This window comes from Ursus maritimus, unplaced genomic scaffold (genome assembly GCF_017311325.1).
Source record: "Ursus maritimus isolate PB19 unplaced genomic scaffold, ASM1731132v1 scaffold_12, whole genome shotgun sequence".
Classification (NCBI taxonomy): Eukaryota; Metazoa; Chordata; class Mammalia; order Carnivora; family Ursidae; genus Ursus; species Ursus maritimus.
Window position 1 is genome coordinate 2,051,507 of NW_024423564.1, and position 69,861 is coordinate 2,121,367.

The 69,861-nt window shown below is 44.4% G+C and overlaps 3 protein-coding genes and 1 non-coding gene across 8 annotated transcripts in view; 2 read left to right on the forward strand and 2 right to left on the reverse strand.

Annotated features, from left to right (window-relative positions):
* Nucleotides 1–5,701: 5,701 nt before the first annotated feature.
* PSMD4 (proteasome 26S subunit ubiquitin receptor, non-ATPase 4) lies at nt 5,702–15,017 on the reverse strand. 4 transcript variants are annotated; one of them, XM_040626765.1, is made up of 10 exons: nt 14,890–15,017; nt 9,977–10,150; nt 8,632–8,746; nt 8,163–8,249; nt 7,940–7,975; nt 7,522–7,737; nt 7,019–7,127; nt 6,722–6,853; nt 6,572–6,639; nt 5,702–5,984 (listed from the first exon to the last, which is right to left on the reverse strand). In XM_040626765.1, the coding sequence occupies exons 1-10, from the start codon at nt 14,913–14,915 to the stop codon at nt 5,814–5,816; spliced, it is 1,134 nt and encodes a 377-aa protein (XP_040482699.1). In that variant the 5' UTR covers nt 14,916–15,017; the 3' UTR covers nt 5,702–5,813. The 4 variants fall into 4 exon arrangements, with proteins under 4 accessions (XP_040482699.1, XP_040482697.1, XP_040482698.1 ...); XM_040626763.1 differs by having other exon boundaries at nt 7,907–7,975; XM_040626764.1 differs by having other exon boundaries at nt 7,907–7,975; nt 10,010–10,150; nt 14,890–15,016.
* Nucleotides 15,018–19,029: 4,012 nt separating this feature from the next.
* Nucleotides 19,030–56,362, reverse strand: PIP5K1A (phosphatidylinositol-4-phosphate 5-kinase type 1 alpha). 2 transcript variants are annotated; one of them, XM_040626761.1, is made up of 15 exons: nt 55,738–56,349; nt 36,569–36,600; nt 34,945–35,025; nt 33,205–33,335; nt 32,651–32,768; nt 32,316–32,468; nt 31,095–31,394; nt 27,634–27,839; nt 26,767–26,850; nt 25,892–25,940; nt 25,600–25,684; nt 24,400–24,546; nt 24,071–24,200; nt 20,969–21,017; nt 19,030–20,689 (listed from the first exon to the last, which is right to left on the reverse strand). In XM_040626761.1, the coding sequence occupies exons 1-15, from the start codon at nt 55,817–55,819 to the stop codon at nt 20,687–20,689; spliced, it is 1,650 nt and encodes a 549-aa protein (XP_040482695.1). In that variant the 5' UTR covers nt 55,820–56,349; the 3' UTR covers nt 19,030–20,686. The 2 variants fall into 2 exon arrangements, with proteins under 2 accessions (XP_040482695.1, XP_040482696.1); XM_040626762.1 differs by lacking the exons at nt 24,071–24,200; nt 24,400–24,546 and having other exon boundaries at nt 55,738–56,362.
* Nucleotides 42,238–42,343, forward strand: LOC121102159. Its single transcript, XR_005834247.1, has one exon. It is a non-coding gene; the product is annotated as a U6 spliceosomal RNA (small nuclear RNA).
* A 3,465-nt stretch (nt 56,363–59,827) lies between the features above and the next one.
* VPS72 (vacuolar protein sorting 72 homolog) overlaps nt 59,828–69,861 on the forward strand; it is a 10,147-nt gene continuing 113 nt past the window's right edge. Inside the window, exons 1-6 of the mRNA XM_008695675.2 lie at nt 59,828–60,037; nt 63,543–63,695; nt 63,880–63,994; nt 64,382–64,558; nt 68,948–69,092; nt 69,406–69,861. The exon at nt 69,406–69,861 is cut by the window's right edge and continues 113 nt beyond it. Coding sequence (XP_008693897.1) covers nt 59,921–60,037; nt 63,543–63,695; nt 63,880–63,994; nt 64,382–64,558; nt 68,948–69,092; nt 69,406–69,793 — 1,095 coding nt within the window. The 5' untranslated portion in view covers nt 59,828–59,920 and the 3' untranslated portion in view covers nt 69,794–69,861. The remainder of the gene's footprint in view (nt 60,038–63,542; nt 63,696–63,879; nt 63,995–64,381; nt 64,559–68,947; nt 69,093–69,405) is intronic.

Sequence of the window (69,861 nt, forward strand, 5' to 3'; positions counted from 1 at the left end):
TTCTTGTCTGTTTTTTTAAACCATGAGGATGTGGGGGTGAAGAATACCGTGACTACCAGTATAATTTGGTGCTATTGCCTTGGATTTGTGCTAAGGCACCAGCAGTTTCCCCTCATTGCCTTTGTATCTGTGCACATCCCAACACAGTGGAAGAGGCAAATGACGTTCTAGTATTATTATGGAAATAGTTTTGACCTCACAACCCCCTTGAAAGTGTCTTGAGGATGCCCAGGGGTTTGCAGATCACACTGTGAGAATCATCATTGTAGTGGAAGTTACCTAGTTTTGCAGGGTTTCAGTTTCCTTATTTATCAAGTAGGATTAATAATGCCACAGCTACCTCAGAGCAATGGGGGAGTAGACCAGGATTGTTGTGAAAACTAAATAATTTAAAACACATAAAAGATCTAAAATAGTCTCTGGCACATCATGTTAGAAAAGCATTTGTTGGGGTGCCTGGGTGGCGCAGTCGTTAAGCATCTGCCTTTGGCTCAGGGCCTGATCCCAGCGTTCTGGGATCGAGCCCCACATCAGGCTTCTCCACTAGGAGCCTGCTTCTTCCTCTCCCACTCCCCCTGCTTGTGTTCCCTCTCTCGCTGGCTGTCTCTCTCTGTCAAATAAATAAATAAAATCTTTTTTAAAAAAAGAAAAGAAAGAAAAGAAAAGCATTTGTTAATATTATAGCCAAATATCCAATGGTCCTGCAAAATAAATTTATTTATAATGCATTAGTTCATACTAACATAACATAATTGTTGGGTTTTAGGTTGTTTCCAGTTCTTGAACCCTCTTATGCATAAATCTTTGGTACTTAATTCTTGAGGTGGAATTGCCCAAGGAGTATACCATTTCTTCACAGGAGTGTTGAAAAGTGCGCAGAGTATATCAATGTAGGAGAGCTGAAAAGACAGGGGCCTGTGGACGAAGTGAATATTTTACTTCAGCAGGGAGCATTACTTCAGGTGGACACAATCCAGGGTGTAGCCACAAGCGTGAAAGAATGAACTGCGATGATGATCACAGAATGAATGTGTGGTGATGAATTTGGAAGAGGCCATGGTGTTGGCTGAGTCATTCTCAGGAACACTGATGTCACCCAGTTGACCTACAGAGGGTCAGAAGACTGACACACAGGTCCTGTCGTTACTTGACGGATGGGCTCTGCTAGAACAGGATTTTGCTTGGGCAACCACAGCCAGGCCCAGGAAAGTGACCAATATCTTGACAACCAACACCAATGAGATTCCCAGGACTTGATAACGGGCCATTTCTTTCAAGTAATATTTGATTCAAAAAATAGGAGTCTAGGGGCGCCTGGGTGGCACAGCGGTTAAGCGTCTGCCTTCGGCTCAGGGCGTGATCCCGGCGTTATGGGATCGAGCCCCACATCAGGCTCCTCCGCTATGAGCCTGCTTCTTCCTCTCCCACTCCCCCTGCTTGTGTTCCCTCTCTCGCTGGCTGTCTCTATCTCTGTCAAATAAATAAATAAAATCTTTAAAAAAAAAAAAAAAAAAAAAAAAAAAAAAACAAAAAATAGGAGTCTCCCCCCAAAATTTAGAGACAATTACCTACAAATTCATTATTCAGAAATGAAACTTATCCAACCTGAATATAATGTAAGCACATAGTAGGTTTTCTAGCTTCTTTTTGTGGAATCTTGTTTATATTCAGACTTCAAGGTCTGACTTCAGGATACTAGAAACAAAACTCATGGAATCTTGGCCCAGGCAGAAGTAATAATGAAGATCAGTGGTGAAAGGTGGAATTTTTCAATAAAAAATGTAACAAATGGTTGTCCATACTTAAAAATTGAAATTGGGGGGTGCCTGGGTGTCTCAGTCAGCTAAGCATCTAATCCTTGAACTCAGGTCAGGCCTTGATCTCAGGGTCATGAGTTCAAGCCCTATGTTGGGCTCTATGCTGGGCATGGAGTCTACTTTTTAAAAAAAGATAAATAATAAATAAATAAGTAAATAAAATTGAAATTGTATCCCTATTTCAATGTATGCAAAAATCAATTCTAGATAGAACACGGAATTTCTATGTGAAAGACAAAGCCATAACCTTTAAAAAGAAAACAGAATATCTTTCTGATCCCTGGAAGAGTTTGCTGGACACAAATAACACTAACCTTGAAAGAAAACATTGAGAAATTTGACATTAAGAATTTTGTTCACTAAAAAACACTTTTAAAGTGAAAAGAGAGGGGCGCCTGGGTGGCACAGCGGTTGAGCGTCTGCCTTCGGCTCAGGGCGTGATCCTGGCGTTCTGGGATCGAGCCCCACATCAGGCTCCTCCGCTAGGAGCCTGCTTCTTCCTCTCCCACTCCCCCTGCTTGTGTTCCCTCTCTCGCTGGCTGTCTCTGTCAAATAAATAAATAAAATCTTTAATAAAAAAAATAAAAAATAAAGTGAAAAGAGAAATCATAAATAAAATAAAATAATATGCATATAATTGGTAATTTAGTATCAAAAAGAGCTAAAGAACTCTTACAAAACATCAATAAAAAGACAACCCAGGGACGCCTGGGTGACTCAGTCGGTTAAGCGTCTGCCTTCGGCTCAGGTCATGATCCCGGGGTCCTGGGATCGAGCCCCACATCAGGCTCCCTGCTCCGTGGGGAGTCTGCTTCTCCCTCTGCCTCTGCTCCTTCCATCCAGCTCATGCTCCATGCTCTCTGTCAAATAAATAAATATTAAAACAAAAAGCCAACCCAATAGAAAAATGGACAAAAGACATGAAGAGACATTTCATAAAGACGGAAATACAAAAACCTAGTTTTAAAAATTATAAAAAGATCAATCTCATTAGTAATCAGGGAAATGCAAATCAAGAGCATGATGAATTATCATTTATCCCAATTAGATTGGCAGAAATTAAAAAGTCTTAATGATACCGAGGGCTGGAAAGGATGTTGGTCAATAGTTCTTACACCACAGGAAGAAGTACAATCCATACAACCACTTTGACAAACAATTGAGGATTATTCTGTAAAGCAGCCCAGAAACTCTCACACATGTGCATCAGGAGGGGTGTGCAAAACACTCCACTGTAAGCCTGTTGCTAATAGAAAAATAACTGGGTGCGATGCAAATGGCCATCAACAGGAAAATGGAAAGATTGTGGTATATCCACAGCATGTAATACAACTAGAAAAAATGAATGAACAGCTACATGCAACAACTTTGAAGAGCCCTCGAAATGAAACATTTGTTTAAAAAGTTTCAGGGTGGGACGCCTGGGTGGCTCAGTTGGCTAAGCATCTGCACTCAGCTCAGGTCATGAGCCCGAGCCCCACCTTGGGCTCCCTGCTCAGCAGGGAGCCTGCTTCTCGCTCTCCCTCTGCTTGCTGCTTCCCCTGCTTGTGCTGTCAAATAAATAAAATCCTTAAAAAATAGTTATCTCTGAGGAGGACATAGAAGTGGGTTCAAGAAGACACACATAGGTATGTGGCATTAGGAATATTCTATAGCTTTTTTTTTTTTTTTTTTTTTTTTTTTTTTAGGATTTTACTTATTTGAGAGAGAGAGAGCATGAGCAAGAGGGAGAAGCAGACTGCCCGCTGAGCAGGGAGCCCAATGCGGGACTCGATCCCAGGGCCCTGGGATCATGACCTGAGCCGAAGGCAGACACTTAACTGACTGAACCACCCAGGTGCCCCTGGAATATTCTAGGTCTTAAACTGAGTGCAGATGATATGTTCATTTTGTTGTTATGCTTCATGATTTATATATGTTATTTTATGTCAAATATTAATTACCTCTTTAAATATAGTAAACAAGAGGACAATATGATTTTTTTTTAAATTGAAGTATAGCTGATAGTTATTTGTTACCATAGTTTCAGGTATACAACATAGTGATTCCATAAGTCCGTATTCTGTGCTCCCCACTACTGAAGTCTCCTGTCACCACACAACACTATTACAATACCAGTGACTGTATTCCTTATGCTGTGCCTTTCACCCTTATAACTGACTCATTCCATGATGGAAGCCTGTGTCTCCTACACTCATTTTACCCCCCATCCGCCTCTCCTCTGGAAATCACCAGTTTGTTCTCTGTATTTATGGGACTATTTCTGCTTTTTTGGTGTTTGTTCCTTTTTTTTTTTTTTTAAGATCCACATATAAGTGAAACTATATTTGTCTGTCTTATTTCACTTATACCTTCTAGGTCCATCTATGTTGCCTTAAATGACAAGATCCCACCCTTTTTATGGCTACTATCCCCGTGTCTGTGTGTCTGTGTGTAGATATGCAGACATACCTATAGAGATATAGCGATCTATATATGTACATGTGTCTTTCTCTTTATCCATTCATCTGCTGATGGACACGGGTTGCTTCAATCATCTTGACTATTATAGATGTTAGAGTGGTACACCTGTCTTTCTAAGCAAGTACTTTTGTGTTCTTTGGGTAAATACCCAGTAGTGGAATTACTGGTTTGTATGGTATTTGTTTTTAATTTGAGGAAACTCCAATCTGTTTTCCACAATGGTACCAATTTACATCCTCACCCAGAGTGCATGAGGGTTCCCTTTCCTTCGTTACCCTTGTCCTTGTCGATACTCGTTATTTCGTGTATTTCTGGTACTGGCCCTTCTGACCGGTATGGGTGATTTGCACTTTGATTTGCATTTCCCTGATGATTGGTGTTGAGCATCTTTTCGTGTGTTGGCCATTTCCATGTTTTCTTTGGAAAAATGTCTATCAGGTCGTCTGCCCATTGTTTAGGCAATTGTTGTTGTTATTGTTGGGTTGCAGAAGTTCTTTATATATTTTGGAGATTAACCCCTCACCGGATATATCATTTGCAAGTATCTTCTCCCATTTAGGAAATTGCTGTGGGATTATGTGAATTTTGCTCTCTCTTCTAGACCCTGTAAGACAACCCTCCTCTAAATGTGGGTTCGCACGTCTGCATTCAGAGATACACCATGCTTACCTCGCGGCTTCATAGACCCCACCTCGTGACAGTCAGGCTTCAAGGATCCCTGATCTTCAGTGTTTTGATTGCTGCCTATTTTCACATCTTGTGCCACTTGCCCAACCAGTCTCTGAGCTACCCAACCCTCCCAAGTGCCTCGGTCCATCAGCACATACTTGTTCCTGTTGGCTGGACACACCTGCATCTCTCCCATTGGCTGATGTCTCACCCTGTCACAGGCCTCCCAGAGGCTATGAGGGTTTAGTCCTTTCTCCTGTTTCCACAGGGTCTTGTTCATGCCCCCTTGGGCACCTACCAGACATGTGTCAGCACTCATTTCCAGGCCGGCCCTGTGTTGCGCTCGAGTCCCCGAAGGCCAGTACTGTTACTATGTATATATGTATTTACAGTAACCCCTACACCCTACGGAGGGCTCGAACTCGTGAGCCCGAGATCAAGAGTCGCATGCTCTTCTGACTGAGCCAGCCAGGCACCTTAAGGCGAGTACTGTTTTCTACTCACCCCTGTGGCCCCAGAGCCTACCCCAAACTGACTCTCAGCAAAGCTCCTCTTCCTGAGACAGGGAAACAGCCCCAGGGCAAGTGTCAGGAGAGACTGGCATGGAGCAGGGAGGGAGGGAGCAGGCGTCAGAATTGAGAGGCCAGGTGCTGGAGACACAGAGGACTCAATAGGGAACACTCCCCTTGTGCCAGGCACTCCTCCCCTCTGTCACACTTAGAGCTACCACTATTGGAAGCAAAAGAGAAACAAAAGTTGCCAAGCTTTATTTAGGTTGTACTGGTTACAGATAACGTATCTAACCCTTTTTCCCGCCCACGCTATGCAGCCCCCTGAGCGGGCTCAGCCACCCTGCCCCCAGTCTCATTTCTTGTCCTCCTCCTTCTTGTCCTTCTTGCCATCCTTGTTGGCCTGCGAGGCCAGGGATCCCATGGCATTTCGAATAGCTTCATTGTTGGGATCCACGCCTGGCAGGTTCTCCAGGACGCTCTGAAGGAACTCAGGGTCCTGCATCACGTCATAATCATCCTCCTCCTGAAAAAGGGCAGTGTCGGCTCGGGCAGGGGCTGGGCCACCTGGGGAAAGCGCTGCTGCCTGAGCCCCTCTCTGCACCTGACTGTCTGGGGCTGGGGCCACCTCCGGCCAAGGGTAGAAAGGACAATTCGGGAACAGACCCAGTGCCTACGTATGGTAGGAACTCACACACGAGTGACCAAACAGAGAAACCGGAACTTTGCTTCCTGAGCACACAGGATAAAACCAGACGTCATCATGTTCAGATTTCATGCTATCAGACACCCACCCACTCCTTTTTCTTTGCCTTAGACCCTCTCTCACCCTCCCGGGAAAACAAGAGCCTATACACCTGTTCAGACAGCTCCCACCAAGAAGGAAGGAAAACGGCCAAACGTCAGACACTTATCCAACTCGGAATGTGTTCATTCTGTTGCCTCAGCAGGGTTTACAAATACGAAATGTAGATCGAGGTGTTTCTTTCCCTCTGCTCGTCAAGAAGCTCATCTATGAAACCCTGAAGAATGGTTCCAGGCCTAGAGGGCTACGGACATGACTGCCAGGGGACTTAAACGTGGTGGGGGTGGGGAGTCATCGCTGGCCCTCACCTTGGCGGGCTCAGATGTGTCCATGGCGGAACTGGCATCAATGTCAGCTGATTCTGCCTGGCCAAACTCTGAGGAAAAGAGGTCAGTTTGTTTAGCTCCACTTCCCTATCCAACCTCTGCCTGGGCACCGCTTCCCGGGCCCTGGCTCACCTGCACCCTGCAGGGACATCTGCATGGCGTAGGCGATCTGCTCCTCCTCGGTCATACTGCTTAGGTCAGGGAGCCCAGTGCGGCCAAACTCCTGCTGGCTGATGGTCATCTTCAGCAGGGCGTCGTCTGAGTCTGGAAAAAGGAGGAGAGCGGCACAGGAGAACAGGTGCCTGCTCCACACAGGCCCACCCGCAAACTGCCCCCCCAGCCCCTCTACTCCCATGCTGCCAGGCCTCCCCACCGCTACTCCAGCGTCTCCGCCCCGCTCCACGGGGTACGCTCGGCCCCGTCCCTCACCTTCAGCCCCAGCTGTAGCAATCCCCGCCTCGGCCGCAGAGGCTGCAGCTGCCCGCCGGGCCTCCTCCTCCTGCCGCTGCCGCTGCTCTTCCATAGAAACACGGAGGGCCTGGCAAAGGGCAGGGCAAGGTCAGATATTCCGCCCTCCTTCCTCACAGGCACTTGGGGAAGTCAGCTGAGCGGTGGGAAGGGAACGCAAAGGGCAGCTTCTGGTTTATGCACATGGGGAAGAACGTGGGGAGGGGCGAGGTGATACAGGGAAAAAGGACGGACTTGGGAGAAACCTGGGGTGTACTGAGGAGACGTGAACAAGGGAATCGGACATTGGCGCCCCTAGAGATCACACAGGATTAAGGGGAGAAGGGACCAAAAGGGAGTCTGGGAAAATGAGTGAGGGTGTTCAGGACAGTTCAGGCCTAGAGACACTCTGTGGTATGTGGGTCCTCAGTATAAGAGGACAAAGGAGGACCCTTGGGCTCCACCTGAGGCCGACGTTTGCTCACCAGGGCCAGCTCGGGATCGGCACTCGGGTCCACTCCAAATTCAAAGTCACTGGCACCAAGCCCCAGCATGGCACCACCTTCACCAGCCAGAATCGGAGAACTGATGAGGGCGTCGGCCAAGCTGGGCCCGGGGGGCACGGTCACCAGATGAGAACCGGTTCCATCTTTGCCATTCAATGTGTTTACGAAGGCTGTCAGCTTTTCCGTGTTCACCTCCTGGGGGAGGGAAGAACACAGGACGCTCTCCTCACCGCCTTGCTCCCCCTCCTCTGCCATTTCAGCTCCATCCGTCACCACCCTCTCACAGTGCAGGCGTTCCTCTGGGTGAGGACTGTTCTGTTTATAACCAAGTTGAGTCCATGCCCCCCAACCCGTCCTTACTCACCTCTTCCCCAAAATTGATAATGTCAACATTTACTTTTTCCTTCTTGAGACGTTTAGCCAGTTTCACCAGCTAGGGAGAGGGAAGAGAAATGAGGAAATCTGTTCCAGACCATGAGGGGAAATGACACACCTCACAAGCGCATACGGAAATCGGTTAACCTCCTCAAGGCCCCCCCAGCAGAAACACTGAATTCTCCATATCCGCCTTTCCCCAAGAGGCCCCATTCCCGCATTCCCCGGCCGTCACCTGGACTCACATCCTTCTCGTTGTCCTCCACGGGGCTTCCCACAAAGGCAATGATGCGCATCTTGTGATTCTTGCCCTGTCGGTGCTTCAGAGCCAGCTTGTAAAGCGAGAGCAAATTCTCACAGGCAGCCAGAGCAATCACTTAGCTCGCTCCTGGCACCCTGCTTCTTTTCTTATGGTTTCTATGTTCAAGTCCACCGTCATGTTCGCGTAAGGTCTAACCCCTCCTCCACCCTTCCCTCCCTGCTGTGCCTCTGTGTGGACAAGGAAGAGGGGCTAAGACTTAATTCCAGGGGTCTTTTCCTTCACCACCATCACCAGTCGTGGAATCCATCCCACCATATCCTCTACTCCTTTCCCTGGGTCACCTCTCTTCCCCCGCTCTGGTTCTAGCTCCACATTCCAGGAAGAAACGAATGACGCTGGGGGCAGCAGCGCAGAGCAAGGGGGAGCAATCACAGGGACCCAGAGGGACTCACGTGGGCCACGCGGATGCCGGTGCAGAAGGTGATCTTGCCCTTGGGCTGGACGGTGTGGAGCTTGGAAAGGATGCGGCCGGTGTCAGGGGTGAGTGTGGTCAGCACCTCACAGTCACTGGGATGGAGGGAAAGGGTTTCTGTGATCTCAGGTCAGGACAAGTGCCTCCAAACCTGTGTTTGACTCATCTTTTTTTCCCTTTTTTTTAAAGGAAGCTCTACGCCCAACATGGGGCTTGAACACACAAACCTGAGATCAAGAGTCACATGCTCTACCGACTAAGTCAGCCAGGTGCCCTGACTCACCTTTTCTTTAAAGACCTCGATAGTAACTGTAATCTCTACTTTTCTTAATCAGACATCCAGTGTTTAGAGGGTAGGTCTTAAAAGTTCTCATTACAAGGAAAGAAAAATTTGTGACTATGTGAGAAACGGGCATTAACTAAACTCAGCGCGGTGATCACTTCACAATATATACATATATCAAATCGTTATGTTCTGTACCTTAAACTTATGCCATGTTATGTATCAATTGTATCTCAATAAAATGGGGAAAAACATCTAGTATTTGGTAGATATGAGCACAGGAAATAAGCGGTTGATTTTGCAAGAAACCTGCCCTCTTCCTCCCCATGTTTCCCTTGAGTCCTTCTCATGTTATCCTGCTCCCAGGCCCCAAGAATCTCCCGCCGCAGTTCGATGCTGGTGACTATGTCTCCTCGCTGCTCCACTTCCAGACCCACTTGCCAGCTAGCAACATAAATACTGGGATGGGAGGTTACTCATTTGCGGGTTATCAGTTCTTAAAACAAATCACTTTTGGGGTAAGAGGATGTGTGATACAGGCCCTGGGCACTCTTGCCTAAAATGACTTTTCACTGACTAAAACATATTGTGAAATTGCACCCCAGATTTAGTTTCATAGCTGTATTAAATTCAGATTAATGTTAAACTCAAGTTGCAGGGCGCTCGGGTGGCTCAGTTAGTTAAGCATCAGACTCCTGATTTTGGCTCACATCACGATCTCCAGGTCCTGAGATCGAGCCCCACATCAGGCTCCTTGCTCAGCAGGGAGTCCACTGGAGCTTCTCTCCCCCTCCCGCTGCCCCTCCCCACCCACCCTGTGCTCATGCTCTCTCTTTCTCAAATATGTGAATAAGTCTTTAAGATACATACATACATAAATACATAAATAAATAAATAAACTCAAGTTGCTATTTATACTTCTTCTGAATAGTGAAGAAGTTAGTCTAGGAAGGTTGATGGGCAAATGCAACTTCATGGGACCTACAGAAGGAGAGCAACCTGGATACCACAGTGGGTTAGATATGGGAAAACACCCACCCACCTAGCAAGCCCCTTCCTCCTCTGCCCCATGTACTTGGCCAGTGTGATGAGGCCCACGTTGTTCTCAGGGTTGCTGCGGGTCTTAGAGTGACAAACTATGTTGACAGCATCTTGTTGAGCCTGCAGCCGGGTAGGTAAGAAGTCCCCATTCCGCATATACTCACTGTTGTCCACACTGTCAGATTAAAAGAAAGAGAGAGGACGTATTGTAAGATCTGAGACATCCTCTCTAGTTCCAGGGACCCCTACCCTCCTTCAACACTTCTTTGAGGGACTTTGTCATGCACAGCAGCGGCTGTCAGTTTCTGTGAAACACAGAACCACCTACAACTTAAAACACACACACACACAGACTTCCAAGCCTTACACCAGACTTACTGACTCAAAATGATCAAAGGAGGGGCGCCCGGGGGGCTCAGTCGGTAGGACAGCCAACTCTTTATTTTGGCTCAGGTCATGATCTCAGGGTTGTAAGATCAAGCCTCATATCGGGCTCCACGCTAGGTGTGGAGACTACGTAAGATTCTCCTTCTCCCTCTGCCCCACGCCTCCCTTTCTTTAAAAAAAAAAAAAAAAAAAGACCAAAGGAGGAAACACATTTTAAATCTCCATTCCACAAATGATTCTGATAAGCACCAAACACTGCAATCTGTTCCAGTACCACAATCACCTTCTTATAAGCTGCAGTTAAACACATTAGGCACTGTCACGGGAGAATATTCTAAGTTTGCCTTCAAGATAGAAGTATTCCTGGGGCGCCTGGGTGGCTCAGCCAGTTAAGTGTCTGCCTTCGGCTCAGGTCATGACCCCTGGGTTCTGGGATCGAACCCCGCACTGGGCTCCCTGCTCAGCGGGGAGCCTGCTGCTCCCCCTGCTTATGCTCTCTCTGTCAAATAAATAAACATCTTTAAGAATCCATTAAAAAAAAAAGTATTCCAAAGGTAGAAAATACTTATAAAATAATACGTGCTCAGCAGCACTGAGCGCAGGAAAGTGCAATGCAATCGTCTGGTTAAATGTTTAACAGCTTTGGCAGCTGGACCAAACTGCAAAAATGAGGTTCCATGGATGGGGTCTCACTTCTTTTATGCTTGCATTTTCCCAATCTAAGAAATCCAGATAATATGAAATACAAGCTCTGGCTTCCCAGAGACCATAAGAAGGCAAGAAAGTGACGCAGTTATACAAGCTGCGAACAGGATTCCTGACTTGACCCACTTCATTTCCACTGGCTAACAAAATATGGGCTGGGGGCGCCTGGGCGGCTCCGTCAGTTAAGCGCACATCTTCGGCTCAGGTCATGATCCTGGAGGCCCCGGGATCCAGCCCTGAATCCGGGCTCCCTGCTCAGTGGGGAGTCTGCTTCTCCCTCTGCTCCTTCCTCCGCTCAAGCTCATCTCTGACAAATAAATACATAAAATCTTTAAAAAAATATGGGTGGGGGCAATCTTTTTCTTTAATATCCTTTGACTGGCAATAAATCTAAGCCAAAAACGATGAAGAAAGGCAATTAAGAAACTACTGAAAGAAACAGAAAAGGGAGTAAACGGCAGTGTTCAGGTTCAGATTTAAATCCCCAATCTGTTATTTATTAATACTATGATCCTAAGAAAGTTACTTAATTTCTCTAGGGTCTAGTTACTTCATCTGTGAAGTGGGTTTTACTGTATGGAGGAGAAGGTAGGCTTACAGGATTGCTATGATGATGGAATGCATAGAAGTACTTAGCACAGCGCCTAACAATAAGCAGGAAACACAGACTAGTTCTCATAGGGGAAACTCCATCTACGTAGTGAGGTCAAGGGCTGACTCTACTCACCACGCATTATATTCTTTTTTCCCTGATACACTGTTCCTGATGATTCTCCCAGCAGAGAAGCAACAGCCTCTCTAGCTTCAAATACAGCAGTGAGTCCAAATATAAAAAACAATGGAGGCTTTGAGGACTGTCCGGCTGGAACAGCTACTACGTATAAGGGCTGTGGGCAAGAGCAGCAGGTGGAGGAGGGCTGGAAGAAAGGCTGCGAGCACCAGCAACGTGAGAGGCAGGGAGAACAGACACTGGAGAATGTGGAAGCGGGGCTCACATTTTGTCATCCATCAGAACGCTGGGAGGGTGATGGTAGTACGGGGGTACTAAAAACACAGATGCCTTAACAAACTAGGCACACATCCCTAAAAAACACACTGTTTAGTTTCTCCAGTCTTGAACTTTATATGAATTGAATAATATACCTATTTCTTGACTACTTTTGCTCAACAGTATATAATTTTTCCCAACAAAAATCCATCTCAAAACAAGGGCTTATGATATCATCCAGCTATTCCATAAAGTCTTCATTTAAAAAAGGATACAGGGGCGCCTGGGTGGCTCAGTCGTTAGGCGTCTGCCTTCGGCTCAGGGAATGATCCCAGGGTCCTGGGATCGAGCCCCGCATCAGGCTCCTTGCTCAGCGGGAAGCCTGCTTCTCCCTCTCCCACTCCCCCTGCTTGTGTTCCCTCTTCTTGCTGTGTCTCTGTCAAATAAATAAAAATCTTAAAAAAAGAAAAAAAGAATAAAGACGCCTGGACTTCCCTGGCTGGGAGTCTGCCTCTGCAAAGGGAAGGCGGAGTCAAATAAACTCCACAGAATTTTCATGCACAGCAGAGCATGAGGCTCTACAGAAAAAAGGAGCGGCTCTCATCATTGTCCTGTGACTGGGCTGCGACGACTGGACACCAACAGGTCTCTCTGGGGCTAATCTTTCCTCCCATCAAGCCAGGCCAGTATTCTCTTTCTTTCTTTCTTTCTTTCTTTCTTTCTTTCTTTCTTTCTTTCTCTCTCTTTCTTTTCCTTCCTTCCTTCCTTCCTTCCTCCTTCCTTCCTTTCTTTCTCTTTCTCTCTTTCTTTTCCTTCCTTCCTTCCTTCCTTCCTTCCTTCCTTTCTTTCTTTTTCTTTTTTTTAGGTAGGCTCCATGCCCAGCATGAAGCCCAACCTGGGGCTTGAACTCAGAACTTTTTATTTTATTTTATTTTATTTTATTTACTATTTTATTTTATTTTATTTTATTTTATTTGACAGAGAGAGAGACAGCCAGCGAGAGAGGGAACACAAGCAGGTGGAGTGGGAGAGAAAGAAGCAGGGTCCCAGCGGAGCAGGGAGCCCAATGTGGGGCTCGAGCCCAGGACCCTGGGATCACGCCCTGAGCCGAAGGCAGACGCTTAACACTGAGCCACCCAGGCACCCCTGAACTCAGTACTCTTGAGATCAAGACCTAAGCTGAGATGAAGAGCCAGACACCTAACGCACTGAGCCACCAAGGTGCCCCCAGGCCAATATTTTTAAACCGTATTTTGTATACAGCTCTGCCTCCACCATGCTCAGAACTCTTTCAGGAGTCCTCTATTGAAAGGTACCAGAGTTCAACCTCCTGAGCTTGACATTTGTGGTTTTCTACCTTTCAAAAAGAAAGAAAGAAACTACCGTAAATCAACCTTAAAATCAAGTCATGATAACCTATACCCTAATCCTTAACCACACCTTAGGCATTTACATTTCAACAGCTTTGTTTCTGCCCCTACCCCTACCTGTCAGGGTCTCTCAGCATTTGTCAAAGTTCCTTCAAGGCCCCTCTTAAACTCCCTCTTGAGGACTCCTCAGGTACACTGCAACTAACAGGTGTACAATGCTATGCAGGACAGAGCGCCGTCACAAGCATTTCACCTAACTGGAGTGTAGGGCAAGGGGACATTATGACTATTCCCAGAGAGAGATTTACTACATTCTCAAGAACATGCAGCTGGTAAGTAAGTAGCAGAACACACAGGAGTTTGGATTCCAAATCCTGTCCTTTTTCTACTCTAACACGCTCTGTCCCAGAAGTTGCGAGATTTAGCACATAAACATATAGGACTCCCAGTTAAATCTGAAGTACAGATAATTAACAAATAACTTTTTAGGATAAATATGTCCTACGCAATATTTAGGACAGACTTATAGGCATTTTTATGTTAAAAACTGCTGTTTATATGAATTCAAATTTAGCTGGGCATCCTATATTTTATCTGGCAAAGTTATCCTTCCCCCCCACCTCCCCAAAAGAAACTCTTAGGTGGCTGTTCCATCCAACGGCGATTTGTTTGTGCACTATTCCATAGTATATTCTACTCTCATAGTTCGAAGAAACTGAAAACCTTGCAAAAGCTTGTGTCCTCTGCTTCTAATCCAACTCATAATAAGATACTCAGCCCAAGTCTGAGACTGAAGAGGAGGGCCAGCTCACCAGAGAAGAGCTTTAATGTCAGAGAGCCTAGGGTTTAAATCTTGGCTCCCCCACTTAACTACCCGTGTGACTTTGGGTAAGTCATCTAAAACTGCTGAGACTCGGTATCCTCATCTGTAAAACCGACGAATATTTACCTAGAAGTGGTGTGAGGTTTAAGTGAGGAAACGTACATTAATGCCTGACACATAGGAAGCAATTTATAAATAGTACCTTTGAAGATGATACAGGGAAAGGTAATGGATACAGAGATGAAAGACTGGGGCGGGAAAAGGATTTACAATCTCTCTTGCTAAGATCCACTATTTTGAGAAGAGGAGAGGAGGGCTGATGAGTCTGAGAAGCAGACTCTGGCTACAGACAGCAGATCTGGGACTGGTCTAAGGGAGACGACGCTAAAATAGAGCAAAGAAGCGAGGATCGGCCAGTCAATGACAATCCGAGGGCTGAGGGATACTGGGGTACTCCCGGCCCGTCCTCCTCTCCCGGGCCCTGGGATGACTCAGGGAGTCGATGGGGCTCCTTCCTTCCCGGCCCAGGGCCGCATCTCACCGATCGGTGCCCCACCCCCACCCCAGGCCCACCCGGCCTCCGCGCAACACGCGCCCCCCACGCAGTCCGGCCCCCCACGGGTCCCGAGGTAGCTCCTCACCAAACCATAGTGCTTTCCAACACCATCTTGCCACCTTCCTCCCTCCCCGACCGGTTCTTCTAGACGGCTTAACAACAACTCCTCCCATTGGCCCAGCGCTCACCACCAATCACAGGCCTCGCTCAGCCAGTTGCTTCCGCTTCCGCTTCCGTCCGCGTTGCGCTCTGGGAATTGTAGGCGCCGCCAAAATAAAAGGGTATGTGGGGGACAGACGGAGGACTGAGGTGACACACAAAAAAAGGGTCCACCTCTACCTTCCCTGTTATCCGAGTTCTCTGGTTGAATTCCCTGCTGGAGGATCTAAAAGAATTGGTGGAGGACCCCTTGAAATTGCTGTGGATATGTTTGCTAGCATCGTCATTTTTAGAAGTTTGTGGGCTGGCTAACGACGTTTCAGCTCTATCACTGCCCCATAGCGCTTTGTGCACCTAACCACTAAGCCCGTGTCCTCCAGAATTGAATATATATCTCTCTCTTCCATTTAATTAAGGGCAGGAAAGTTGTCTTAATCTTTATAATCCCTGAGCCCAGTACAGAGCCCCACACATGGTAAGAACCCAGAAAAGGTTTGACGACTCAATCCTTTTATAACCAATCTCCCAAAGAATGGGAGACAAACTAGTAAACCATTTGGTTTGTTAATCAAGAATAACATTCAGGGGCGCCTGGGTGGCTCAGTCGTTGAGCGTCTGCCTTTGGCTCAGGGCGTGATCCCGGCGTTAAGGGATCGAGCCCCGCATCGGGCTCCTCCGCTGGGAGCCTGCTTCTTCCTCTCCCACTCCCCCTGCTTGTGTTCTCTCTCTCACTGGCTGTCTCTCTCTGTCAGATAAATAAATAACATCTTAAAAAAAAAAAAAGAATAACATTCAAATATGTGTTGAATTGGGCGCCTGGGTGGATCAGTCCGTTAAGCACCTGCCTTCAGCTTGGGTCATGATCCCAGGGTCCTGGGATCCAGCCCCACATCGGGCTCCTTGCTGATCGGGGAGCCTGCTTCTCCCCTGCCTGCCATTCTCCCTACTTGTGCTTACTCTCTCCCTCTCTCTCTCTCTGTGTCAAATAATAAATAAAATATTTCAAAAAAATAAGTTTACAGATGATATTGACCTCTTTGTGTCCTTGAACAACTAAAGAGGAGCACCTGGCCGGCTCAGTCAGCAAAGCAGTCAACTCTTGATCTCCGGGTTGTGAGTTCAAGCCCCATGTTGGGTGTAGAGATTACTTAAAAATAAAATCTTTAAGGGCACCTGGGTCCCTGTCTAGAGCTCTCTCTCTCTCTCAGATAAATAAAATCTTAAAAAATAAAATCTTCAAGAAAAAAAAAAAAAAGGAAGAAAGAGGGTCTCTTGGGCAGCTCGGTTAGTTAAGTGTCTGACTCTTGGTATCAGCCCAGGTTTTGATCTCAGGGTCCTCAGTCGGGCCCCACTTTGGACTCTGCACTGGGCATGGAGCCTACTTAAAAATAAAGAAAGAAAAGAGAAAAAACTAAAGAATACACAGTTTATTTATTTTAAAAAAGTTCCTTTTTTTAAAAAAGATTTTATTTATTTATTTGACAGGCAGTGAGAGAGGGAGCACAAGCAGGGGGAGAGGGAGAAGCAGGCTCCCCGCTGAGCAGGGAGACTGATTTGGGGCTTGATCCCAGCACCCTGGGACCATGACCTGAGCAGAGGGCGATGCTTAACCTGAGCCACCCAGGCATCCCCTGGAACATATGTTAAATGACAAGAAGGGATGAGACTCCACCTCTGGTGAATAACTTTCAGAATAGTTGAGATTGACATGCTTAAGAGAAAAACATTAAACCAGGATTTCCAGCTTTATTATCTTTTTTTAAAAAGATTTTTTAAAAATTTATTTGAGAGACAGCAAGAGCAAGCACGAGCAGGAAGGAGAGGGAGAAGAAGGCTCAGCGAGCCGTACGTGGGGCTTGATCCTAGGACCTTGGGATAATGACCTGAGCCTGACACTTCACTGACTGAGCCACCCAGGACCCCCATATCCTTTTTTTTTTTTTTTTTAAGGTTTACTTATTTATTTGAGAGAGAGAGAGAGCGCGCGCACGCATGCGTGCGCAGGAGCAGGGGGAGGGGGAGAAGCCGACTCCTCGCTGAGCGGGGAGTCCCAAACGGAGCTCAATCCCAGGATCCCTAGATCATGACCTGAGCCGAAGTCAGATGCCTAAGCGAGGTACCCAGGTGCCCCTCCAGCTTTATTATCCTATGGCCTCATTCGGTTTCCTTGAGTTATCGCAGTTCTCCCCTAGCAGGCCCTACCTGCATTTGGATTGCAGGGTCCCGCTGTAGGAGCGGTTGCCGCTCACCACTAGAGGGACCCTCTGACTGTGAGAGGGCAGCTACTGCCCCCACTCGGCAGTTGCATGGATAGTTGAAGAGGGAGTGACCACAAAAGGGTGGCAGAAAGACCACTTACGCCTAAAACAGGTCCAGATTTGATTTCTATTAAGGAAAGTTTTTTCCTTATCCAGTCTAAAGGAGTGACTTAAACTCACATTCAAATGACAATCCCCAGTTCCTCCTTCAATTACTACTTGTTCTGTCAGTTTTATCATCACCTCTACTCTCCCACACCACCTCACACCTAAATCATAGTCTGACCTGCTTGTTCTATCTACTTTTACAGAACTTTGTCAACAGATTAGTCTGAATTATTTTTAAGATTTTATTTATTTATTTATCAGAGAGAGCGCGTGAGAGAGCACAAGCAGGGGAGCAGCAGGCGGAGGGAGAAGCAGGCTCCCCACCGAGCAAGGAGCCCGATGCAGGACTCGATCCCACCACCCTGGGATCATTACCTGAGCTGAAGGCAGACATTTAACCAACTGAGTCACCCAGGCATCCGTAGTCTGAATAATTTTGATCATGTTCTACTTAGAGGCAAAAAACATCCTACAGTTCCTCACTGCCTACAGTTTAAAATAAAAAATGCCTCAAGCCTAGGGGTGCCTGGGTGGCTCAGCCGGTTAAGCGTCTGCCTTTGGCTCGGGTCATGATCCCGGGGTCCTGGGATGGAGTCCCAGGTCAGGCTCCCTGCTCAGTGGGGAGCCTGCTTCTCCCTCTCCTTCTGCACACCCTCACCCTGCTCATGCTCTGTCAAATAAAATCTTAAAAAAAAAAATTCCTCAGCCTAGCCATCAACGTTTCCCGTGTGGCCCCCACCTATACCTACTCCAGGATTCTCACTCAGATCTCCTTCACCATTGCTTCCACTGTGGGGTCTTCCTTCTTCTCCAAAATAGGACCCCTCTCATACCTCTAGGCTCTTGGGTTCATGTGCAACTTTCTCCAACACTTCTAGTCCACAGTAACCTCTCATTTTCTTCCACCTAATATATTCTGTACCACCCTCTCAGAGAACTGAAACCCTTAACTGTAATCCACCTAAAACATCGTTTTTGTGTACACACAAGTATGTGTGTGCTCCTCCTGTAAACTCTTGAAGCTCAATTACTTCTTTTGACCTCCAGCTACCCAGTGCATTGCTCACTAGCTCCTGCATAAATATTTGTAGAATGATCGTAACAAGATAAGGAATAGTACTGTGGAAAGAACAGTATTTAGTTAACTTGCTTCTCTCCAAACTTCCCCACACGCATGCCTTAGAACAAGCACCCCCTCTTTGGTCGTTTCCCATCACAGCAAAAAAGCCTAATTAATAACTAAGCTCAACCTCACAGAAGCGGAAAACAGAACTGAGGGAAGCAGCCAGTCTCTGGTCCTCGAAGTGACACCTTAGCATCAGGTCAGGGGAAGGAAAGGGAATCCAAAGGCCAAATGACCTCGAGCTTGCTTTGTCCCTCCTCCTTTCCCCCTAAACTTGAGGAAGACTTAGAGCTTTGGATTCCCAGATCGGTCAGTTAAAGTAGGCTGCCATTAGGCAACAGACCTACAGTAATTCCCTTCATATTCATTCACAGCTTTTCCTTGTCAAGTTGAAGTTGTTCAAGTGCAGAGGTGGCTGGAAGGTAGGGAACGAAGCCAGCACCAGTCTGCACCAGACTGAAGGCCACTGGCAAGGATGCAGCATTTGCTCAGGGCAACGTAAACAACACTGAGCCCGAGCTGGGGCAGGAAGGTGGAGCAGATGGTGTATGAAAAAGAATCCGCAAGAAACAAGAGGTCTAAATAACTGATGAAAGTTTAATACATTAAAACCAGGTATTTATCACTTTTATATTGCATTTGCCATTTCTGAACAATACAAAGTGGAGGCAAATAGTGACACTTCATAAAAATGCTGATTCCCCATTCCCTTCCCTAAGACCCAGCCTCCCTCAAATATTCCCTCCCGCTCCCTACAGAACTCTGTCCTGAATAAAACACTTAAATACATCATAAATAGTAAATTATGAAAAAAAAATAGCAAGAATTGTTTCTTTCCTTCTTGTAAAAAAGAACATGGCAGCAAAGACAGGCAGCCAGAAACTGGCTGGGGGTGTCTAATATAGACAGTTACTTGAGGGATGGGCTAACCTACTATCAAGGTCGGGCGGGATGGGAGACGGGACAGTATTCAACGACCTGCCTGAGATGCCAGGCCCCCTCAGTCCCCAGACAGGAGGATCAGGTGGGGAGCCACAACTCTTGGAGGTGGGGAACAGACGGATTACACAGCTCCCATTTCCGAGTTCTCTGCATGAGAAGAGACAGGGCATGTGGCACAGCAATGACCTCACCTAGGCAAGAATCTGCTGGCTCCCCATGAGTCTAAGCAAATATTCTCTAGCCTCATACAGACTGACTGTTAAATGGACACAGGTGTCCCCTCTCCACCTCAGCCCCTCGAACAGCAGAACACTGTCGGAAAAGGTGGGAAGAGCAAGGAAGAAACCTCCTTTTGAGAAGGATCCAAATTCATTTGATTAAGTCTTCATATTTAGAAAAACAAGCAGAATACATTTCAAATTGCAAAACAGTAATAATCGTGATGGCCTGGCAGTGAGTAGGGTCCGGCCTAGCAAGGGCTCTGATCTTCTGGTCCCATGACTGCCCTACTGTTTCAACAAAAGGGGTAAAGATTACCCCATGTCCCACTCTCTCCATTCCTTCAGCCTTAAGAAATTCATCAAGAGAGGAGGAGTTAAAGAGGAGCTGCTCCTGGCAAAGCAGTGCCATACTTCCATTTCTCAAACACCAGGGGGCTCTTCTGAGGGAACCCCACAAATAGGCATCTCTCCCAACACTTCTGCAGTTTTGATCTGAAACTGTCTGGCTTCAAATTGTGTGCTGTGTGCTAGTTTTTCTTTTCCTTTTTTTAAGGAAAAAGAAAAAGGAAGGTGGAAGTTGGCTTAACACCCTTACTCCCAAAAACCTTTACAAAGATTACAAGGGTCTTCTTCCAGAGAAAGCGTGAAGGTGGAGATAATGTGCCAGCCAGTCTGTCCTGAGGAAATTAAGAGTCCAGCTCCAGGTGAAAGGTAGATGAAGAGGAAGAAAACCACCAAGTCCAGCAACCCCACTTCCAGCAGGAAGAATGGGGGTTTGAAAACAATTCAATTGTGGAAGCCAAGGCTGGCCAGTTGAAAATCCGTGCCACCTAACTCAGAAGTGGAGAAGATGCTGCTGTCCTCAACTGTCCGAGGCACTAATGCCCATTCATAAGGAAGGGGAAGGAGAAGAGGTTCTTCTTCAGGAAGGAGACAGAGAGCTCCCCTAGCCTCCATTATACTCCTTTTGTGATGACCACAAAGAAAACTCAGCATTGCTGGGGCAAGGGCTGGCTCCTTGGGATCACCAAGCTGGTAGAATCTTGTTCCAGGTCTTCTGAGTTTTTTTGCTCACTGGAAACGGAAAGGGTATAAGGTTAAGGATGTGAAGTATGAAATGAGGAGGCAGGAATGGAATTCAAGTTCATTTCAGCCTGACTGGCAGAGTTAAGTTTTCTTCTATTTCATCCTCCGCTTCCAAGTACAAGGTCTCAACAAAATTTAAAAAGGCAAGATTAAAGGGGCACCCATTCCCTCTAACCTTGCCAACTAACTCCCTGTTCCACTCCATCAGTGATACTCTTTATACCCTTCAAAGAAAGCATTCACCTCCCCCACGTCCCAGACACTCACATGGGTGAACTCTGACTCTGCAACTTCAGGCTTTTCCAAGAGGGCTGAACTAACAGGAGAAAAAAAATGGAGGCAGAGAGGAGAAGAATTAGAAGGAGAAAGGACGATCCTCTCAAGTCAAATTTCATACTGCTTCTCCATATTTCACTTCAGGATCAACTCAGGATTCAGAAAGAGGAGGCTAAGAAACTACCAGACTTAGAAGCAAGTTGTTTTAATTAACTATTTAGCTTCCTGAGTACTACAAAAATATTTCCTAATACCCTCCCCTTCTGTCCTCAATTCCCAGGTGTGGTAGGCACTCAGTGATCCTGCTGCCTGATATTTGTGCCATTGTGTAATTCTCTCCTCTTGAATGCAGCTGGATTTAGTGACTCTCTTCCAGAGGACAGAATATAGGCCAGGTGATGGAATATCAATTCTGAGATTAAGTTACAAAAAGACCCTACCTAGGTTCCTCTTGGGCTCGAGCTCTCTCACCAACTGTTTGCTCTGAGGGAGGCTAGTCGCCACATGGAGAGAGCATGTGACAAGGAACTGAGGGAGGACCATTGGCCAACAGCCTGCAATGAACTGAACCTTGCCAACAACCATATAAGCGAGCTTGCCAGTTGATCCTCCCCCGGGGTGAGCCGTGACTAACAGCTTCACTGTAACCTCCTAAGAGACCCTGAGCCAGTGGCACCCAGCTAAGTCACTCCTAGATACTGAAGCCACATAAAATCTGAGATAATAAATGTTTGTAGTTTTTAGCTGCCAAATTGGGGGTAATTTGTTACACAATAATATATATAACATAAATGTTTGTACCTGGAAGTGAAGTGCTACTGAACTAAAAATCTAAAAAGTGGAAGTGGCTTTGGAAGAGGGAAGTGGGCTTTAAGGACAGTGTTAGTCAAAGTTTAGAAGTGCCATGAATATACTGTAGAATTTTAGACTTGAACGAGGGAGTTGCCAGTATGGGCTCAAAGGAAAGTGAGAAAAATCTTACAGGAAAGTGAAAGAAAGGGGATCCCTGTAATGCAGTGGAACAAAGTTTTGCAACAACGTCATATGCAGGTATGTGAAAAGCAGAATGTGTCTAATGAATTGGGTGATCTACCTAAGGAGAATTCTAAACAAGTGCTAATGTTGCCACCTGGTTCCTTCTTAATGCTTATAGTAAAATGAGAAGAAAAAAATTAAGGGAAGGACTGTTAAATAAAAGGAGGGCTTGCCAGGACTTGATGGTTTTGAGAATTCTGAGTTCCTCCAGATACCAAACAATGCGAAAATTAAGAAACAGCTTGTGAGCAAGCACTGCCAGGAAAATGCGATCTAGAGACAAAGCCAAGGGTATGTATGACTGTAAAACATTTTTTTAAGACTTCAGAAAAATCAAAGTTGGTTCCTTAGAGTACTATTCAATCATACAAAAGGCCATTCAAAAAGATTAACATCTCCCAGATCCTCTCAACTTAACAGGATCTCTAAGAAGCAGAGGGCTTATGAAGAAGGTATCTATGGGTGTGGCTTTTGTCTAGGGGACTGAATACCAGTGAGACTCACGGGAGGCCCAGAAAATCTTTGAAGGCATTATAACAGCAGAAACATTCACAGCTTGGGACTGAAAGGGACAGACACAGTGCAAAACAAAGAAACCGCTGGACCCCAAAACTGTACTGGCAGGAAGCAGGCTGAGAAAACTATTCAGCTGCAAACAGATTCTAACTTTCATGAAAAAGGAAGACCCAGAAAGCAAAACCAAGAGTTCACAAGATAGAGTCAAGAGTCATGGAGAATTACTCCCAAGCCTTTCCCCTGATTAAAGAAACTCCAACAATTGCTGAATTTTGGACTAGCTATGAACCAGTGACTCCTCTGTGCCTCCCTCACTCCTCTTTTTGGACAGGCATGTGTTCACTGGTTATCTACTGACTGCCTCACCACTGTCTGCTGGGTGGGTAGGGAGAGAACAGCTGTCTCTTTAGTTTCACAAGTCCAAAGATTGAGAGCAACTGTATTCAAGGAACAATACCTGGGGAGCTCCTCCAAATCAAGACCTAATTCAGATGACAAAATTCTGGAACTTAAGCCGCTGCTATAATGGGATGAAGCTTTTGAAGACCATGGGAACAAATGAATGCATTTCGCACAGGGAGGGATAGGAATCACTGGGGGCCAGGAGATGGGACTGTGATAGGTCACTTTTTAGGTGGCTCCCAATGAGTTCTGCTTCTTGGTATTCACACCTTTGTGTAATCCCTTCCTTGTGAGTGTGGGCTAGATTTAGTGACTAGAATGCAGTACAGGTAATACGACGTCAATTCTGAGATTAGGTCACAAAAAGATTATGGCTTCCGTATAGGTACATGTACTCTCACTTGCTTGCTCTGAGGGAAGCCAGCTGTGATGTTCTGAGTTAGGACGTCCTAAGGAGAGGCTCATGTGGCAAAGAACCAAGGGAGGCCCCAGCTAACTGCAGGCAAGGAACTAAGGCCCTCTGTCCAGCAACCCACAAGGAATTGAATCCTGCCAATAAGCATATAAATGAGCTTAGAAGTGAAGCCTCTCTGTTGAACCTTCGGACGAGATGGGAGCCCGTGGCCAACACCTCATGAAAGACCTTGAGCCAGAGGACCCAGCTAAGCTGTACCCACAATCCTGACCCACAGAAGCTATGATATGTATTTGTTATTTTAATCCACTAAGTTTTGGGTTAATTTATTATGATGGAATAGATAATCAACACACCATGTAACAAAATTAAATCACTATCTTTAGAATGGATCCTTTTACAAGACTGTTCATTTTCTTCACTGCCCAGGAACATTTCCAGGCTTACAAAGTAAGCTGAGAATTCTCACCTAACTCACCAGGAGATAAAGGGTTAGTTGGGGCGTATTTTGACTATCAGAAAGTCTACACTCCCCCTAAAGATGCAGAGATGTTGACACACCTCCAAATCACTTAAGATGAGCTAAAGGAAAGTAAACCCAGAAAAATCTAGTAAAGAGCAAAGGACAAACAATGATCTCTTGAAAAAACAAAATTATGGAGGTTCCCAAGGACCTGAAGAGAGAGATGAAAAGATTACATGAAGAAAGGGGCCAAGGAACCAACCTTGTAGTTTGCATTTGCAAAGTCTCTCCAACTACAGGTGAGAAATAGGGGTCAGGAAGAGTCGAGACCTCACTGATTTTCTCCAAAGGTGGAGTCTGAGGTAAAACATCAGGACGACCGAAGTGGACGCCTGGAAAAAAGAAAAGGGAAGAAAATCAATAAATAAAAAGGAAGACAAAATGGGGTGGGGGAAATACAGGGGGGAAAATGTAGCAACTTGGCTTTTCCTGGATAGGAACGGGGAGTAGAGGTCCTAGGCAGATAAGATAGGGCTCAGAAGGAAGGGAGGGAGTGCCCAATCACATGGGAACCCCAGCCCTGGCGCTGACCTGGCTCCACTTCCGCCTTGGTTGTCACTTGTGCCTTGTGCTCCCCAGAGACCGATGTCTGGTAAGTAATGCAGGAGTTGCCGCTGGGGCCTGCTCGCCGAGAGAAAGATGAGCCAGACCGAAACTTTTTGGAAGGAGAGGGCTTCACTTCAAAAGGGAAAGAGAAAGCCTACTTAGCACCCACCTGAGAAACCGTCACCAAGATACAGATACAAATCGCTAGCATCCCCAACACAAACCCAAAGGTGCTCTGCAAAGCGGGAAGAAGGACTAATGTCAACAAAGACAGGCTCTATGAACTACTCTTCAGAGGAGAGGGCGCACATCTCTGTTCACTTCACTCTGGAAAGCAGAAAACCTAGAGGAAAGCAGACACATACATATCTTGCCCCCGCTACACGCAACCTCCATGGCTTTGCTTCGACCTGATGAGATGTCCTCCATTCCGTCCCTCCCTTGTTCTTTAACAGCATCCCCCAGTTCAAGCTGACGAAGATGACCCTCTCACTCTGCATCCTTGTAGCACTTACGCACACAGCACTGTGATACTTTACACTTGCTTGTATGTCACTTTGAAAAGACTTTGAAGGGATTTTCCCATGCTTCTTAAGACTGTCTGGCATGCCTAAGTCCTCTCTGCTGCACTGAGAGATGACTGAGGCCTATGATGAGGAGACGGGAAGGAGTTGGAAATTTGCCAATGGCAGCAGCATTGGAAGGTTGGGAAAGAAAGATACTGGCACTTTCAAACCAAGAAAGTTGAGGGAAGAGAGTAAGAACAACTGCTACGCAGAAATCAGATCAACCCTTTGATCCTAGTCTGAGAGTTCCTTGGCACTGGGGATATGAAGAGAAAACAGAACACTGGTAATACCCTTGCCTATCTCTGTCTGTAAGTCTGGCTCCATCTCGGCCTATGGCATGGATCCTACTCCCACAATGACACTCTTCCCCCCAATCCCACCAATTTCCCAGAAATGCCCCTCACCTCAATGACACACGAAGGGAGAGCCAGGGGAAAAGCAGCAACTCGGAAACCACTGGGACAGACAGAGTGACTGACATAAAGACGGGCAGCAGCTCTCACGGGAGGTGGGTAGAGCAGAAGAGGCTTTGGCAGTTCCCTGACAGAGGTGTCTTGCCCACCCATCGCCTGGAGTAAGGGAGTCACTGGGGGGTCATCTGGTAGAAGCCACTTACGGGGTATCTTCTTGAACACGGTGTTGCACATGAAGCGCTGGAACCGTTCAGCATAGAAGCCTGGGCGATGCACCGATACGGTGTCCTGCAGAGCAGAAGAGATGGCTGCAGAGTTAGAGAGGGGGAGGCCAGCGAGAGGATCGCTATTTAGTCCAAGGCCCATTTTCCTCTAGGCTGAGACCCTAGCAGAAGGGTAGAACCCACAAATGAAATAAGAAAGAAAGAAGAAATTGAGGGGGCAAATCAGAACTGTAGGAGGCAGGAGGAGAGCCTCTAGCAAACGGCTACTCACCCCATCGTGTACCAGCGCTTTCCAAGAGTGCTCCAACTTCTTAACAAACCTGCCAAGAAAAATGTGTATCACATAGTCACAGAGTTTTTAAATGAATGACAGTTTTCTCTTTTATGAAGTAAAGCAGCTGGGAAAGCACTCCCTCTATCACACTGGCTTTCCAAAGAACAGACACAGTAGTGTTTGATCAGGATGGAGATCAAAGCTGCTTCTAGGGAAGTTAATTACCTCCCCCATGGAAAAAGGGTACTTAGTATGTCCCCGGCAAGTCAGGAACAAGGACACTTATTGCAAAAGGAGAAATGAAGGGACAGATGGGCACGCCTGGAAGAGGGGAATTAAAACTGGATGACAATACTCTGGAACAGTAAACCAAGGACTGCCCAGTCCCCGTCAGTAGCGGAAACCTGTTTACAGGGTGAAACTGGGATCTAACCTTTCCAGCTCCTCCTATCGCTTCACTGCCTTAGTTCCACAGGTTAATAGTTAGCACAGGACGCGGTGATCCTCTTTTCTCCTCTGAGGAAAAGAGGAACACGTTTCCAGCTGCATCCCAATGTGGAGTAGGACTCATCTCACAGGTTTTTCACAAAGAGACAGACGGTGTATTCTACCCTGTTGCTTCTGAGGACTGACTCAGCTCTCCACAGAGGTGTATGTTACGTTTGGGAAGGTGGCAGGGTAACGAAGCCAGGGAGACAGGCAAAATCCAGGAAATAAACCCCCATCTGAAACCCAATGAGGTAAGCAGCTAGAATGCGCCTTCACTGTTCCTGTTTCAGGTAGAATTTAGTGACAAACTCCTCTAAAGGAAAAATGTGAATGGTTATCTGCAACCACTCTGGCCCCTCACTTGGAATCCATACGCTCCTCACCTGTAAGACTGGAGGATGTCGATGATCCCAATATAAAGCAGCAGCCTCTCCCCTTTACTATTGCGGGCAGGGATGCCACCCATACTGCTCCGGAAGACAAGAAGAAAACAGTAAGAAAATCTTGGGCCTAGCACATAAGGGCTTCTCCTAACCTCAAGTCAGATCAGGACAGGGAACTGAGACCTAAACATAACTGTCCCATCTTCCATAAACTGGGGAAGAGTGAAAACCTTCCTCCAACCCCAAGAGCCACTCTGGAATATGTATTATAACCTCTTTCTCTCCTAGTCTCACTCGCCTGATTCTCCGACCCCAAGTCCACCAGAGAGAATCTAAAGTCACCCCTACTCAGCAACGCTGGAAGTGCTCAGATAACTCTGAACTTCCTCAGTACTCTCGTAGTTTAATTCATACCCACTAGGACTCTCTTCTTGAGAGTCACAGTACAGGACACCTTAAAAATGAAACCACTTCCAAGACATTTATGATGCTTCAGTAAATACACTTCCTTGATAGAACCAGGATGGTAAGAAAGACGCCTTCCATAAAGCTGCCTGTAGTTAAATTAGCTTTGGTGAAGTTCTAATAGAATATGCAGACACGTGTCTAAGACTCTAAGTACATTCTTTCTGAAAGGTGTTTTAATCTTCAATAGCTCTCCTTCCCAGATGTACTACAGATCCCCCACTTAAGCCCTCCTCCTTTCCTTTTACATCCTTAAGAAGGCTTGTTCTATAGTTCTGTAAGTGTTAAGACTGTCAACTGCTGAATCGGGGCTACTCTTACGCCAGGGTCTGCATTTTTTCCTCAAGAAAAAAAAAATGCCGAGTCTATGCTCTCCATCCTGGTGCCCCTGAGCCCACTCACTGGTCATCAGTCTCCATGGTGCCACCTCGCCGAGCCTCGCCCTGGATAGATTCCATAGCCGTGGAATAGAGAGCCTTTTGGGGGGCTGGTCTGCGAGTGTCAGCTGAGGATTGTGCTTCACTGCCTAAGGGCTCTCGTTGTGCATGATCTATGTTATGGATCGACATCAAGAGGCTATAGTCCATTATCTTGAAGCTCTGCAGCACCTAATGGAAGGAAAAAAAACAAACCATGTTCTGAGCCTTGGGAGATATGAAGACTTTTTTCAGGATCTCACAGCTTTCCTGACTCAATTATTTTTTTTATTTTTTAAGATTTTTTAAAAGATTTTATTTATTTGAGAGAGAGAGAGACAGTGATACAGAGAGAACACAGAAGGGGGGGGGAGATCGAGAGACGCCCAACTCCCGCTGAGCAAGGAGCCTGACATGGGACTCGATCCTGGGACTCTGAGATCATGGCCTGAACTGAAGGCAGACACTTAACTGACTGAGCCACCCAGGCACCCTCATTTTTGTCTTAAGTTTATTTTATTTTATATATATATATATATATATATATATATATATATATATATATATATATATATTTAAGATTTTTAAAAAAAGATTTATTTGGGGGGGGGCACACAAGGAGGGGGAGGGGCAGAGGGAGAGAAAAACTTTAGCCGACGCAGGGCTCATTCTCATGACTCTGAGATCACGACCCGAGCCAAAACCAAGAGTTGGATGTTCAACTGACTGCACCACCCAGGCGCCCCTAAAGATTTTATTTTCAAGTAATCTCTACACCCAATGTGGGGCTCAAACTCACAACCACAAGATCAAGAGTTGCACGTTCCCCCAACTAAGCCAGCCAGGTACCCCAAGATTCAAGTATTCTTGACCTCCAGGGTTAACTATAGGCTTATCCTTTGCTCCTCCTACTCCCTGGAGAAGAATATATATATTAACTTCCTCTAGTCACTCATTATTTCTATTCCCTCAGCTTTCTTCTATTTCGGTAAATATGTATTAGGCCACTGCCTAGCCCACAACATTCCCTGTTTGTTCTTTCCTTGTATCTCTTTGTGAAAAGAGCATTATATTCTCAAGGGAACGTGGAATACATATCTGTGCTATAAAGAATCCGCAAGGGAAGTGTGGTAAAAGTACATTTCATGATGCAGTATATCTGTTGCAGGACTTTATATGACCAGCTTTGATTCAGTTCAGTATTTACTGAAGCCCTACCACCTGCAGGCATTGTGCCTGTTTATGGGGACACAAAGATACTCAAGAGTTTCTGTTCTCAACAATATTATAATTTAGAAAACAAATGTAAAAATAAATCCAATAAAGTCTAATACATGCAACAACAGAAGTGCTTACATGATTGATAGTACGGAGGAGATCAGGAAGTGATATGCAAATAAGTTTATGAAGAATAAATTAGAAAATAAGTCCAAATAAATAAAGGAAGGACTATTTCAACGCCTGGAAGCATGAAACAAACAGCCCAGTATGTGCAGGGAGGTATAATTTGGTACTGCTAAAATGGAAAATGCAAAGGCCAGATGTGGCAGATTCCAGAGGCTGATAGAGGCAAAACGACAGGCCTGATGTGTCATACTAAGGGGCCTGGATTCTTTTTTTTTTTTTTTTTTTTTTAAGATTTATTTATTTGACACACAGAGGGAGAGTGCACACACGCACGAGTGCGGGGGGAGTGAGGGGGGGAGGGGGCAAGGCAGAAGCAGGCTCCCCACTGAGCAGAGAGCCTGATGTGGCGCTTGATCCCAGGACCCTGGGATCATGACCTGAGCCGAAGGAGACGCTTAACCGACTGAACTACCCAGGCGCCTCAAGGAGCCTGGATTATATCCTATGGTTCTCAACCCTCTTTCCATTCCAGAACAGGGTGCAGAACAGTACACTCACACCAGTTCCAGCAGCCCACTCTGGTGATGCAGCTCAACCAAGGGTATTTTGCTAGGTTGGTGGGAGAAAGGGATGAAGAAAGCACAGGAGTGATTCTTGTGCATAGTTTGAAAACAACTCTCTACTGTGTCCAGTCCTTTCAACCAAAGGAGCCAAACTAAACTAGGCATTACCCTATAAGTAGATGCAGAGTAAGCAAAGGACAAGGATGGACAACGCTATGGAGTGAGTAGAGGAAGATGATCCCACAGTAGCGGTTGAGAAAAAAACAATCAGAAATGTAAAAACCAGTNNGGAAAGGTGCCACAAAAACAAAAAGGTACATTAAGAAAGTGGAAATAGTCAACTTTCAAGCTGCAGAAAAAGCAAGGAAGGACTGAGAAATATTCTCTACTTGGCATCTGAGGTGGTCTTGAGGGAGAGTAGTTTAACTGAAGGGGTGAGAGCAAAAGCCATGACAGTGGGTTGATGCAGGAATAGGAGACGATAAATGAAAAGGACAAATGGAGACACTGGAAAAAAAAAAAAAATCCTCCAAGGGCACCTGGGTGGCTCAGTTGGTTTAGTGACTGCCTTCAGCTCAGATCCTGATCCCAGGGTCCTGGGATAGAGCCCTGCATTGGGCTCCTTGCTCCACAGGGAGCCTGCTTCTCCCTCTGCCTCTGCCTGTCGCCCCCCCTGCTTGTGCTCACTCTCTCTATCAAATAAATAAATAAATAAAATCTTTTTAAAAAAAGAAAAGAAAAGAAAGAAAGAAAAGAAAAAGAAAAAGAAAAAAATCCTCCTAACCTTAAGATGGAAGAGATAAAAGTTGGCTTGCATGCAGAAAGAAAACAGTTGATAGAGGCTGAAGCCAGGGGAGCGAAAGGAAGCAAGATTTGAAACAGAATCCTAAAGAAACAGTCCTGAAAAAGTGATTGACTTGGAATAAGCCACCAAATTGGGCAGAAAGGAGATTAAAGATGGGTAGGTGTATACATGTTTATAAACTGGGGATGGGGGTAGGACAAAGGGATGATATGGAACAGAAGACTAAGGTAGTCTGTTGAGAAACAAGGCTGGGGGATAAGAAAAAATGGTTTGGATAGTGCCAATCATGTGACATCTGTGCTGAGAACAGGAAGTGGACTCGTGAACAATACTGAGTCTGGACAGCATCAACCTACAGAGATGCTGGTAGAATAGACACAGGTGTGTGATTTTCTTCAGCAGCACTCAGCTTCCAAGATATAAATCTGAATTTGGCAGGCAGGACCAAGGCCTGAGGAATGATGGTGCTGGTATGAAAATAAGGAGACTCTAGGATGATGAGGCCTAGGAGAGGTAAAGAAAATGAAGCCAGGTGGGAGAGGATAAACAGAATGTAAAAATGTAAAGGCTCAGCAATAACCTAATGTAAAAGTTATTTTAAATGAAGTCTGGGACATGTGGAGCTAAGGAACTGAGTCCCATCTCAAACAGATCTAATGCCTAAGAACAATAAGCTGTTTTAGTGGCTGAGATTTTTGGTATCTGAGAGGGAAGGAAATATGATAAACTCACCAGACAGTCACGCTGTAGGGTCTTACACAGAGCATTGTACATATCAGCATCCAGAAAAAGACCATCTGGAATGTCTTGTAAGAAGTCCAGGTCTTTAAAGGTGGGGAGAGGCTTCTCTCGCTCTTTTTGGGAAGCCCGGCGTTTATAGGTCGAGCCCTTGAGGTCATATTTGATGTGCATCTTGACCGACCGTGGTAAGAGATTGTTCATCACCACAATTCGAATGTTCTTACCACCTGCCTGCACACAGTACAGTCCATAGAATTTAGGCAGCAAAGTGCGAGGATTCTGGTTGAGGTTCTGAGGGCACAAAAGTAAAAAGAAGCAGGAGAGCAAGTCAGCTGATTTTCAGTGAAACTCAAGAGTAAAAGCTGCCACCCACCTTCCTTGGTCTGCTATATGGGATTCAGGTACAATTTATCTGCCCATAAGCCCACATCATGTTTGTTTACAGTTTCCCAATACTTCTATCTCAGTGATCGATCACCGCCAAGCTGAGCCACAGACCCTCCAATACAGTAATCAGTCAGGATACTCAATATATGATGGGTATAGTCTTTTAAAGAGGTGTAAGAAAAGACCATGTTGAAAAAGTCTTAATTCTAAGCCCTTGGTATAGTGTATTCTTATGGGTGTGATGCAAAGCAAACCTAACTTCTCCAGAAGCTCTGAGAGCAGTCAGTCAGAGTAAGATGGAGTAGAGTACTATCAAGAGAAGTAACCCACCTCATTCCCTAGTGTAGGAGGTGGCCTAAGAACAGAAGACAAAATTATCACGGAATTTCAACTTTGGGTAGGATGGTCTAAGTCAAATAATACCTAGAATAGGACAGATAGGTGCACCTAAGTGGCTCAGTCAGTTAAGCATGTGCCTTCGGCTCAGGTCACGATCCCAGGATCCTGGGATCGAGTCCCGCATGGGGCTCCCTGCTCAGCAGGCAAAAAAAAAAAATCTTAAAAAAAAAAAAAAAAAAAAAGACAGATAAACAAAACCCCTTTTAGCCCCAGAGAGGCAAGAGAGATGGGGCAAAAAGCCACAAAATGAACTACATCTTTAAGACAGAAGTGCTGACATTGTGTTGCCCTGCTGAAGAGAGCCTTTTTTTTCTTTTTTAAAGATTTTACTTATCTGAGAGAGAGTGAGCACGAGAGACAGCACAAGCCAGCCTTGTCCAGGAGTGGAGTGGGCAGCAGAGGTAGCCAGTGCTCCTCTTCCCTCACCATGTAGTATCCTGGAAGCAGCTTCTGCAGAAACTCCGCCTCTTTATGCTGGACCGTTTTAATGATGAATTCATCGTCACTGGACACGTAGAAGAGGGAACCACTAGCTCCAGAGTTGCAGAGCTCAATCAGCGGCTCACTGCAGAGGGAGTACTGGGGCCCAGAAAAGAGAGAGCAAGAAGTTCAGAAATACCAGGGCCTGTCCAACCAGAAATTAAGTATAGATGCAATTCTGTTCTAAAGGAAAATTACAGCAAGACTGTGGAGAGAGGGTCTTCCTTTGGGAGGATCCCTCTGATACTGGAGTCATAGGCTCCTGAGAACCAGAAGCTTACCAAGTAATCATCAGGCCGGATACCAAATAACTCCCGAAAGTAACGAAAGGCAACAGGTGCATAGGTCTTGAACCGAAAGTCATTGTAGTGATGAGCAGGGGTCAAGTTGCTCCCTTCGCTGTGGGGTTAAAATAGAAAAAGCTGTAATTTACCAGTCCCTGTCACCCAGGGAGTCCACCCTGGGCAGACACTCAGAGTAACTCAGAGGCAGGTCAATACATCCCTTCTGAGAAAACCAGAGGGATCAGATGAGTCAGTTGCTTAGTGGGACAAAGCCACAGCATAGGGATTAAGACATGGCACAGGGAATCACACTGCCCCCTACCTAGTGCACTGAATTGCTTTTTAGGGCTCACTCCAAAGGCCAGAGGCTCACGGAAACATTCAAAGGACAGCATCTGCTCTCCAAATCCTCTGTTCCCACATCACCCCAAGATCAAGTTAAAGACTGGACATTGTGCACATGCCTAAATTAGACCTGAACCCCTAAAACTGGCCTGAGGTTGATATGAAAAAGCCACACTTCCCAGGACATTCCCCTGAACATTAAGTACCTGGGGAAGAAGATACTCTCCACCACATAGAAGTCTTGCATGAGGACATCACGCTCTGGTTTGGTACTCAGGCTTCCCACAGTGTGAGTAATGCCTAACTGGATGGCACCTTTCAAGGCAGATGAGGTTGTCTGAGAAACAGAAGAGAAACGAGACGAAAGTTTCTAGTATTAAATCTGATCAGAACAATAAAAACTCAGGAGGGAAGAGCCAGAAGAAGCACTCAAAAGCAAATGCCCTTCTAGTACTTCAGACTAAACCAGGACAATCCAATTCCTCCATCCTCTTGCTTTACATGGCAGTTAAGCCTGGTAAAGATTGAAAGGGTATGAAGATACACAGTAGCAAAGGCAGCGCTGTCTGAATCAGCCTCAGCTAGGCAAGGTGTTCCTGCCTATCCCTATCTATAGCTGGAAGCCACTATCCGTATCAACATTTGGAAGATATGTTGTACTGAGAGAACAATCTTAAGTCTCACTCCAAAGATTGCTGCGCACAGAGTATCTGGGGATCTCCAAACATTTTATTCATGAAATACAGAATGCAACTAAAATTAACTGATATCATGATGGACTACCTGGCTACAGAAGTTTCAGTCCTTTAAGGCAGAGCCTGATTGGTGTCCCAAGGACGACAGAGTGGCAAAAAAAGTTCCTAACTGAAGAAGAAAGCCTAAAAAGACTCAAATTATTTCTGAGAGAAGTGTTTAGATTTAAAATTATCACACTATGGTCAAAACACAAATTGAAGAGCCTCGCTCGTACAATCCCATGGGAAAATATCACATCATCTAGGTCTGTGCTGTCCAGTACACTAGCCACTTGCTACCGATGGCTATTTAAGTTAATCAAAATAAAAACTGAAAATCTGCCTTTTCGGTCTTACCAGCCACATTCAAGTAAGACTAGTGGCTACTACTGGAGAACACAGATTATAGCACATTTCAATTACTGTAGAAAGTTCTGGACAGTTTCGTTCTAAATGATTTCCTTCATCCCCAACTCTCACCAAGTATTAAATTACTTGTATTTCTACTTAGTCCTCATTAGGCACTAAAATGGTAACTAGAGGGGTGCCTGGCTGACTCAGGGTCATGAGTTTGAGCCCCATGTCAGGGGTAGAAATTAGTTTAAGTAGGCTCCATGCCCAATGTGGGGCTCAAACTCACAACCTCGGGATCAAGAGTCGCATGCTCTCTTGACTGAGCCAACCAGGTACCCTGCTAGAGATTACTAGCCCCCCCAAATTATCTATCTCCCCCCCATATATATATATACACATATATAAAACTAGATTGAAGTGTGTGCCTCTCCAATTAGCCTAGAAACTCATCTTTTTGTCTAAATGTTCAGCACATAGAACTCAATAAATATCTGTTGAATGGACAAGGGCCTCGACCCCATTCCCAGAGAACGTCAGGTCCCTGACAGTACAATAAAGGCAGAGAACACACAAGAAAAATTTACGTGGGCCAGAAACAGGACTCCAAGAAATCTTCGTACCCTGTATCAAACAAGGAACAGACACTCAATGGAAAGGTTGAACACTGTCCCTTGAGAAGCCTGAGCACCTCCCACAGTGGTCCAGAACTGAAAGCAAACTCTGAAAGTCCAAGCTGTATGACAGCTCTTGTGCAAAGGCTTAGGACATCAAGAAATGAGACAAAATGTGAAGAGTAACACCAAGGGGACAGAACTATCTCTTCCTGGAGTAAAATGAAAGGGTTCCACCCAGACACACCTTTTTATATGTCGTCTCTCCTGAGGAATCAACACCTCGGTGGCCTATTTTCTTGATGGGCATGCCAGAGGCATAAGGCACCTGGAAAAAGCAGAGTCACAATTAGCACATGATCCCCATGTAATACACCATTCGGCTACCGTGATGGTGCATTAAAACAAACTGAACACTCACTCAACCCGTTCTAGGTGAAGAACATGTTATAAAATCTTCACAAGACCCACACAGCTTTAGTGTTGTTTCCCAATGAATTAACTGGGTAAAAGAACACAGAAAATTCCAAGGGACATATATTTCACTTTTGATCCTCAAAAAGAAGACATAAAAAAATGAGTTACATTAAGGAAAAATAGAAACAAGAGAACTATGAAATAGCTGCTCCGGGAAAAAGAACAAACCTTAGTTCACAAAAGCAAGACAGGTTAAAAGTAGTTCCACAGACCCGTTCTTTTTCACCAGATTTCTTTCAGAAACTTCTACCCCTCTAACCTTCAACCGGACATGAACACTACCTGCTCAAAGTGCATTCACCAGTAAAAATGATCTAGCCACTCGCAAATGTAAGTACTGCAAACCCAGGAATTAAAGAGCCGAGGCAGTAAGACGACTCCCCTGAGACAGAAGCCCTCAGTGCCTTGAAGAGATTCCTGGGAACATGATACGGCTTTGTTTTCCACCCGCAGGACAGCCCCTAAAATAAGGAAGGAGTAATACCAGTAGAGCGGAGCTCAGAAGGCTATTCCTACATCAAGGTGAAGTACAAGAGACACAAAGGTATTCTTCATGATGTCAGTACTCATTAAGTTAATAAGCCAGAGGCAAAAAGGCCAGTGTAAATAGGGTGTCATGATCTTAGGGCCTGATATTCAAGTTCTACTCTTCTGGCTAAGGCCCTTAATGTCAGAAAACCCTCAGTATATCATCTCAAAGATCTTGGAAGAGGTTCTAAGAGAAAAACCTAAAATCCCAGGCCAAAGGGGGCCTGCATTCTGAAACCCTGTCACAAAACCCAGGAGAGAGGCAAGAAATAAGAAGAGGTTTGGGAAATACCGAAAGGAAGAAAGTTAAGCAAATGGAAGATATTCTGCACAGAAAAGAAAAACTTAGGAAATTAACAGCATCTGTATGGTTAAAAGAAGTTCTTCAAATGAAGAAAAAAAATGAAGCTATGCAACAGGAAGCAGTAACAGCAAAACCAAAGAGTGGGCTTTCGTGTCGGACTGTGTGGGTTTTAATCCCAGCCTTATTAATTGTGTGACCTTGGACAAGTTATAGAAACTCTATTCCTCACTCTTCTTATCTGTAAAACAGGGATAGCAATGGTATTCAGCTCACAGGAGTGTTTACCAGATTAAATAAGAATAAAGGACACTTAGATAAATTATTTACTCTTCGGTATACTACATTTGATACATTTAAAAAAAGGTCAATCAACGTGAGCTATTATTAATATCTGTAATAAACTACAACAAAAGTCGTTGTATAATCTCTAGCTTACCAAAGAGATGTAAGAATCCCACCTAACTTCTAAGATCCAAGTAGGGGAAAAATAAAGATGTCATAAATGGTATCCTCCTATCCCAGAATTAAAGTTTCAGAAACATGGTATCAGTATCAAACTCACCTCAGATGCCATGGATCTCTTGATTCCTGATGCTGTTAAAAGAATAAACAAAACGCAATCAGAAGTGTGCGTACACACACCAGTGCCCACAATTTCTATCAAGCACACAGAAACAACTGGGGCTTGAATCCAACTAAACCTGACAATGAGCTCCTGCCTCTTGATACTAAATCCTTTTGCACAGGGATTTTAAATATCCCTTCCTCTTTTTCTTCCATACTCACAGAACCCTCATGCATATTCCATTCTTGTTCTAGTCCCTTTTTTTTATTCAATTCTTATTATTTTCTGGGAAATATATCTGTTCTTGATACATTCAACCATCAGAGTCAAGAGGGTATCATTTGATACCATGGCTGAAAGAGAAAGGGCATAGGAGATACCTAAAACTCGTTGGAGAATCTAGGGCTTGATTAATAATTTTTCCTGTACAGCTAAAAGGGTAAGAACCTTCAGAGCATATCTATGGTGCTTTACTCCTCTATTAATGATTTCAGAAAATAGGTAAAGAGTTGATCTACGGAGATGAGGGAACTAAGGATGAGAAAATACAATGTTGAAATAATGAAGATTCTGCATCCCTACCTCCTCACCTTGATTTCTGCTGTAAACTCAACAGGAATTTGTTGGCGTTTACTTACTTACTAAAGTGAGTTCTACTTATCAAATGTTTAACCAGTGCAGATGTGTAAGATAAGTGTGTGGTTCAATCTCATAAGTATTATGACTTTTATCCATTTAAATTTAGGAAAGATTATAAGAATATGTTTACAAAGTGACTAAAAGTACCTATCTGTAGAAAATCTACTCTGAAAGGTTAAATCAGTTCTCAAGGGTGTGCCATACCCATAACCTTCATCCATGATCACAATAGACACATGTCCACTCAGGAAGACAGACTGTTCCCCCCTTCATATTGGAAAAGGTTTACCTTTAACTTCAAAGACTACTGATATATACCTTCAATCTAATTCTAAAGAATTCAAAGGGAATAAAGATTACCCATATTAAAGAAAAATTAAAAAAGGAGCCTAATGGGATGGATCTTCAATAATACCTGAGCAGGAAGATCCCAGTTCCAGTGTATGTATAAGGATTAATGGTAAGGCAGCAACAGCAACACATGGGATTAAGGGCAATAAGGTGAAGCTCTAATTATGACTGTTTGTCTAAGACAAATAATCGAGGGCCCTGAGAATTTCAGAATATAGCTGGGCTCAGAGGAAAGGTTGTGACAATAGCCCTTAGCCGTACAGAGGCCACAGACCAAATATTTCTGTTACCAATAAGCAGAGCAGCAAAATTTCCTTCCCCATAGTGAGTCAGGGTGGCAAAAAATGGGGAACAGATGGTTTTCATTCCTCTTCCCAAAATAGGAGGCAATGGAAATGTCATCTAGCTGTTGGGAAGATCTGCTGCATAAAATGACCCAGAAAACTGGAAAAGCCCTATAATCTACACCTTTATAGATGCTTCATCTTCAGTCAGATCAACTTCAGCTAAGTAAAAGACCAGGTAAATTAGTACTGGAACCCCAAGCTAAAGTTTCCAAGGAACAATAAGCCAGGATAACTCAGATTTATCATTAAAACTGCTACCGACTTACTATAAAATTTAAGATGTACATCAACAAAGAAAAAGAAAGTCTAACCTTTTTTTAAATTTAAGATGTACATCAACAAAGAAAAAGAAAGTCTAACCTTTTTTTTTTTTTTTTTTTAGGATTTTATTTATTTGATACAGAGAGAGTGAGCGAGCACAAGTAGGGCAGAGCAGCAGGAAGAGGAAGAGGAGAAGCAGGCTACCCAGTGAGTGAAGAGCCTAATGAGGGGCTCGATTCCAGGACCCTGGGATGACGACCTGAGCCAAAGGCAGACGCTTAACCAACTGAGCCACACAGGTGCCCTGAGGTCTAACCTTTTATATCTTACAACCTTCAGCCAGGAGTCAACATGCTGAGCTATTTAAAAATCAGAAGACCTGGGTTCAAATCTCTGTTACATCAGGTAAATTGTTCTCTATGCTTAACTAAAAAAATTCATTGGGAAACAACACTAAAGCTGTATGGGTCTTGTGAAGATTTTATAAAATGTTCTTACGGGGCGCCTGGGTGGCTCAGTAGGTTAAGTGTCTGCTTTCAGCTCAGGTCATCATCCCAGGGTCCTGGAATGGAGTCCTGTGTCAGGCTCCCTGCTCATCAGGGGGTCTGCTTCTCCTTCTTCCCCCACCCCTCCCACCTGCTCATGTACTCTCTTTCAAATAAATAAGTAAAATCTTAAAAAAAAAAAAAAAGGTTTATGTAGTGGCACCTGGCGACTTAGTCGGTTAAGCATCTGACTCTTGATCTCAGCTCAAGTCTTGATCTCAGGGTTGTCTGTTCAAGCCCCACACTGGGCTCTTCTGGAGCCAACATCATTTAAAAAAAAAGTCTTGCGGGCACCTGAGTAGCTCAGTCTGTTAAGTGTCTGCCTTAAGTGTCGTGACCTCTGGTCACGATCCCAGCATCCTGGGACTGGGCCCTCATCAGGCTCCTTGTTCAGTGGGAAGTATGCTTCTCCCTCACCCTCTGCCCCTCCCCTCCACTTGTGCTCTCTCTCACTCTCTATCAAATAAACAAAATCTTAAAAAAAAAAAAAAAAGTCTTATGTAAAGATTAGATGAGATAAGCTAAATCAAATGGACCATAACATGCTATACAAATATATTCTATGTGATTTCTAAAGCAAAAGCAAAGTTGGCCTCACAGCAAGTTTTAATGTTCAATTACATAGACCTTCAAGGAATTTTAATTAGCATCTCAAATTACTTGGCTCCTCCCAAACCCCCATCAGCTGTCCCCCACCACACCCTCCCGCAAGTGCACACGTGCAACTACAGAATCACTGATTCTCAAAGAGAAAATCAGTATGCTTTCGGTTGAGAAGACAAACACTAATTCTGGACTCCTTGGTCAGTGCTTGGCCTATCCCTTCCTTTTTCACCACAGAGGAAAAGGTTTGGAAGGTATCTGGCAGAACCAAGAAGGGCCAACATCCAGTCCTAGTCTGACAGTCTTACCTAAAAAATAACCTCCTCTGTACATAAGTAGTCACTAGACAAAGTTAAACAATGGAAGGAAACAAAGGCAGGTAAGTGATTTGAAGGCACAGGGTTAGTAAGAAAGCCCCATATCTCCCTGAAAAGTTCTACCTGCTACCTTTCCTAGTTTTACCCCACAAACATGTAGCTCTAGGGCTGCTACACTCTTGCAAAGTACCCAGAACCAGGGTGAGAAGACTTTACTCAGTGGAATTTTGGTGCCAATTGCTTAGCTATCAGCAACTGTAAGCTGGGAATAATCCCAAGGACCCTACGGCTGATGCAGTTAGAGTGATAATGGGATCTAAATAATAATGATGATGATGATGATGATGATGATGATTAGGGGCACCTGGGTGGCTCAGCAGGTTAAGCCTCTGACTCTTAAAGATTTTGTCAGAGAGAGAGAGAGCGCGTGCATACACGCACACAAGCAGGGGGAGTGGCAGGCAGAGTAGGCAGAGGGAGAAGCAGGCTCCCCACTGAGCAAGGAGCCCTAAGTAGGACTCGATCCCAGGACCCTAGGGTCATGAGCTGACCAGAAGGCAGACATTTAACCGACTGAGCCACCCAGGCACCCCATAAGCCTCCAACTCTTTTTTTTTTTTTTTTTAATATTTTATTTATTTGACAGAGAGAGAGAGAGACGGCCAGCGAAGAGAGGGAACACAAGCAGGGGGAGTGTAAGAGGGAGAAGCAGGCTCCCAGCAAAGGAGCCCGATGCGGGGCTTGATCCCAGGACTCTGGGATCACGCCCTGAGCCAAAGGCAGATGCTCAACGACTAAGCCACCCAGGCGCCCCAAGCCTCCAACTCTTGATGTCAGTTCAAGTCATGATCTCAGAGTTGTGAGACACAGCCCTGCATGGGGCTCCCGCTCAGCACGGAGTCTGCTTGGGATTCTTTCTCCCTCTGATCCTCCCTCTGCTCACGTGCACGTGTGTGCACCCTCATTCTCTAAATAGAATCTTTAAGAAAAATATAATGATAATCAGACCAAGTAACACAGGAGGAGGAGAGCAAAGACCTAAGACTTACTACTCTCTTCCTTGCCTGAAGTTTTCCTCCTGGGGCACAAATCAGAGCTCCAACCTACCATAGCAGAACGGAAGGGAAGAGAAAAACACCTAGAGTTTTACCAATATTGCTGTTAACACCCAGGTGGTCCAGAAACCCAATGAAGAACAGAGTGACATTTTAAGGAACCAGATACCACCTGCTAAGGCTGGACCACTTGGTCCAAGTCTCTGCCTATGAGAAACTGTCTACTGGAGAAGTCCATGAGACTGAAGAGTCAACAGCATTGTACCTGTTCACCTCATAATCAAGCTTTCTCTCCTATTAGTACAGAAAGAGGAAGAGGAGCAGAGGGCAGGGGAAGAAGTGTGTGTGGGGGGGGGGGGAGGAGAGAGAAACAGAAACCACAAGACGGCCAACTCAGCATGGCCACACTGGGCTTGGTAATGCCAGCCAGCCAATGTTTAAGGGAAATGAGATTCATCTCTATGGCTAAGACCAGAATATTGTTGGGGCACCCGGGTGGTTCAGTTGGTTACCTGTCTGCCTTCGGCTCAGGTCATGACCCCAGGATCCTGGGATCCAGCTCCCAGCCACGGGGTGGGTAGGTGAGTGGGTAGGTTTGTGTGTGTGCCCGCCTGCGCCTCGGGCACTCTGCTCAGCGGGGAGCTTGCTTCTCCCTCTCTGTCTGCCCCTCCCTCCCAGCTCCTTCCTCGCCGCCTCAAATAAGTAATCTTAAAAAAAAAAACAAAAACAAAAAAACGCAATATTGTTCAGCAGAAAGTTGGTTTTCTAGTATCTCTGCATAAAATATTCTCTGATAAGGATACATTATCTTATAATCCACATCCACCATCTACATATATCATTCTCTTTTTGGATGGGGAAACAGAGTATAGGGCAGAGTTCTAATGCTAAAATTTACTTTACTCAGCAAAAAACTTTTCTCCTGAGAAATCAGGGACCCGCCTCTCCCATCGAACCCAAAACTCCGAAGGATTATTAAAACGCCTACATAATCAGTCCACACCATGAAATGTAGCATGTGCTACAAAAGAGAGAGCACACTGCCCAAAATGGGGGTGGGTATGGAGGCTGACAGCTTGGCTTCTCCTTATTGGCTCAATTTTAACACCTCTCAGTACCAGTTCAATGCTGAATTATTTCTGTTCCCCATCCTCATTCAATTATTCAAAAACTACTGATCATCTGTTACATGTCAGGAACAATGCATGTGCACTATGGACAGAGAGTTTTATGTTCCTGGCCTGGAGGAGCTCACAAATTTTTTCTGTGTTTTTCGCCATCACTTGGGCATCTCCACATTGTCCTAGTTCTCCTTAATACTGGCTACAAGACTAAACTGAACTGATACCTTTTTAGAAAGGGTATTTCTCTCCACTGACAAAATTTTTATTTGTATAGCGCTTTAAAAGCTTACAAATATAGCTCATTTGACCCTTAAAACAATACTACAGGGTATGGGAACCAATTAAATGAAGTACTTAAGAGACATATCCACCAAATACAATGTATGAAACTTGTCTGGATGCTGATTAGAAAAATAGTAAAGTAGAGCTCGCTCGGCAGCACATATACTAAGACTGGAACGATACAGAGAAGATTAGCATGGCCCCTGCGCAAGGACGATACGCACATTCATGAAGCGTTCCATATTAAAAAAAAAAGAAAAAAGAAACAAAAAACAACAACAACAAAAAAGAAAAATAGCAGTTTAAAAGATTTCTGAGACAAGAGCCTCAAGAGGAGAAATTAAATAACCACTACTAATTTTGTAGATGTGTCGATACTACTGTGGTTATGTCACAAGTCCCTATCTCCCTTTCCCCCCAAAATACAGTCCTTATCTGTAGAAATAACATTCTGAAGCATTTATGCTGAAATCAGACGAAGACTGGGTTTGCTTTAAAATATTACAGCAGGTGGAAGTGGGGAAATGAAGATGAATAGATGCAACAAGCTTGGTAAAATGTTGCTGCTGAGTCTAGGTGATGGGCACATGCAGGTTCTTTATACTGGTCTTTCTACTTCGGGTATGTCTGAAAAGTTTTGTACTAAAAGTTTAGGGAAAAAATACCACAGAAGAAAAGAAAACAAGTCTGGATAATCAAGCTTCTTCATCTGAGCAGGCTTCTTTCTGAGAGGTTTTCTCTGGTAAAAGGAAGCATCAAGATGAAGCTCTAACAGCGACACTGTCTTTATATCGCACTAAGTTGGGACTCCTATTCGTTAATAGGTCCTGGACCAAGAAACATCCTAAACAACTAGCTAATGTTGCAGTACTAAAAGCAAGACATGAAGCCATCACAAACAGGCTGCATCAGAAAAAAATAATGGTTCAAATAACTTATTTTTGAGTGGGCCAACAGATGATATAGAGCCAACCATGGCAACTCTGAATACTAGTTCCTCTGCAGAAAGAAAACCTAGAAGACTTAGCGAAGCAAAAACAATAACCAAACCCTAGAGGAGCAAGGATGTACTCTCACTTTGGTAATTTTTTAAAAAAGATTTTATTTATTTGAGTGAGAGAAACAAAGAACATGAGCAGGGAAACGGGCAGGGACAAGCCAACTCCTTGCTGAGTGGGAAGCCTGAGGCAAGGCTCGATCTCAGGACCCTGAGATCATGACCTGACCCGTAGTCAGATGCTTAACTGGCTGAGCCACCCTGGCACCACTCTCACTTTGGGAATTTTTAAAAATTCTGGCTAGGCAAGCTCAGTCTGGCTGAAATCTACAGCTGTTGATGAAAGTTAATTTTTTAAAAAGATTTTATTAATTTAAGAGAGAGAGAGAGAATGGGAGGGGGAGGAGCAGAGGGAGAGGGACAAGCAGACTCCGTGCTGAGTGCAGAACCCGACTTGGGGCTTGATTCCAGGACCCTGAGATCATGACCTGAGCTGAAATCAAAAGTCAGATGCTTAACCAACTGAGCCACCCCAGGTGCCCCATGAAACTTGATTTTTAAACAAAACAAGTTGAAAACTCAGCTCTTTCACAGTCACAAATGAAGCTACTTGCCCACTGTCAAGCTAACAAATCAATAACCATTTATATTATGAAAAAAATCATTCTGAAAGGGCCTTTGAGATTTTTAGTCTAATCCTCTTTTTTATAAATAAAAGCACAAGCATAAGGGTTGTGCTCAAAATCACAGAGCAAAGATGATGACAGAGCCAGAATGGGAATTCATATTCTTAATCCCCAATTCAACTTTCTTTTAAACCATCTTTTGTTTTCAATTTTCTGGCCACCTAAAGTCTAGGTGGGCCAAAAAGCACCAGGGGAACTAGAATGCTCTAAAAACTAAATAAATCTCAGAATTGCTAACAGACAATACGAACAGTAACTTTCTTTCCCTGAGGTACCTCTTCCCTTGGGACAAGGAAATCTATTTTTCATTTTCACTGAAAGAGGACTAAGAGCAGAGTCCCTCCTCCTTCAATTCCTCTCAATTTTTTTTTTAAAGGTTTATTTATTTGAGAGAGAGAGTGAAAGAGAAAGCATGCAAGCGAGCATGGGGGGAAGGGACAGAGGGACAGGGAGAGAAAATCCAAGCAGACTTGGCACTGAGCGCGGAGCGCAACGCAAGGCTCAACCTGGGGATCGATCTCACGACCTGAGCCGAACACTTAACCAACTGCACCACCCACGTGCCCCCCCATCAGTCTTCCATCAGTCTTAAGTTAATAATAATGACAACTCTGTTCCTCTGGCAACAGTCATCAATGTGACTGACAAAAATAGTAGGAAAATACCTTTCACTTCTCTCAGTGAGGTTATCCTTGTTCTGAACCAAATAATGCCCGTATTCTAGAGCAGCAGAAACTGCTTTCAAGTCTGATTCTTGAAAGAGCAGTTTCACAGTTTTATAGATGTTAAGGTCCTCACTAGTAGTAGAAAGTACCTTTTTGTCTTTGTAATAAAACATCAACAACTTTAACAGAGAAAAAAAAAAAGAGCTCCATTCATCTCAGGTTAGAGTTTTCTTTTTGGTTTATGTGGGACCATAACTTCCTCTGATTAAAAGCATAAGGCTTTTATGATTATTGAATTCGCAGTGGACAAAAAGAGGGCATCTGACAAACTCTTCTTGTTTTAGGGATCTTGGAATTGACTACAGAATCAGTTACCAATCCTTGGCAATTAATTTTTTTGGGGGGGGGTCATATTAACTTCCAAGATATTTGCTAAAAGACTGAAAGAATCAGTAACTCCACATATTATGCACAGAAGCGCTCACAATTCTGCTGTTTTTCTAGAAGAGCCAAGGTCAGAAGGGGAAGTTGTCTTCTGTACTATTCTCTCCTTCATCAAGGAGTCCTGGTTCAGTCAGTACCCATTCAATAACAAACAGTTAATCTGGTTTAAAGTCAAGTTAGTTCACACACAGACTACCAAATTAGTCAGGGGAGCAATAACAGCATAGTGGGCAGAAATGTGGGCTCTGAAATCAGAACACCTAGGTTTGAGTACTAAACTACCACTTACTAACTAGGCAACCTTGGACAAGTTAGTTAAAACTCTCTAGGTCTTGGTTACCTCATCTATAAAATGGAGAAATAACATTTTCCTCTTAGGGTTGTTTGGAGAATTTTTCTTTTTTAAGATTTTATTTATTTATTCGACAGAGATAGACACAGCCAGAGAGAGGGAACACAAGCAGGGGGAGTGGGAGAGAAAGAAGCAGGCTCACAGCGGAGGAGCCTGATGTGAGGCTCGATCCCATAACGCCAGGATCACGCCCCGAGCCGAAGGCAGACGCTTAACCGCTGTGCCACCCAGGTGCCCCAGGGTTGTTAAGAGAATTAAACAAGTCATGTACAGCACTTAACATATAATAAATGCTCTACAAATACTAGTACTTATTATCATCATTGTGAATTATGAAACCTATCTCTAGGATGGAAGGGTCAGGGGAAATGAGAAATGCAGCAGAAAGGGAAAAGAAGAAGAATTGAGACTCATATACTAAAACAAAAGGAAATGAAGTTATAGGAAGACTCTGAGGGAGACAAAAGGTAGCCGACTGATTCATATTATAGTGTGGAACTGTGAGAAAAGAAACTTCTGTGTTATGATAGGATCTTTTTGGGGGAGAGCAGAGAGAAATGGGAGCTAATGTCAAATAATGCTTGCAAGTCATCCACAGCCTTCTCAGAAGAAGGCCATGCACTACCACTACAAAAAGTCTGCAATTGTTACGGGGAAGAGGAATTGGCTTCTAGTTACTGCAAGGAGCTCATGCTTCTTCAGCACAGATACACATCAGATCTACCTCTCTTACAGCTGACCCCACAGCACAGAAAGTTGAAACCTAAATGAGGAAAAACAGAAAGTTATCACTTACTTCTGGGGTTCTACTTGCTTACAGCAGAATAAGCATATTAAAAAAAAAACCTGAAATTTAAAATTATGAACAGGACCTAACCTGCTCCCCAGCACCATACTATGAAATGTAAAATGATTTTTTTGTAGTTCTAGGTAAACGTCCAAAAATCAAGAGAAGGAGAAGTTCTGGCAGAAAAATTCCAAGAGTGGTCACAAAATTTGTAACCCAAATCATTTCACTCTGGAGTGATTTCATATTGGCAAAAAATTTTCAGGTGTAAAACTCTTTAGCATACAGGCATCTATCTACCCTTTCAAAGAAATAATGTGTGTGCATCTTATTTGAGGGTCTTCCACTCTTGGAGGGTAATTTGGCAATATCTAGCAAGAAGTCTTAAAAATATACATATACAATTTGACCCAGAAGTGGGAATTTATTCTAAAGAAATAATTGAGTGGACAAAAATGTATATACAAGGATATTTACTGCATCACCGTATATAGAAACGATTACTGGAGAGATACTGTAACTGGAAAGAATCTAAATGAACAAAAGCAGACTGGTGACATAAATCTAGCCATAAAATGGAATATATAAACCATTATTTTTATGTATATTTATAGATAGGATGTGGAAAAAGGTAAAAAAATACATAGTACCATATTTTTGTAAAACACTTATCTATAAATTCACTTGTATTATTTATACACATTGAAAAGGTCCAAAAGATTATATATCAAAATGTTTAAGTATAACTATCTTAACTAATGGAATTAAGTTGATTTTGTAACTTTAAATATCTATTTTTCCATATCTATGTAAATTTTATATAAAAATAATTATTTCCTTAATTTAGCAATTAAGGAAGAGATACACAGGGGTGACTTTATTGTTGTGCTCTTTGCTATATGCTCCATTTTCCCCAGTAAACCACTACTCGACAGTCCCACATACATAGACCAACGTCACTCCCACCCACACATTAACTCAAGCTCATTACAATCATATTAAGCTGCTGCAGAGACACACCAGAAGAAAAAAATGTAGAAAGAAAATGTCCAGAACACTGCTGACAATCCCAAGCTACAAATACACATGACTCCTCTACACTCACTCTCTTTCTCTACCACATATTACTTTGATATGCTTGTACGACCTGAAACAAACCTTCATCAGCACATATAAGAGGTTCTCTCTGAAGAGGTTTATCTTTCATGTCCTCCAAAATATCAATACTCTCCTATAAAACGGGGATACCTAATTTCAGCGTATCTCCTGGATACCAAGCCCTGAAAAATACAAAAGATCTATCCGCTAAATTATGAAAATAAGCTGGGAAATCTTTGTTACTAAAATAATTTCAAAGCAGCTGAACCAGTCAAGTGCCAAATGGAAACAACCCAATTGATTCTTGCTAAAATACAATGATGAATCATCACACCACGTCACAGAATATTTTTCTGAGTAACTCTGCCCTAGTCTTAAGGAAGCACTCCATTTTGGTCCTTGGCCCCACCCTAAATTGTGTTTCTGGTGAAAAAGGTACTGGAGGGGCTGATTTCTTGGCAAAACACCACTGTGACTCTCCATACATTTGCTTGCTACTACTGAACTACAGGAGATTAAGATTCACTATTGAGGGGAAGAAGGAAATGTAGAGGAAGGGGAAAATCATCAATATAATTCTGAGAAGTGAAAAAAGGCAAACTTCAAAGGGAGAAAGAAGTTGGCTTTAAATGAGGAGATAATTGATATAAAGGTGTTTCCAAATTGTAAAAACCTCCGAAGTAAGAGTTTTTCCCCCCCAGTGTGTGGAACAAAACAGAGTTGGCCTTAATACCAGAGCCTCTCCCTGCACTTTCAGAGCAGAAGCATTTCCGTTGGAGATGAAATGACATCATTCACCAGATGAGAAACTAAGAGGCAGTGTGTGACTGACTTCAATGTTTCAAGTACACATATAATTTGGGGATGCTAGAGGCTGGCCGGATGTGCATTCCTCAGACAACTGGAGTTTTGCCTGAGCAGGTCGTAGAGAAGCAATCCCAGACACCCAGCTCAATACTACCACATAAATGTGTCAATATTACCTACACAGAGCACAAAGCGATATAAAGCAGAATTTTGGGAAACAATGCTAACTCTTACGGGTTCTCTTGGTTGATCAGACTGAGAGCCAGAGGTTTTAAAAGGAAAAAAAATTAAAAGCAAAAACCCACACAAAACAAAATACAAACACAGTCAGCCCAGTTATCTGCTGCATTATTTGAAGCAATCTCTGTGGTCCTTGTTACCTTGAAATATTGAAAGCCATTTTGACCATAACCCCTGCAGGTAGGAGGCACAATATGTTCTTCAAATGAAAATACTCGGAAATGTCTGAAATATCAGCCCACCTCCTGAGTAGTAGTGCTGAGTACTCAAAAACTTAGTGTTTAGAAACAAAAAAGTACATTATACCCTCACAATAGGGACTAAATGAAGTCAATTAAGAAAACCAAACCACATCCCAGAGAAAAACTAAACTGTTTCCTATCAAGTGTCAAGTTTCCTAAGGATCTTCTAGGAAAAAGTGAGAAAGGCAGAGATGCTCCTAGAAACAAAAGCTCCAAAACAGTTTGATCTACCAGTCCTGGGGTCACCTCAGATAACAGCCAACTAAGTACCAAGGAATGAGCCCCAAGTTTACTAAGACTCATCCTTTTCTTTTTTTTTAAACTAAGACTCATCTTGGTAACATATAGACTCAATGCAACACCTAGGCCACTAGTAACAAGCTCCCTGAACCTGTTTCCCTATCTATCTCTACGTTCCCCTCTAGTGATAAACTTTTGCCTCTACAAGGCAAATTTCATGGTTCTCAGGCCTCAAATATGTATCTCTTGGCGCTAACACTTTGAAAATACGGGGGGCGGGGAGGTCTTCTTTAAAAGACTGGAGTCTCGGGGCACCTGAGTGGCTCAGTCGGTTAAGCCCCTGACTTTGGCTCAGGTGATGTTCCCAGGGTCCTGTGATCAAAGCCCCACATCGCATTGGGCTCCCAGCTCAGTGGGGAGCCTGCTTCTTCTCCCTCTTCTTCTGCCTGCTGCTCTGTCTACTTGTATTCTTTCTCTCACTCTCTGTCAAATAAATAAATAAATAAAATCTCTAAAAAAAAAAAAAAAACAACCTGAGTCTCGGGACACCTGGGTGGCTCAGCCAGTTAAGCACCTGCCTTCGGCTCAGGTCATGATCCCAGGATCCTGGGATTGAGCCCCATGGTGGGTTCCCTGCTCGGCGGGGAGCCTGCTTCTCCCTCTCTCCGCTGCTCCCCCTGCTTGTGCTCCCTGACAAGTAAATAAATAAATAAAGTAAGTAAATAAATAAAATATTTAAAAATAAATAAATAAAAGACCTGAGTCTCCTGGATAAGCCACCCATGGCCAAGAAATATTTGAGATTTCTTGGCAGACTGCCACCTCTTATTTCCAAACCTAGCTCCACCTATCCTGAAAAAGCAGACTCTTGCTGGATTGGAATGTACATGTTTCAGCAGAGAAAGTCTAATTTTAATGATATCATAATGAACAATAATTGCCCCAAAAATGCACTTCAAGAGAATTACAAGGAAAATCAGAGATGTTACTTTTCCATCATCCCTTTTATACAAGTTCTTGTCAATGAAAATTTGAAGTTTATCAGGCTTGTTTACGTAGACTGTGCATAGGAAAGCTACTCTGCTCTAGCTAAGTATGTACCCTAAAAAAACCCTCTTCCCATTCTCTCCCTACAACTTCCTTTGCTTACCTTCCCTTAGCCCACTTCCTACAAACATCACTGATCCTTTGGTATAGTGCTTATTCTGGGTTACTTCCATATTACTCAATAAAGTATACAAGGCAAACAATAAAATATATTGAACTCCCTGCAAGGAATCTGCCCACCTTACTTTTTTTTTTTTTTTAAGATTTTATTTATTTATTTGACAGACAGACACAGCAAGAGAGGGAACACAAGCAAGGGGAGTGGGAGAGGGAGAACCAGGCTTCCCTCCAAGCAGGGAGCCCAATGCGGGGCTCAATCCCAGGACCCCGGGATCATGACCTGAGCCGAAGGCAGACCGTTAACCGCTGAGCCACCCAGGCGCCCCTGCCCTCCTTACTTTTTGCCAAAGTCTTCCTCAGACTCAACAGAAAGGAGCCTTTTCTGGAATCAGATGTTTGCCAATTAATACATATTGTCTACAGGAATGCCTGGCCTGGCTGGCTGTCAGTAGAGCACGCGACTCTTGATCTTGTAAGTCCACGACCCGTGTTGGATGTAGAGATTACTTAAAAATAAAAGCTTTAAAAAAATACACATTGTCTACAGCCATTCCAAACAAACAGACTGGAATTTCACAGAAGGATTAAAAAAAAAAAAAAAAAAAAGGTAGACAAAAGTTTAAAAAAATGGAGAGGTAGAGGAAAAAAGTTCACTTCAAATAGTAAACAATAAAAAGAAGATGGAAGCTCATAGGAGATATGAACAAAACCAACCAACACATACTTAGAAACAATGCTCTTTTGATAGGAAAGGGTGGAGAAGTGAAGGGCAATAGGGGAAATGGGCTAGGAAGGGGTTTCCTCTAGGAAATACCATCAGCCCAAACACTCTCTCTTTGAGACTGAATGGTGGGCTGGGGTTTGGAACACAGAGAAACAGAGATTCCCTCTACCAGGCTATGAGAAAATAGCATACTTCCTGAAGTATACTTTTATTCATGATCAAGAAATACACTCAGGAAAAAGAGAAAGAAACTAACAACTTTGCTCTTGCTTTATGTCAAGTCAGAACATCAAAAAATTCTAGGAAAGAAAATATCCAGCTTAAAGGATAAAATAACCACCTTCCTTCTTTATCCCCAGTTCTGTCTTTGGCCTGGTGTTATCTCTGTTGTTCACTTCACAGGCTGTAGCTTCCATTATATTATCAGAGAAAAACAGGCTAATAAAATATGTAATAACTAGTAGCTGGCACCTGTTTGAGCAAAGTTATGAATCAGAAAACTTTTATATCAACCTAGAACAGCACACAGAAACTAACAAACAAAACATATTATTTTGATAGCCAAAGCTAACTTATCAGTACATTATTACCAATTACTATCAGATACTGGATACCTAATAAGTCTATATAATCATACTTGACCAGGCTTGGGCAGTCATGGCAGAAATAAATGGTTAATCAGGGGTGCCTGGGTGGCTCAGTCAGTTGAGCATCTGGCTCTTGGTTTTGGCTCAGGTCATGATCTTGGGGTCCTGAAATCCAGCCCGGCCTCAGGCTCTGAGTTCAGTGCCAAATCTTTGGCTTGAGATTCTCTCCTCCTTCTGCAGCCCCGGCCCCCCACTTGTGTGCACATCGCACTCTCTCAAATAAATATTTTTCAAAAATTAAATAAATAAATAAATAAATGGTTAATCAAAAACAATGACATTCTGATGTCAGTTTTCTGGCAAAATCTACCAAGGGAACAAAAGAAAAAAAGAAGTGATAAAACCCCCATGTAAAAAACAAACAGAAACAGCTCTCCCTACTTATAAAATGTCAGCCAAAATGATACTTAGTGATATTCTGACTACATGATATTCTGTTCTATCTTTACATTTCCAAATTTCAGTTTCTCATTCCAGTAAAGTGGCTTAAGTTGTATTATTTTTCACTAGTATGGAAGAATTGAAGGGAAAAGGATCAGCCTACAAATGTTTTACACTGGATACAAAGAACACACAGACAAAAAAAACTACAAAATCCCTACCATTTGGCGTTATCAGATTAGAGCGTAATTTACTAGTGAAGCTCTTCTAGAAAGAACAAAACCACCAGAATCAGGGACTGATGAGGCTGGCCCTACGATAAAGGTCCCAAGCAAAAATGCTTCAGTCTGTGTTCTCTGGGGTTTCCCTCAGTAGTTAAGTAAAATACAGTCAAAAAGGAGCTGTAGAGGCGCCTGAGTGGTGCAGTCGTTAAGCGTCTGCCTTTGGCTCAGGGCGTGATCCCAGCGTTCTGGGATCGAGCCCCACATCAGGTTCCTCTGCTAGGAGCCTGCTCCTTCCTCTCCCACTCCCCCTGCTTGTGTTCCCTCTCTCGCTGGCTGTCTCTGTCAAATTAATAAATAAAATCTTTAGAAAAAAAAAAGAAAGAAAGAAAGAAAGAAAGGAGCTGTAAAGTTACTTCCAAATTTTGTGCTCATGATAAAATCATATAGGTGAAGGGTGACAATTTCAGAAATGTTCTGGTCTGAAGGAAAAAGGAACTACAGGTTCATGATCTTCTAATGTTTCAAGTGCTTTTTCCTTGGGGGAGTCACATGTGATTTTATCAAACTGCTCTTATTTCAGAGGAGCAGTATACACTTTATCATTCTAACTTTACTTTCTAACTCTTTCAAACTTCAAATCAAGTCTCCAAAACAGAAACTCTTTACTCCCTTCCTGGTAGTTAAAAAAAAAAAAAAAGAAAAGAAAAGAAAAGAAAAGAAAAGAAAAGAAAAAGGGACTCAGTAGCTGATTTCAAGCTCTTTTTTTTTTTTTTAACATTTTATTTTTAAGTAATCTCTACACAGCAATGTGGGGCTCAAACTTACAACCCTAAGATCGAGTCACATGCTCTACCAACAGAGCCAGCCAGGAGCCCCTGAATTTCAAGCTCTTGATAAACTAGTCAAATTAAAGATAGGGAAACAGACTCTCTGCACACTGGTGTGACAGATGCTCATACTGTCAACAGCACCTCTTGAGGGCTAATTTTATTTTTAAGAGGTGCCACTGTCCAAATAATGAGGATGGGGGAAAAAGCAAAAGTAGGAATAAATTTCCTTTACACACCAAACAGCTGAGACTAGATGGCAAATTGCATCAGTTTTTATTAACAAAGTATAAGAACACAGAATGATGGCTTCTGTAAGCTGACACTCATTTATAACTGCCTCCTCCAAATCCAAACATGGTAATTATTCCAATGGGAAAAGATGTCAAACATCTCTTAGAGTGTATGGTTTGACCTACCCTCTGTATTTCACTTGCCAGCAACACAGAAGACAAGCTCTGCCTTAATGGTGAAATAATCTGGACAGGAACAACTGTTTTAAATAATCCGTCCTTCCTAATTTGAATGCCAAAAGATTTTGAGCCTCCAAAGGTTATAAAACATCAGTCAATATGTCCCTGAATCCTAACATTCTTATCTTGAATCTATTTTCAACATTGCCAAAGAATCTTGCCTTTAGGATTTTCAGAGTTTCACCAAAATTTAAGTGAGTTCAGCTGAACATCTAAAAACAATAAGCTGGTTTTAGAATGGTTACAAACACACACACACACACACACACACACACACACTACCTACTTTGAATTTCTACAAGACCAGCCTTCTTGCTTTTAACAATTTAGGAAGCCACAAACCATCACTCATTCCTGTCAATGTCCTAATTCCCCTGGTACCATCCAGATACAGCAACACTCACCCCCAGTCACAAATAAAACCCACTTAAAAAAAATAAAAATAAATAAACCCCATTTTTAATAGCCTTTTTTTGACATCAGAATCAAATATTCTATCCTCTTCAATCATATCCTTAAAATGAAATATTTTACTAAATTAAATTTACTAAGCCCAAACCTAAGTGAAAGTGCAGAAGAACAAATAGTCAACACTGTGTATTTGGACACAAAAATCCCATTAGGTTTTCAGGAATATTTACAAACAGAATTTTTCTTAACCCAATTGCTTCAATATCTGTCAAAGAAGCAAAGGGGGAAGGTGTAAAGAACAAAAGTAAAAATAGAAATCCAAAACTATTTTTAGACATTTTTATACCTTGACTTCTCATATGAATATAGTAGAGTCCAGGAGCTGTAAGGTCCACTGAAACCTAATATTTTGTTTTCTGGTGAAAACACAAAAGGACAAAAACATTTATGCAATCTGAATTACTAATTGCCAGCCCTAGGATCTGGCAGAAAACATAAAAACATATAAAAATATCATACGGTGACATCTGAAAAAGATAGGAGGACTATCTGAAGCAGGAACAGAGATGGAACAGGAGAAAGATGTATCAAAAAGTGATAAAGAAATATTTCCTCTATTCCTAAATCTGTCCACGGCCAGTACTTCCAATGATATAGAGGCTGAATCAAATTTTGGGATATAAACACATGGTTTTTAAACTTAAGCTGGTTTCTAATAGAACACCTAACCTGATAGTTAAGTTTAAGGACTACATACAACCACTGTTCTTTCTGCATTAGGATAAGGAGAGAAAAGATTTTAAATTAAGGGACTACTTTATTTAAAAAACTGTCATTTTACTTCATCCTTCACACTTAGAATGCAACATGAGTTGCTGTGGTCCTCTAACGCTTTTACAGGAAAGGTAAAAATCACCTCTCAAGAAACTAAAAATAGATGCAGCTTATGAAGAAATTTGTGACCATGTAGTCGTACTCATCCCAGCTGGAATATGAAAGGTGGAACCTTCTATTTAGTCAATTCAAAAGGCAAGGATGAAATCCCAGGCCTAAGGAAACGTCAACATCTCAAGTACAGCATCCAACATCTGGCAGCCTCTCCTGTTCACAGTTTAGAGGCAACAGTCACTGTGGAACACCAGACATTTCGGATGGAAGCTCTAGAACAGTTTCTGACTCAATCTCCACCCCCTCCCCACACTTATACACATTTTCCCTCCTACACACAATCTGTTGCTTTTCTTGTGGGCTCCTTGGCCTTCCCTCAATCTCCAATAGTTTCTAACTACTTTGAGCTATGTTCCCTGGCTCCATTCTCCAAGTGCCAATTTCCTGATACAGCCTAAGCATTCTTCCAGTGCACTTCCTATTATGCAATATTCCCCCACAGCACGAAGAACCACCTCCCCGACCACACCATCCTTTCCAGGCCTAATTCCCACCATAACCTCTCTCAGCCTCTACTGAATCATTCCACCCTCTCCGTCTGTTTTTAGGGTCTTTTTTCCACCTTCCTTCAAAATGTTCCATTCATTCCCAAAATTGGGCAGTCTAGAAATGGGACTCATCGAAGTAGGGTGTTTGATAGAACATATGTGTGTGTACGAGTGCGTGCGCGTGCGCGTGGCGGGGGGGTGGGGGGCACTGAGTGAGAAGGAATGACGCATGAGGGGGAGTCTCTAAGGAAAAAGATGTCTCAAATAACTTCTACCCCCAACAAAATCCACAATTCCCTAACTCCGCAGCAATCAAAAGAAAGCGTCACATAACTCTTAAACATGTTTCAACTCCACGGCTTCTCTTCCACATTTTTACCCAATTAACCCCATAATCAACCTGGATTCCACCTGCCTCTTACACTAATTCCTCTCTACTTATGAAGCCTCCATTTACTTTAGTTTTCTCCTCCACTCCTTTCGGTTTCCCTTGTTTTCCTCCTACCCCCACCTTCAATCTTCCTCCCTTCCTAACCCTACTACCTCAAGTCCTCAATTCGGTCTCCTCGAAGACAGCTAGTGTTTTTGACAGCCTCCCTTTCCTCAACCAAATCCATCCTTTCCTCAGACTCCCCCTGCCCGCTCAGAAAGCCCTGCTATTTGAAAGTCCGGCCTCTGTCCTCCTTACCGCCAACTCCTCGGACATCCCCAGTTACAGGTGCCCTCCCAGGTCTCGCTCTCGTTTCCACCGCACAGCAGTCATCAGACCCCTGCCCACGCTCCGCCCTGATTACCTGAGGACGAGGCGCAGGAAGGGACCGCGGGATCCAAGGATGAAACCCCGGCCGCTGACGGCCCAGAGGAGGCCGACGCCATCTTGGCAGCCCCCTCCCCCTCAGCGGCCTCGCTCCCTTTCAATCGGGCTCTTCCTCTTCTCCGAATCGAATTTTCTCCACGTCTCTTCACAGAACCCGCGTTCTGCGGGCCGCCTCCCTGCCCCCTCCGGGGCCTCTCTCAGACACGTCGGGCCGGGTCTTGAAACAGCTTAGGGCCGCACCATTTGGCTGGCATAGGGGAGAACTCCCGTCTCGCACCCTCTCCACAACTTCGACCGCTCTCCACGGGAGCTTCTTTCCCCTTTCACAAGACAGTGAGCTCAAGATCCCGCCAGGACCCCGCGTCTGAAACTAACCACACCTAAAGGAATAAGGGGGCGTGAAAAGTCCCAACGGAACGAACGTCCTCACCCCTCCTCCCTAGCCACAGCCTGTTTACCGCCCAACCCCACCGCTCCACTCTGGGTGGCTAGGGAAATCCGGGAACTGCGCATGCGCTTAATCTTTCCAGAGTTTCAACCCCCTCGATGGGAAGAGAGGGAGGCCCTGAGAGCCAATCGGGGGGCTGCTATAGATCATATGACGCGGGCTCCCGACGCCCTAACGAATCCACCGGTCGAAGACAAGCCCTCCCCGACTGTAGACCGTCCCTACGGTGGCTCGGTGGGTCAATTTATATTCCTTCGTGCGAGAGGACCGCGTTGGGTTGCCGGAGCTCGGGATAAGTGAGAGCACGACCGGCCCTCAATTTTAGAGCCCAGGGAAGAACTCCCGACAAAAGCGCTGTTGTCAAGTCAGAGACATTAAGCACTCAAATATCACAAAACATCACATGCGACTTAGTATTCTTCCGGCTTTACTGCTTTGTTTACTGTAACGTGTGCGGCCGTCTTGCCTTCCTATGAATGACTTTAAAAACAGATCTACACTTTGCCTCAAACGCAATGCTGGGTACAGTTACTGAACGCAGTAAATATTTGATAAATGAATGAATGAAGACCTGTCAGAAAGGGCCACAGAAAGCAATCTGACCATACCACAATCTTCCCGCGATCCAAGCAAGCTAACCCTTAGCTCCTTAACTCTGTTGATAAGTGAGCCAAAGGGCAGGGGGACACGATAAATTACCCATTCTAGTCTAGTGTGCGGACTAACACTGCTCAGTTTTAACCAAGTACTGTCTGGAAATTGTAAACCCAGGTGGGGATCTTAAGACCTGTCTTTCCCTGATTGGACTGTAAGCAATGATTGTTTCACTCTCGTATTTCCAGCTTCTCCCATCTGTGGCTCTGCACATGGTAGAGGCTCAATAATTATTTGTGGAATTAATAAATGAAGAGAAACGGAGGTGGATCTTGCTTTTGTAGCCTCCAAGATGGCCTGGTTATCTTCTCTCCAGGTGTCTTACAGGTTCTAGAAAGGGAATCTAGGACCCAAAAGCCCAGACTATCCCTGCCTATTTACTTCTGCCTTCTACCCCTCTCTCATCAAGATAAAAATAGTTGTTTCCCTGCTGCCATCTGCTGGATTATTCATATTCCTTTGGATGCTGAAGGTAGACAAACTTCATATGACTAGGTTGCCATTTCATTCCATAGCAATGGAATTGTGTGACATATATATATATATATCCCTCCACCCAACTAAACAGTACAGGAACTAGGCGGGTGGGGGCACACTGTCTAGCACAGGATCTCACTCATAGGTCTTCAATAAATAAATATTTGTTGAATAAATTATCCTTGTTTTCATTAAAAGCATGGAACTGCTACCATTTCCTGAGTTATTTTAGAAATCAGCTGGTGTAGATACAAAGCTGTTTCTGATTTTAAAATTGGAAAGAGACCAATAAAGCCCTGACTCACCAAGGCAGTAGGTCAAACAGGGATTCTTCCTGGGATTTGATCAGTGAATTTGATTTCAGCCCTCCTGAAAAGAAGAGATCCCTGTTTTGTAGCTTCTTAGGGATCTTTGTTTCTCTTTATACACTAGAAAATGGCTACTATTACTCCTACTACCTTGTATTATGTCAGTCTGTTTACTTGTTTGTCTCCCTCCTAAGACTGAACATTTCAGGACAAAGATTACATCTTATCCATTTTTAGATCTCAAGCTCTAGAATAGTGCTTGGCACAAAGTAGATGTGTAATACATGTCTCCTGAATATATGAAGGGATGAAGGCAAAATTCAAAAAGTGAGGCTATGGGTGTCTCCCATCTTTTCTCCCATACCTTGTCTCTACCTCCACTCCCACTCAATCCCTGGGATGTCCTCTGAGTCATAGAACCACTTTTCCCCAGTAACATTCCTGGCATAGCAGAACTGGGGTGACGTGGCAGGGTGTGGAAGCAGAAGCAAAGCAGAACATGTTGGCTTGGTGCCCCCAAGGAAATTGAAAAGGGAGTTTACCAATATATATTTCGGAAAAGCAGAGCAATCAAAATAGGGCCCATATACAAACTTAACAGAGATAAGGCTTGTGCACGCACGCACACACACACACACACACACTCACACAGAGCTTTATTAAAGTGACCTTCATGTCTTAAAACAGTTCCTGAGGTCGGAATGGAGGGGCTAGGAGCAGGCAAGATCAACCTAGATGCAAAATAAGAGGGTGGGTACCATATTCATTCAATTAGTCATTCATTAATTTATTCATTGAATTGACATTATTTAGTTCCAGCTATGTCCTAGGCACTATGAGAGTTCCTGGTACACACAGATGAAGATAAAGTCCCTGCCCTCAAAAAGGTCACAGGCTAATCAGGTAGATATACAAATCATTAGAATAAAATGTAATAGCTGCCATCAAAGAGTACATACAGCTGCTACGGTTTGACAACCATATTTTCAGAATAAAAGATGGGAAGAGAAGTTGACACAGGGTCTTGAAAATGCCACAGACTGTTTGAGATTGGAACTACTCTGGAGAATTGAGGAGGCATGATCTCCATGGTTATGGAAACTGGCAGGAAACGAGGTGGGTGAGTGAGAAGACTTCACCATCCTATAGAACCAGAATTTTGCCAGGTATACAAGATGAGGAAAGAATCCTAAGAAGGAAAAGCACGCAGGCCCAACAGAGAATAGGGAAGTGATGCTAGGATAGGATGAAGCAGGAGGTGAGGCTAGAAAGGCAGGGAGAGGCCAAATTATTAAAGATCTTGAATGTCATGTTAATAGTATAACTAATAGTATAACTACTACAAACCATCCATGTGCTTACTAAATCCAGTGTGAAGCAGTTTACAGGGATTATATCTCTTAACCTTGTCAACAACTTTGTTTTATAATTAACATATAACGTATTATTTGTTTCAGGGGTACAGGTCTGTGATTCATCAGTCTTACACAATACACAGAGCTCACCACAACACATACCCTCCCCAATGTTCATCACCCAGCCACCCCATAGCCCCACCCCTTTTTCAACAACTTTAAAAAGTAGATATTATTAGTCCCATCTTACTATTTTTCTTAAGTAGTTTCCATGCCCAAGAGTCGCATGCCCTACCCACTGAGCCAGCCAGGCGCTGCTAGTCTCACTTTTACAGATAAGAAAAACGAGATTCCGCCACTTGTCCAAAATTACACAGCTAGAAGACCTTAAACTCAAACTCAAGTCTGGTTGTCTCTAAAGCTATGGTCTTAACCACACTATTATTCTGCCTCAAGGATTTTAGACTTTAACCTGTAGATGCCAGGGAGCCATTAAAGATCTTTGAAAAGAGTGACCAAAAAATGGGTTTTTAGAAAAGTTCACTACTAGAAGCAGAATGGAAAACGGACTGGAGCAGACGGGGTCTGACCACTTCTAAGTGAACATTTGTTGACCCCAAATTCTGGACTTAGGGTAGTGAGGCTCCTGATGACACCGAGTCGAATCATTCCACGGTCCAGGTAGCAGCGAGCCAGGGCCGTGAGTTGGGGAGTGGTCTCCGCGTCCCCAGTGGGCGGGGCTGCAGAGAGAAGGTTTGGCTGACTCGACTGGAACCTCTCGATGCTCTGCTACTTCTGCCTGTGGGCGACGGGCTTCCGCCGTCGCCTGCCACCCGCAGGTAGTGGTGTCGAGCGCCGAGCTCCGACCGCCGCACTGGGCGAGGGGCTGCTGGTAGCGGCGCAGTCTCGGTAGGCAGTATGAGTTTGGCTGGGGGCCGGGCCCCCCGGAAGACCGCGGGGAATCGGCTTTCTGGGCTCCTGGAGGCAGAGGAGGAAGATGAGTTCTACCAGACGACTTATGGGGGTTTCACAGAGGCAAGAGCCGGGCCCAGGAAGAGGGACGGGAGGAAGCTAAAAGGAGTCCTGAGCGGAGAAACCTCGGACAAAGAAGGGGGCGGGGAATGGGAGGAGCCCTGGGGAGCTGATGCTAGAGACCGGGTGGGACAGTCGCCGGGGGATAAAATGGAGTCCTAGAGAGGAGAGTCCTGGATGGGGTTGCGGGGTCAGGGATGGAAGGGCTCTCCCGAGGCACCTCAGAATATGAAAGAAAGCAACTGTGTAATTCTCTAGTTGCATGTTTCACCGCACTTCTGACGTCTAACAACTTAGGCGAGCTCGTCGTAGTCACGCGGTATATACTCGTTGGCCCACTGCCTGGTTACCCCCCTGAAGTATAGAAAGGAATATATCTTTAAAATAGAGGGGCTTAGCCTACTCTTTTTTCAGCTTTCAAATCTCAGTGTAAATGTTAACTACCTTTCCTTGACTGCTCTAAAAAGTGGCCCATTTATTTCCTACATAGAATATATTTCAAATTGTAATTAGATTTGGTTTGCGTACTTGTTTATACTTTCCTAGTAGGTTGTAAGCTCTGTACGTTTAGAAATGGTCTGTTTTCTTCAACGGCATACGTCCATTCTCTGGATTGGATTGGCACTGGTACTGATTGAATCTATCCGTTCTTAAAATATCTGTTGAGAAGCGAGGGCAAGCCAACCACTGTTTTAAGTTCTAGGGAAGCAGAGAGTATTAAAAACACCACTTTCTTCTTCGTATTCCAGACCCCAGTGGGGGGGCCAGCTGGATTAACAGTTGAAATACTGTGTGATAAGGAGTAAAAAAACTGGTAAGCATAGGGTGCTGTGGTAACATGTGGGAGCCAGAGTCATTGGTCAGGATTGGCATCCCTGGGAGACATGATGTTTAAACTTACTACAGTATGAAAAGTAGGGGTTGGCTGGATGAGTAACAGTAGGGCTGGGAGCAGGGTGAGGAGAAAGGTTAACCCACCGAGGGGGTGGGGCAGAATATGTAAAGGTACTGAGTCTGATACATGCATGCCTATTTTCTTCTCCAAACCTTGTAGGAGAATAAAGGTTGGTAAGGCTGGAGGGAGTAGGCAAAGGCCAGATCATGGTGGGCCTTGTGAACCATGTTAAAGAGTTTTGCTTTTCATCCAGAGGACTGAGAAGATTCATCAAAGTACCATGATCAAATTTGTACTTTAGAATGCTCACTCTAATGAGGAGAGTGGTTTGAAGGAAGTAGTGGGAGTAGAGAAACATGGGCAGTAGGTTTCAAGACAAATTAAGGAAATTGAATCCACAGGACTTGATGACTGGGAGTCATTACTTACACTGCCCTGACTAACTATAGTTTAAAATAGAATGTTCTCATCCCTCCCCCAAAGGCCATTTTCCTATTCCTGTCATTTTACGAGTCGTTATTTAATATGTACCCTTCATGCTTCCAAAAAGGATTAAAGGAGGCTTACCATACAAACAAAAAGTAGGAACAGTAAAAATAGAGACAGGTCAGAAGTAATTGTACCAGGAGCCTCTGCTAAATTGGTGATAGCAATTGATATTAAATTTAGCCGTGAGCTTCCTGGCAGCCAAACCCTGAATTTCTTTTTTCAGTAAGAAAGAGACATATATGTTCTTTAAGAGAGAAAAATTTATTCAGCATTAAATCCCAGGAAGAGTTGCATCCTTATATAAGATATCTAGAGTAACGGATTTGGTAGATGATGTAGAAACATTCTCATCTAGTCATGCCTATTCATGACCCTTGATAAAAGCCAAAGGAATGGTAGTAAATCCCTAACAATGAAAGCATTTTGATTGGACACTAAAGCTAATGTGTAGTTGCACTACTCCGCTCTGGTGAGATGACTTAATACCAGGTTAGAGCTAGGGGATTAATGTGTTCCCAGGCTGTCTTTTACAAACATCAGTTGGGAGGAAATGATGGTCATCAGTGCAAGACCGAACTCTGGCTAGCTTGGAGTGTCAACTGTCTGTGCTATTTGCTTGCTTTGGCAGCAAGTGTACCAAGATTAGCCTGTTTGTCTACATCATTGATTGAAGAGAGAGCCACATGTTTGAGGTGCCACCCTGCCCAGTTGACTCCCCTGCCCTCAACTGTGTTTTTCCCTTTACTTTTCAATGTGGCTGCCATTCTATACTAACTTGTAGCCCCTCAATTCTAGGCGGTACGCCATGTTCTCTATTCCACTCGGCTAACCACCCCGGAGCTTTCTGAAACACCCCTTGTGTACAGTTTTTCTATCTCCCCAAACCTTCATTGACTCCCCATTATACAGAGTACTAGTACCCAATTATTTTTCTGTTCCAACACACCTGAAGAATGAAACATATTTCTCAGTAAAAGTTTACCTCAACAGTGATTATCAGTAGTGGGACGAGTAAGGAGAGGGACACAATTGAGAATCACTGGCCTGCAAATTAAAGTCATGAGTTTATCAGTCTGATATGTTAAGTTTCTTTATTGACTGGATGCAAGCTTTTCAAGTCTTCTAGCCTTATAGGGCAGTTACTGTTGGAAGAAGGCTGTGCTGGAGTCAAAGGTAGTCAGCTAGGAAGATTTCTTGCCCAAAACAAACCGTCTGCTTTACTTAGGTCTAAATCTTTATTCCATAAACAAGGTATACACATTCCTGCTTCTGCACCTTCGTTCTTGCTATTCCATCTACCCATGATACCTCTGCCCTCTTGGCTCTCTAAACACTACCAGTATTTTAAACCACAACTCAAATCCTCTGTGTTCTTTAGAGTCTAAAGCAGGGCTCAGCAAACCCTGACCTGCTGGCCAAATCTGGCCCACTACCCGTTCTGGCCCTTCACAGTAAAAGTTTGCCAACCCCGGCTCTAAAGGAATAAAGTCTAAAGTTTAGACCTTCCCAGACCACCAGTGTATGGGAAGTGTGCCCTCCTCTGAGCTCCTGTAACATTAAAAAAAAAAAAAAAAAAAAAATTATTTATTTATGAGAGAGAAAGGGGGGTAGAGGGAGAGGGAATCTTCAAGCAGACTCTCCACTGACCGTGGAGCCCAACACATGGCTCGGTCTCAGGACCCTGAGATCATGACCTAAGCTGAAATCAAGAGTTGGCTGCTTGACCATCTGAGCCACCCAGGCGCTCCTCCTGTAACATATTAGTACCATTTAGTACCATTTTATACTTTATAGTTGCCTTGTATTCAAACGTCCTTTTACAATTATGTCCTGTCCTCTGCCAGACTGTGAGACCCCTGAAGGTAGAGATCAAACCATATCTTTTTGTACCCCAGCACTTAACACAGTGTGCTACAGGTAAAGGGCAATCGATTAATGCTGGACAGGGTGGTGCTGGTGCCAAAGGCCATCAGCTTGGAAGGCTTCTTGCCTGAAGAAACTGAAGGGCTGGGCTGGGAAGGAGAGTGGAGCAACTCTCACATCAAGAAAGCAAAGAGATTCTGTTCCTGGAGGGGCACTGATGACTCCAGTGACAGTGAGAACCTCATCTCCCTATGTCCTCAGGAATCGGGAGATGATGAATATCAAGGGGACCAGTCAGACACAGAGGATGAGGTGGACTCCGACTTTGACATTGACGAAGGGGATGAACCATCCAGTGATGGAGAAGCAGAAGAGCCAAGAAGGAAGCGCCGAGTAGTCACCAAAGCATATAAGGTGCTGGGGGTATCCTGGTTTTCTTGGACTTACATAATTTCCCATAATCTCTGTTGTGCCCTTCATGAGGTCCCAGTACTCCACCCCTCCAACCACTCCAGTTTCCTACAGTGCTAGTTTTAAGATCCTCATCTTTCTCCTTATCACTTTTGTTCCCTGGTATCTGATTCCAATCTGTCCCCAGGAGCCTCTCAAGAGCTTGAGGCCTCGAAAGGTCAGCACTCCAGCTGGTAGCTCTCAGAAGGCCCGAGAAGAGAAGGCACTGCTGCCACTAGAACTACAGGATGATGGCTCTGACAGTGAGTGGAGGCGTTTGGGTCAATTGACAAAATTGGAACATAATAAAGTATTGTATCAGTGTTAAATTTACTAAAGTTGATTACTATGGTTATATAAGGAAAACCCTTATTCTTAGGGAATATACACGGAAGTATTTAGGGTCAAGAGCTAGGATGTGTGCAACTTAACCCTCAGATCATTTGGGAAAACACATGCAATGCAAATGGGGCAAAAGGTTAACAGGAGGTGATCTGAGTAAAGGATACATAGGTATTCTATGGACTTTTCTTGCAACTTTTTTGTAAGTTCGAAATGATTTCCAAATAAGTTTTAAAGTTAAAAAAATAAAGAAATAAAGGAGGTGGACATGAATTCAAAAATTTCTTCCTCTCTGACTTCTTTCCCAGGTCGGAAGTCCATGCGTCAGTCTACAGCTGAGCATACACGACAGACATTCCTTCGGGTACAAGAGAGGCAGGGCCAGTCACGGCGGCGAAAGGGGCCCCATTTTGAGCGGCCACTGACCCAGGAAGAGCTGCTCAGAGAGGCCAAGATCACAGAGGAGCTCAACTTACGTTCACTGGGTCAGTCTGGTTTTGAGAACAGAGGGCAGAGGGCTGAAGAGCATGAGAAAAGTGGAGCCTGGAGGACCTGAGCAGTTGGGAAGATGGAGATTTGGAACAAGGGAATCAAAAGAAGGAAGTGCAGAGAGTGGGATGAGGAGCAAGGAACAAGGCAGTTAGGAGGGCTCTGAAGTACAAGTTATATTGAAGAGAAAGTATTGGTATGAAATAAGAATTGCATAGAACTGAGTTCAAACCTAGTTGTACTGTTCGTTGGCTGTAAGACTACCAGCAAGTTACTTAAGTAAATCTACTTGTATCTCGCTGTCCTGGTTTACAAAGTGGGGTGATAATGCCTACTTTAATGATAATCATGAAAATTAGAAATTCACCAGAATTAGTTCATGAGATGAACTATTTTAAGTCAAAATTCTTTAAAATCTCTTCAGTTTATCTGCTGAGTACACAATCGTGTACAATAATAGATGTACAAAACATACATTTCTTTTTTTTCTTTTTTTTTTTTTTTTAAGAGAAAGAATGCTGGGGAATTGGGGGCGGGGGAGGGGGGAGGAAAAGGGAAAGGGAGAGAGAGAATCTCACAACCTTGAGATCAAGACCTGAGCTGAAATCAGGGGGTTGGACGCTTAACTGATGGAGCCACCCAGGCACCCCAGAATACACATTTCTTTATAGGGTGTTGAGAGTCTTAAATCATGAGAGGTACATGAGGGAACAGTAAATTACACACCTCCCATCAAATGCTAAATGTAGGGCATACTTTCATTGGGTGAAATAACACAGAATCAACTGTAGTATTTAATTTGTTCTTTTTCTTTCTCTGTACACCCCTCCCCCAGTCAGTCTTTCTCTGATTTCTTTCTCTTAGGTGAGCAAGAATGTATAATTGAATGTTTATAGCCCAAATGTGGAGTGGAAGATTGTTTACACAGAATATCTGGGACCCAACCCATTCCACTTTTATATTTCTCAAATTTAGATAACTCCGAAAGAACACAATGATTGAGAAAAGATTTATTTCAGTTCCAACATCTTCAGGATGTGTTTTCATGATTGTTTCATTATATTGATTTTAAATCGGATATTTAATCTTTATCTGTATGATGGTAATTCAGTACTTTCAAACAGTAGCTGTCCCTCAAATGACTGAGAACCATCACAAACCGTGAGGTGACCTTGATGTCACAAATTATAGTCCACATCCTTTGACCTCATTGGTTGGTTTGGACCACTGTGAGGAGGGTAACTCCCAGGCTTCTTATATAGTAGCTGACACAGGAGACTCTGCAGAAGCAGGTTCAGCAGGGGGGAAGTAAGTTCGTTTTTGAACTTGTTGAATTTGAGCAGTCTGGGAACAGTCCAGGCAGTGCTGAGAGTTCAGTTCAATATACACATCCAGGTTTGGACAAAAGATCTGGGCCGGAAACAAATTTGAAAGTCTGTAGAGTACAGATAGCATCGGTGACATTGGAGTGGTCAGATCAGCCAGGCAGAAAGCATGGGGAAGAGAAGAGAGAGGCCAAAGAGAATCCTGCAGACACTAGAATGTAATGGGCTCATATATGAGGAGCTTAGCAGTGGCCAGAGAGTTGGAGAACTCCAGGAGAATTGCCTTAAGAATGCCAAGCAAAGAGAATGTTTGCGAGAGAGTCTCTTCTGAATGCTGCAGAGATGCCACTCAGGAGAACTGAGACATTTCCATTTGTTTTGGTGACAAAGAGGTCAGAGATGACCTTAAGGAGCACTGTTTGGGGACGATGCCATTTTGAAGCAGGCTTAAAAAGTTTGGCTATGAAGGATGGAAGAAGGAATGAAAGCTATAGGGTCTGGGGTCAATGCAGAGTTTTCCTTGTTTGTTTTATTCAAAGATTGGAGGAACTGTGTCTTTGGTGAGAAGCACCTGAGTTTAATGATAGGGAAGAAAGAAAGGAGTTAATAGTGCGGGTTTTTGGAGAAGTGAGAGGTGGAGGGAAGGGGTAGCTAGAGCACAGGTGGAGTAATTGGCTTAGGGGAGGGAGGGAGGGAGGATGGCTTCTAGTTGGAGGTTAGTAAACCCACAGCAGGATGTTGGAGTGGTTCTCATCTAATGTCTTTTAGGCACTATCACCTGTCAGGTGTTGAAAGAGTTGAAAGCTCGAGGAGAGTGAAGAGTGTTTGAAATAGTTGAGATAGAATATTCTGCTGACGTTAGGGGAGTCTGTTGAATTTTGGGAACAGGCGTTCATGGTAGTTCCAGTCTACCCCGTTGCGTAATATTTCTCCAGGAGCACTCAGCAATCCAGGTCTGGGCCAGGGAGTTCCGACTGATGGGAGTGACTGAAATAATAGGAACCTAACCTTGAATTACAAAGGAAAATGAAGACTGGAGGGGGCTGCCAGGTAGAGAGAATGTGGAGAGGTCTGCGTACAGGAGGTATCAAGGAGGAACAGAGGTATCTAGAATAGGGAGCAAACAGACTCAAAGGATAGGACGTTGTGGCCAGAGCCTCGGATGTGTGATTGTAGTGTGTCAGAGCTGGGGCGGTTCCAGGCACTCACAAAGTACAGGCTGTGGCTGTCGCGGAATGGAATAACTCAAGTGCCATGGACAGGAAAATAGGTAAGAGATGAGATTGGTAAAGAAACTGCGGGGATGGGATATTGAAGGGGTTACCTGTGTACACGTTGAGGTCACCAGGGTGAAAGGAGTTGGGTGGAAAGGATGAGCGGAAATCATTGCCCAAGTCCTCAGTGAGTGAGCGACCGAGCATGACAGGAAGGAGAGGTGATCTAGCCTGGTGGCGTAAGTCTCAGAAGGGAAGCGGGTTTGCAGATGGGTAGAGGAGCAGTGATCTAAAGCTGCGGCGTGGGTTCAACAGGACGCAGGCGCACCCTGCTTGGGATGTGGCAGCACGAGCAGCCTCCACCAGAGGGCTGCAGGGGGAGTGGTGGCCTGATGGGGTGACAGGCTTTCAGGAAGACTAGTTGTGGAAGGCATGCTGAGTGAGGAACTTGAGGACATAGATGAATTGGCTGATTATGGAGCAGGATTTCCAGAAGGTACGGGGAAGTGTCTGAAAGGAGAAAGGTTGGAAGGTTGGTTGAAGGGAAAGAAAGCAATATTACCAACCAGAATTCCAAGTACAAAAGAGGCTAAATCATTGGTGGGGTTTCCAGAGCACACTTTTCTGGTCTGACTTTATCTAGAGGATTGTACACACATTTAGGAAACAGAAATTTGGAGTTCATTCAGAGGAAAGGGACAGGAATATTTTGGCCTATTGAGCATTAACAAATACTTGTTAAGTGCCTGTAATGTGCAGAACACTGCATGGCCCTGATAATATGTAGATGATATGAGTCACAGTCCTTGCCCTTGAGGGGGAAACGTGTGTACCAACCATGAACTGCCACAGCGCAGTGTCACAGGTCCAGCCAGGGGACGGTGGCGAATTAGAGGAGCGCTCAGAAGGAGAGGCAGTCATTCCGCTCAGCTCAGTGTTGCCACATGACAATACACATGCAGAGTTGCCGGATTTTCTTGTTATTTTAAGAGGAACCAGAAATCTCTGTATTTAAATGTAATTTCCTTAGGGCGCCTGGGTAGCTCAGTCAGTTAAGCATCCAGCTCTTGATTTCAGCTCAGGTCATGATCTCAGGGTCCCGGGATCGAACTCCATATCGGGCTCCAAGCTCATTAGGGAATCCGCTTAAGGATTCTCTCCCTCTCTCCGTCCTCCCTTGTGCTCACGCACTCTCTCCCCTCCCCCAAATAAATAAATCTTAAAAAAAAAACAATGCAATACCAAACAGATCACGCAGAACGCTTAAGTGGGCTGCTCAGCTTGCACCCGTCTGAGAGTGTATCACAAAACCGTAATGGCTCGATGAAACGGGCATTATGATCAGCCTAGAGAGACATGGACACTAATTTCAATTGTGTAAAGGACTGTCATGGGGAAGACAGATTAGACCTGCGTCCTTTACAGCCCAAAAAGGTAAAAGTGTCATCAGACATCATATGTCAGCTTAAAATAGGAAGGAACTCTGTAACGACGAAAGATGCGTGAAGACAGCACGCTGCTCTTGCTGGGAGCAAGCAGACAGGGCAGCCATAGAGGAATGTGGAGGGAAACAGCAGGCTTCTTATCCAACGGTCCCTTCTAGATCTGAAGTCCCACTGTTCTGAGTGCACGAGGAACCAAGTGGACAGGAGAAGCGGGCAGGGAGGATGTTGGGGGCAAGCAGAAAATGTCAGAAGTACAGGTGCTAGGGGCCTTCAGAGGATTTGTGTGAACGGCTTAGACAGGGACTAGACAGCCAGGAAGGCCATCGAAAGACTGTGGGACAGAAGTGGTGTGGGCACAGGGGGAACTCACCATCCCCTCATTCCTTCCTTTGACCCTGAAGAGACATACGAGAGGCTCGAGGCTGACAAAAAGAAGCAGGTGCACAAGAAACGGAAGTGCCCTGGGCCCATAATCACCTATCACTCCGTGACGGTGCCGCTTGTTGGGGAGCCAGGCCCTAAAGAAGAGAATGTGGATGTGGAAGGGTGAGTGTGTCATAGGGAAGAAGGGGAGAGAGCCTTCTCCCTGCCCTCCTCAGCTCTCCTCACACAGCTCTCTCTAACACGCAGGTGTCCTTCAGAGTCCTCTTCCCTCAGCTCTGTGTTTCTTTCTTTTAGCTTCTCCCCTCTCTCTCCAGTTTTTCCATCCAGCCCAGCTTGCTCTACCCCATGTGTCACTTAGATTCTCTCAGAAGGTTCCCATCTCTGTCTGCTTCCTCTCTTTCCTTGCCTGTCTGATCTCTGTGTCTATTGTTTTCTCTCCTCAGAGGTTTTTCTGTTTTTTTGTCTCTCCCCTTAGACTGGATCCTGCTCCCGCCGCTTCTGCACTGACTCCCCGTCCTGGCACTGGGCCTGTCGTCCCTCCAGCTCGCTGCTCCCGTACCTTCATCACTTTTAGTGATGATGCAACATTTGAGGAATGGTTTCCCCAAGGGCGGCCCCCAAAGGTCCCTGTTCGGGAGGTCTGCCCTGTGACCCATCGGCCAGCCCTGTACCGGGACCCTGTCACAGACATCCCCTATGCCACTGCTCGAGCCTTCAAGATCATCCGTGAGGCCTACAAGAAGTACATCACTGCCCACGGACTGCCGCCCACTGCCTCTGCACTGGGCCCTGGCCCGCCTCCTCCTGAGCCCCTCCCTGGTTCTGGGCCCCGAGCCTTGCGCCAGAAAATTGTCATCAAATAAGGAGATGTTGCGTCCTTGGAAACCTCTTCCCTGCCCTGACTTGGGGCTCTTCACGTTTCCCCTTCTTT

What these genes read in the sequence shown, in the direction of transcription:
- PSMD4 (XM_040626763.1), bottom strand. Translation starts at nt 14,915, where the DNA reads ATGGTGTTGGAAAGCACTATGGTTTG. An exon ending in CCGGCATCCGCGTGGCCCAC is followed by an intron (nt 8,250 to 8,631) that starts GTGAGTCCCTCT and finishes TCGCTTTACAAG; the next exon opens with CTGGCTCTGAAGCACCGACA. An exon ending in GATGTCCCTGCAGGGTGCAG is followed by an intron (nt 6,640 to 6,721) that starts GTGAGCCAGGGC and finishes TCTTTTCCTCAG; the next exon opens with AGTTTGGCCAGGCAGAATCA.
- PIP5K1A (XM_040626761.1), bottom strand. Translation starts at nt 55,819, where the DNA reads ATGGCGTCGGCCTCCTCTGGGCCGTCAGCGGCCGGGGTTTCATCCTTG. An exon ending in GAGAGACGACATATAAAAAG is followed by an intron (nt 33,336 to 34,944) that starts GTGTGTCTGGGT and finishes TCTGTTTCTCAG; the next exon opens with ACAACCTCATCTGCCTTGAA. An exon ending in TGCTTCCAGGATACTACATG is followed by an intron (nt 31,395 to 32,315) that starts GTGAGGGAAGAG and finishes TTGTGCCCTCAG; the next exon opens with AACCTCAACCAGAATCCTCG.